Raw genomic sequence first — 72,089 nt, forward strand, 5'->3', positions numbered from 1 at the left:
AAGGTACCAAGGTGTTCTTGTTTTAGTGTTAGTGTTATGGGTTGGTTGTAATAGTAGAATATTGTAGATCTAGACTAGTTTATTGTAGTGTGTTTGTGTAGATCAAGATCTAGTGTAGTAGTTGTAGTGATTTAGTTAGATAGTTGGTTTGATCAGTTTGTGTTAGATAGTTGGTTTGGTTAGTTTGTTGGTGTTTGGTAGTGGCGTAGATTTAGAGGGTTTTAGTTAGTTGCTGGGTTCAGTTGTAGTGTTTAGTGTATATATATTATTTTATTATTGATTTATTTTTATGTAAATAAAGTTTCTTTTTGTTTTATTTATCCTAAACTAAAGTTTGTTTCTTGTTTTAGTTAGTCTAGTCTAGTATGTCTGGTTGCTTAGGCGACTCTAGCCCCTTGGTCGTAGACTGAGGTGTCACAGATGAAACCCACCCAGTAGCACTATCTTATCTTATATAATACAGACGTTACTTCAAAAAAGAAGATGATTACGTCCTACGCGTCATGCATTTATTCATGCATATTAACCAATGACTTAAATTCAGCCAAGTCACTGGTTTTCCTGGCTAGCTCAGGCAACCCATTCCATGCTCTAATAGCACTAGGGAAGAAGGAGTGTTTGTACAAATTTGTCCTAGCATATGGGACGAGGAATGTGCCTTTATCTTTATGTCTTTCAGAGTATTTTATTAAATTCTGTTTTTGTATTTGAAGATTATGGTTCAGTGTTTTATGTATGATTGCTACTTTACTTTTGAGCCTTCTGTCCTGAAGGCTTTCTAAATTTAGTGATTTTCCTAAAGGTGTTACTCTAGTCAAATGTGAATATTCGTTTGTTATGAATCTCACTGCTCTATTTTGTGTCTGTTCCAGTTTCTTAATGTTTTCTTGAGTTGAGGGGTCCCAAACGGAGGATGCATATTCTATTATTGGCCTAACCAAGGTTAAATAACATTTTAGTTTTATGTTCTTATTTGATTTATAGAAATTTCTTTTAATAAATCCTAATGCTTTGTTTGATTTTTTTGTAGTTTCATCAATATGTGGATTCCATGACAGTTTTTCATTTATTATAACACCTAGGTATTTTGCGTTTTTAGTCTGTGTTACTGGTTTGCCATGAATAAGATAAGTGGAATTAATTTGTTTTAGTTTTTTGTTACTCTTAACAACTGACATTTTTCTGGGTGGAAAGACATGCTCCAATTTGATTCCCATTTCTTTAATTCATCTAATTCTCTTTGTAAAATATCTGTGTCTTGTGTTGGTTTTATTGTTCTATATATTATGCAATCGTCTGCAAATAATCTGACTTTTGTTCCTGAACTAATGCAATTTGGTAAATCATTTATGTAAATTAAAAATAGTAGTGGACCCAAGACTGTTCCTTGAGGTACACCTGAGTTTACTAACACTAACATCTGCCTGCTGTTATAAAATTTAATGTTGAGCAGAGAATAGGTCTTCACTCAGCGCCTCCTGACCTGCTCACATATAATATAACAACAAATCGAAAGTATATAAACAGGCTTGACACTAGACACAATGCCATTAAACTAATTTAAAAATGTTTCTCAAACTTTTCCCGGTGCCCCACCACCAAATGAACAAAATTTCTTTAGCCCCCTCCTTAGCTAGCTGGGGACACTGGGAAGCGCTAATGGCCCCCAGATTAGGGAACTGTAGGGTTTTACAAATGTTATGAAAAAGATAAACATAAATATAAATAATAATAATTCAATCATGCGGTTTTATAATAAAGAAAATAAATTGTAAATGTAGTGGAGTGGATATCCTTTTAGAAAAACACCGGCCACCCCGATATCCACGTGACCCTTCACCCTAGATGGCACCTTGTGTCCGCGCATGACAAGGCAGACCAACGTGGGCACTGTCCATTCGACCGGCATCTCGTATCGCTGTAATGTCCGTATGTTACTAAACCTAAGTCGTCTCCACTCCCTTTTGTGCTTGGTTCTACACCATGTGTTCGTATGGCTGCAGGTCTTTAGTGTATAGTAAAGTTTTGAATCGTCCTACGAGTCGCCTTGTCCTTTAGTTTGTTCTGTGCCAAACCCACCACAGAAACTTGGTAGCACGAGTGGGGTCAGGAAGAGAGACTACACTGCGGGATCAGAAGACGTCTCAGAATCTGCTTCCTGACAACCGAAACTAAGAAAGTGACAACCAGACGTAGATGTCAACAAGTAACAGTTAGTTTTTTCTCGTTTCTGTACTTTCAAATATTTTCTATTTTTTGATATAATTTGCTTATATTTTCTTAATTGTGATTTCACTTCGCTTGAACATTGTTTCTGTTGAGATAGATTTCGTTATTAGGTTACTATTATTGTTAGAGTTTCTTAAGACCTGCAGCCAGATGGAGGGAAATATGGTGGAACCTAGTTCAGTGAAGGGGAGAGACGTGGGTCCCATGTGCAGTGGAGGAGAGCCGGAGGGAATGGAATGTGTCACTAAGGGGATGTTGACTCGACTACAAGCTGAACTTGAGGCATTGAAACTGGCCTGTCAGCGCCCTCATTACATCATAGAACCTGCTAGAAAAATTAGACATTTCAGTGGGGAAGGCAGAAATGATGAAGTTTCAATTGAAGATTTCGTCAGAGAAATAAGAGATCTATGGGAACTTCGACCTTACCTCTCGCCTCAAGAGAAGACAGCAACCATCATTGCGAATATAAGTGGTCCAGCTAGAGTAGAGGTAGATCTTCAGCCACCTCATATCAGAAGTGATCCAGAAGCTCTGCTCGATGCACTTACCTCTGCGTTTGAAGTAATCATACCGGTGCGAGAGGCAGAGATAACATTTCTGATGTCGCAGCAAAGAAGAAGTGAGTCACTGCTCGAATTCTCTCACCGACTATTTAAGGAGTTCACAACGGCCATAAGACAAGAAAAAAGAGAAGGAATAGATTGCTTCAAGGAGGAAAGATTGAGGGACCAATATGCCTATGGAGTCAGAGATCCAGAACTTCGCAGAGAGCTGTTTAGGTTCATAGTGCAACATCCCCAGATAAGTTTTCAAAGTCTACGAAACTATGCATTCAAGTTGGAGAACCAGAACAAAGATGCAGCTCGAGCCCAAGAGCAGTGGTCTGAGGTTCTCTTAGCAAAATTGGCCAAGTTAGAGAAGCAACTTGAAGAGATAAAGGGGTCAGGCTATAACATTCTGCTAAGTTCAACTAACGCTAACTCACTCTCTAGTCAACAACACCAGGGGTCTGGTTATAACAGTCTGCCAAGCTCAACTAACCCACTTTCTAGTCAACCACATAGTCAACGCAGACCAACACAAAGACACACGAAACATAGCAACCAAAACAGAATTCGACCAACAGCACCGCCGGGTCTTGTGTGGTTAAGGACGAAGAGAGGATTCTTCCCATACACTGATGATGGATCACCAGTCTGCACCCAGTGCTGGGAAGCTGGACATGTAAGGCGTCACTGTCAGCAATCACCACAACTCACAGCGGAGGTTCAATCTGTGAGCAACAGTGAACCCATTGTTTCACAGCCAACCCACCAAGTAGAACAACGAACCAATGAGCAACAAGCTGATGCAATGTACAATACAGATGCAAGTCACTCAATTCAAACATCGAGAAATAGAAACTTTAACTCTGGGCAGCCAAACAAGAACAAGCATAACAGAGTCCAGAGGCCAGATAGACAAAGAAGAAACTACAAGCATTTTAACCAGCCACAAAGACGATTTCGCTCACTGCTCCCTATCACACTTTCTACAGCTTCCCAGTCATTATGTTTAGAGAAAGACAGACCACTCTGTATGACCGATGGAACCAGCACGTTACAAACTGGAAAGATGTTTGTCGTCCCAGAAGACACTGACAAGAAACAGTTGTTTCGGTTTTCAGAAACCTACTAGGCTGAACGCCCCGGGACGGGTCGTTTCAAGCTAGGGGCTCTGTAGTGGAGTGGATATCCTTTTAGAAAAACACCGGCCACCCCGATATCCACGTGACCCTTCACCCTAGATGGCACCTTGTGTCCGCGCATGACAAGGCAGACCAACGTGGGCACTGTCCATTCGACCGGCATCTCGTATCGCTGTAATGTCCGTATGTTACTAAACCTAAGTCGTCTCCACTCCCTTTTGTGCTTGGTTCTACACCATGTGTTCGTATGGCTGCAGGTCTTTAGTGTATAGTAAAGTTTTGAATCGTCCTACGAGTCGCCTTGTCCTTTAGTTTGTTCTGTGCCAAACCCACCACATAAACGTTATTTTTGTACAATAGAAAAGCTTCTAACTTGCATTGAATTAAAGATACAGCAGGTTCTCCCTTCATCCAACAAGTGGGCCTGGCGGAGCTCTGTAAGCCGTGTCAAGTGTTTGCTGCGTTCTGAGCTGCAAAATTCTTTATCTTGGCGCCTACAATGTTTTTTTCTGGTAGTAGGATGTGTGCATGTCAACAAAAAAAAAGTTAAAGCAAAAAAGGTAGGAAAGTGTGTTTTTTTTTATTTCAATCAGCGCGCTTTATTCTCCTTTATTCTAATAGTGAAGAATGTGTCAAATAAACATATCCATAGTCGTAGTGGGAAGAAAAGGGATGATATTGTTATACCACAGTCGTTGGTTACGTTTTATAATTGAAACATGTTAAATGTAAGATATGTTTAATTATAATAAAGTTTTTTAAATGTGAATAAACATGATATAATCCAATCTAAAAAAAAAAACAAATACAAATACAGTGTTCTGCTCAATTCTCCGAATATGCAAAGTGTTGGAAGAAAGAAACAGTTTGGGAAACATTGCCGCAGATGGAAGTCCTAGAATTATATTAATACCCACCCACTCCAAGGTCTATCGTATATCTCCAAGACAAACGCGTGACGTAGTTAAGAAGAGTCAGAAGTTGCTGAGGGTAACCAATGCATGACTGCGTGTTATACCAGTGTAGTTATTTTAAATCCTGATGTGTCGGAGAGTGGAAGGATCTACCGTCTTTCGACTTTAAAATGCTTTAATTAAAAAATAATTATTGAATAGATCAAACAGTATGTCAGAGTTTCAAAAGACTTTTTTTCCTTCGTATTTAAAAAAAAATATGATATATGATATAATCGCAGACCTGTTAGTACTATGCATTCACTAAATTTGAATACATTTTGGCTGCTTTCTAGCTTTGTAACTTTACACAAATAAATTAATTAATTATAGCTTTTATATAGCACTACTTTCTTGTATGTTCAGAGCGCTTTGGTCAATCTCATTTGTGGACCAGTGGGGGAGGGGGTATCTAGGAGAAGGTTTTTCCGTGCTGCCTAGGGCGCTGAGTAAAGAAAACTCTGAACGAGTCGGGTGTCGAACCTCGAATTCCCTTCATATGTAGCCAAGCCAAGCCAAGTTCAAGCAAACTTAGCCTCTCGACCACGCTTCCCACAATAAAAAGAGGTAATACTATTAAATAAATATAATACAAATAAAATGCAGGAAATAAAATAAAATAAATAAAATAAAATGCAGGAAATAAAATAAAATGCAGGAAATAAAATAAAATACAGGAAATAAAATAAAATGCAGGAAATAAAATAAAATAAATAAAATAAAATGCAGGAAATAAAATAAAATGCAGGAAATAAAATAAAATACAGGAAATAAAATAAAATACAGGAAATAAAATAAAATGCAGGAAATAAAATAAAATACAGGAGATAAAATAAAATACAGGAAATAAAATAAAATAGAGAAAATAAAATAAAATAGATGAAATAAAATTAAATAAAGGAAATAAAATAAAATAGAGAAAATAAAATAAAATAGATGAAATAAAATTAAATAAAGGAAATAAAATAAAATAGAGAAAATAAAATAAAATAGAGAAAGAAAATAAAATAGAGAAAATAAAATAAAATTGAGGGCACACAGTAATAGACCTCCATAGTCCCCTGTTTTGGGCCATCCTTTTCATCTTGTCGCAGGTGTAACTAAACTTTAAAATGTCTGACTCTGTTCATCAGGTGCATATTCTGCTTGCCAGATTTCTTTCGTATCGAACCACTTTGCTACATGATGCTTTCGGTAGAAGAGCCCGGGGCATGCTACCCTGCCTCATAGTGGCGCCCTGATAGAAACAGTCGTAAGAGGAAACGATTAGGCCAAATGGGTCGCGGTACAAGTCTCCAGGGCGTGTGCCTAAGGCTCTCAAATGAGGCCGTCGTCGGGTGTTTCTATGTAGGTTTTAATTTGCTTTCGACGCAAGACGAAACGGCATCTTCACTACGTGCTTTGGCTGTGACGTATAGTTTGTTGTTTCAAGTAAATGTGTTAGAAGCAAATGATCTTCTCAAAGTTAGAAGCAATCTACAAGTAATACTAATCTGGCACGCTTTGCGGGACCAATAGAAATTGCAAAAAAAGGCAAAACATTTTCAGATAGTGAGTATGTCAAAGACTGCTTCCTACGTGCGTCTGAAGAACTGCTTCGTGATTTAAAAAAAAACAACAAAAAAAAAACCTTGAAAAAAAATCAAAGATATGCCACTATTCGCTAAAACAGTACAAGATAGAATAGCTAAAATATCTTCAAATGTAACATATTTCCAGGTGGAAGATATTCAACTTTCTTCTGCCTTATCACTTGCTAGTCTTGCGGCATAAGAGGCACGGCGCAAGTTGCTCATTTTGTCTGGTATAAGTCTTCCCAAGGTCCAAAAGAGGAATTTCCAGGATTGCTACTCTCATGACAAACTAGAGGGGAAATAATAATAATAATAATAATAATAATAATCTTTATTATCCGTCAATAAGATCGAGTTAAATAAAATCGTTTAAACAGCAACTAATGGAGCCAGAAGTATGACAGGAAAAATAAAGGAGCAACAACAATTCTTCGAGCCAAATCACCCAATTCTTACATTTCACATACACCAAGAGGAGCTTTGTGCCCAAACATTTATGGCCGAAATAGCTGAAGTCATAAATTTGATAATCAAGATTGTAAACATCATCTTATCAAAAGCACTCTACCATCTTCTGTTTAAGGAACTTTTTAACGAGATGGAGACAGTCAGTATTTCGACATCCTTCTTTATTGTATGATGTGTGCATTTATAACGTTTAGCTTTGTGCTTCAACTACGAAAGTACATTCCTAAATGAAAAAAAAGGTATTAATCACCCTGAATAAGAGAAAGACAAATGGTAGCAAAATTTTTACTTTATGGTTGATATAACAGTGAAAGGAAATGAGCTGAATCTAAAACTGCAAGGAAAGTAAAACCCATCCTGTTTTGGTAGAAGAATTAGTTTATTTTTAAGAATTTTTTTATTTTTTTTGCAGAAGATATGCACTTACGCAACAAATATGACAACTTTAAAAGAGATATCTCGAGTTGAGGCACTTAGCCTATATTCGAAGCATGGAATAATCTTCCAGAATGCTAGAGTGAGGTGAAGTTGGCATTTGAAGTACTGACTATCCTCGGATCGACATATTCGTGCGAGCAAGTGTTATATTCATTTATAAATTTAAGTAAAGTAAGAGGTCAACTAACAAATGAAAATTTAGAGTCGTGTTTGAAACCAAAAACAAGTTATGAGCCTGATGTATCCAAACTTTCTAAATCCATCCAAAGGTAACCTCCCATTGAATTTTCTCAATTGTTTGTTATTGAAGTACAAGTTAGTGTTGTAAGTAACTTCTTTAGTTTTTATCGAAAGAAAAAAAAATTATCCAATAAAAACCATATATATATATATTATATAATTTGGTGTGAAAAACACGTATATATGAATTAATATATATATTAATTAATTGTGTGAGTACTATTTATTGTTGGCAAGAAAAAAATGTGTGGCTCTTTAAAAACTTTAAAATTTGGTAAATTGTAATTTTTGGCTCTTTCGACTCGAAAGGTTGCCGACCACTGGCCTAAGGGGATGCGAGAGTATTCCTATTGCACTATGCGGTTTTGTTAAAGAGCTCCACAACCTTGTCAACATCCATGCGCCGTTCCTCAAGGAGCCGTTTCATAAATGGCATGTCCCGCACTGTTAGCCTGGTATAAAGTTGAAGGTCCCTTTTCAAACCTAGCGATCATTAGGGCAGATGATGTAAAGGTCATCTGTTTCGGTGGCCCACGGTCAATGAGGGTGTCATATGGCCAGCAAAACGACCCATAGACTTTACTTTTCCGAAACTAATGTCAGGTACCAATTAGAGGTGGGTGGACTCAGAGGCCCCCAAAAATCCCGACCTTTAAAATCCCACTCTTCATCAGGTTTCGAATATTGTACCTCAGTTTGAAAGCCAAGCGCCTTACCTCTCATCCACCGCGCCTCCTTAACCTAGGATTTCATAGAATCGTAAAATGGCGGAGTTTCCCGGTGTATGCGGCCTCTGTCCGCGTATCTAGTCCGCGAGTCCGGAGTGACCGTGGCACAGTAAATGGCAGCGTTAAAATAGACACATGTAAGACCCTCCGCCATATAGAACACACTGTTCAATCAAGCCGGTGAGTGGTAGCTCTTGTACACTTTTACTGGCTTAGAGTTTCAAGGACCAATGACTCATTTCTTTTTGACAGTTTCAAATTCAAGTTTTTTTTTTTTCTTCTTTTGTTCGTTTTCAGTAGCTGCTTAGTTTCCATGATTGGGTTGCTAGCTAACACTTCTCCCATTTTATTTGTTCTGTAACAAATCTCAAGTGCTACAATGGCAGTCCAAGTTACAAATATACTGTTGCATCTATCTGGTGGACCCCCCACCCAAAAATTTAGAATTCATAAGTATAAGAGAAACAATTGAGATAAGTTCTGTACCTAAATATCTTCTCCTAGTCACCTTTCTCAATTTTTACTCAATCGGAGATTTTTCTATTGCGACTAAAAATCACAATTTATACTTGAATCCTAAAAATAAAATAATAAAAATAATTAGAGTAAAATCTAATTGGCTTAGCCTACTTAATTTCTCCTCCCTCTTCCGAAAAACTATTTTTCAGGGCTTTGAATTTTAGTTCTGTAACTAAACAAATTTACAAACAACCGTATTGAACAAAATTAATCACTTATAAATTCTAAATCTGTGGGTATCTTATCTTTTATATGAACAAATATTTGGAATTTTGATATGGCCTATAATTTCATATTATAATTTTTTAAAGTAAAAACACTATTCAATAGGTATTTAAAAATTAGACATTTTGCGCCCGTCAAAACGGTCGAATACCGAAAGATCGTTTAACCAGAATTCTTTTGGCGTGTCATTCTGACCAAAACGGCGTACTACAAGAGGTCTTTGAAGATATATACGCATAATAATAAAGTTATACTTAAAGTTATAACCAAATATAAAAGTTTGTCCTTAATGAGATGCCCCTTACCTCTTGATGGCCCGTGCGCACCACCCGCTTCTCCTTTGATACTAATAAGAAAGAACTTAAAATCTTAATGTAACCTTCATCTTACATTTCTCAGCACTTTGTGTCAAGGGTTTATTCACTCTCCTAGAGCGGGCAATTCATTGACATAATATTTATTACTTTAAAAACTTTATAGTTAGTATTCATCAATTGACATCATATGGTAACTTGAAAAATGATTAAATATAAGACTTCATTATCTACTCAAGGAATATATTGAATTATTTTTTTAAAAAACGACGTTCATCGACAATACGAAATAATATCAAATGTGAAGTATTTTATAGGCAGGGAAGTGCTAACAACTATGACCACTTTCGGTAATAAGAATCAATATCAATCAAAGTGGAGTTACAAAACTAAATACTGAGGGGTATATCATAAAGTAACTATGTAAATACACTCTAAAACAAGAAAAGCATAAACAGGAAAAACATTGTAAGATACTTTTTACAAAATGACAATAACTCCTTTATACATCTTACAGTGCCATTCATTTTCTCTCAATAAATATTGAATGTTAAGTTCAAAAAATGTAAAACTTTTTACTCCGCCTATCCGTCTATTCAAAATAAAGATTACTTCTCTATCAAGTTAAAATCTTTTTTTAATTTGAAGAATAATAACTGTAAAAATAGAGTATTTCCAGTGTATCAAGGCAAAATTGCTAGTCATTCTTTTCCCAAAGATGTACATCAATTTTCATACTATGGAAATCGTTAAAACCATTTTCGAGGTCCATGTCCAGGTTCCACAATTTTTTTTATGTTTCTTAACATATTTTTAAAAATCTATCTTGACCCGACGGAGAGTTTGCAACCTGAAAAAAAACTGTAACATTGTAGAGATAGTTTATAATGTTATAGATTGAAGCCTTCTTCTATCACTATTTTCTTACTGTAGATTTTAACAGCTTTGTCAGTCATCTATTTCCTGTTACAAAATTTACACATAAAAAAGGAGCAATGATAAAAACTTCTCATATTTAGAAAAGAGTGCTGGATTTAAATGCAACGCACCTTCGAAAGAAGAATACATTAGAACTCGGCCATAAATGATCTTATGAGGTAAAAATATAAAAATAAATGTTTTTCCAATATTTACACTTATTAATTCAAAATTCAATACTGGAATAATGTAAAAGATAATACCCTTTCATTCATGCAAAGTGATTAGTGTTACTTTATAGGTTCAAACTACATTTGCATTTCATTAAATGACGAATAGATGACTTTTGCTTCAGTTTCAGTTTGTTGGCTCATCTCATCCTAATGGCTTGCAACTTGTTTCAGCCATGCATCAATGACTCTCATTGATCAAACAGATAGTTTACACCACTGTCATTGTTTCTATTTTTTTGACATTCACAGTCCTACTGCGATCTCTGTAAAAGAAAACAATTGCATCTATTACATTTGATTCATTTATAGCATAGAGAACATTCTTCATTCAGTGGCATAGCATGATACCGTGGGCCCGGGTTCAAGAATATATAAGATGAATACAGTGTATGACAAAACAGTTGAGTAATCTGAATGTATCGGTACATTGACCAAAAGACATTCCAAAGCAAGTAGAGTAGCTTTTTAATAATCTTATTACGTTTGACTCTGTTAGAAGTCCAACACGAATTAAAAGTCAATGTTTGTACACATTTTGAACAGAATGAAACGAGGTAACGAAGTCCAAGTTCCCATTCTACAGATTTACATTCCTAAAACACTTCTAGGTGTCACGCTTTCAAACATTGATACAAACTAGTATCTAGTTCAACGTCCATTATTTAACAGTAAATAGATCGAATATTTATTTACTGAACATTTCTCTGGCCTTCTAAGTAGCAAAGTAAGAAACAGTGCATCTGTTTTTAATGGCGAGCGGCTTCTTCTAATGAAACAATGTCCAAAAGCCGTTGTAGTATCCAATAATATTGGAAGCACCTTCATAGCTTTAGCCCAGTAGTTTATTGAAGGATAAATGTTGTTGTTTTTTTAATGACTTGGAGCATTTGTTCAGCAAATTCTGATGACGTCTGATACTCACATATATGAAATCCTAGAAATTGTCTCGTTTTGAATCTGTTGGGCTTTGATTTCCTGTCAAATTTGAATATTCATAGCAATTTTCTGATGTTTTTGTATAAATATATGGCATTACATTTCTTTAAGAGCAATGAATCAAGTTTCAACCAAATACTATTGGTCAGTGAAAGACGCTATTCCATGATACATTTAGTTACCTATCTTCTAGATCTTGTTATAAACCTGCTCCCCAAGTCGGTTTCCTCATTCATTGCAATAGCACAAACCTATTCAAATTTAAATATCCCTTTGTTAGCACTCTGATGTTTCTTTGACTTGCTAAATGTTTAATGTTATTTTTATTTTGTTTAGATTTCATCTCCTCTTTATTATGATATAATGATTACATTAACATTTTGTATACAATACAGATGACAACAAAACATTGCGATGAAGACTTTCGAGGACGCATCGTCTTGATTGAATGTCTTACACTATTTCACAATGTAAACTTCTTCGGAATCAATAGTTGTTGTTTTTTATATCAGACTGATATTTTTTTTTGGTCGGACTCCCAGATTATACTTTCACTTACAATAGCACACAAGACAAACAGGTTAACGCATCCACGTTCAGCAGTCAAGGTTATTGAGAAGTTGTATATAGTTCCTGATCATTTACACTGTTCAAACTAATATACCCGCTGCAGTTCATCAATTATAAATTCATAGTCGCAGGTATACGAGCATATAATACTATTGAGCAGTTAATGTTATTGAGAAGTTGAATATAGTTCATGATCAAATACACTGTTCATTGTAATATACCCGATGGAGTTTATCAATTATAAAGTCATAGTCGCTGATATAGGAGCATTAGCGAGTGGTCAAAACAACATCAGATTTTCATGTTCATTACAAAGAGCGAAGATCCAAAATTGTTCATAGTTAATGATTTTGTAGGTGCGTTTACCAGCTGACGGATCAGCCTGAACCGATGGAAAGGAACAAAGGAGAAATAATTGCTATTACATATTTTAAATGCAAAGCAAAATAAAAACATATTGAGTTTTGAGAAAATTGAATAATGTTCAGCTGTATCGAAATTTTAACTAGTGACAATCAGGACTATCCCTGTTTCTTAACCAAACTCTCCCCATCCCCCTCCATTTCCTGTAATACTATGAACAGACAAGGAAAAAAAAAAGAATACGACGATATGGAAACGATTGTCACCCTAAACGCACGGTTAGGGCTAGCCACCATTACAATTTACAAAACCTGTCCATGATGGAGCGCGAGCATCTTTGGTGGAAGCGCACAACGTTCAGGAAATTTTGAAGAAGCTTTTTAAATTCTCTTTTGTGTCGTTTTTTACAAAAGTTGAATTTAGTTTTTCACTTTGGTGTCAACCCTAAGTTCTTAACAAGTCAGAGGGCCAAGCGCAGTGGGCGCCTAATGGTCGTGGGCCCAGGTTCATTGAGCCCCTTCGCGCCATGGATGCTACGCCACTGTGTTCACCTAACAGTGCATAAATATATAAAGCTATTTATTCTACATTTATTTTAATTTCCATTAAACATTTCACCAGCAGGATCTTTTCTTTTATTTTTTTTTTTCAAATAACTTAACACAGTTACAAAATTTTAAATATAAATAAGGTTACAAATTAAAAAAAAAAAGAGTATGGGTACTGAAGTGACATACAAAGTCTCAAAGTAGTCAAATGAAATTCTATCAAAGACAAAGAACAGAGAAGAATGGAGAAAAAAGGTTAACAGATCCTGCGTGGTGCCCCAGCGGTCCAGCAGACCAAAGGTTAGGTGAATGTGAACCTGGCCTAACTGATGTCCTATAATGAATATCTAATTGTTTTGCAAAGGGTCAATCTCTTACTCATCAAGAATAAAATTAATTCCGTATAAAAAAAATAAATCCATTTTTTTTCCTTTGGTTAAGTGTTATGCTGCAGCTCTGGTGCATTGCAGTTCACGAGATAATATGAAAAACTACTTATTAATTGTTGTTTTAAATTATTTCAACCTATATGCATACTAAATAGATTTTTTCTCTTTAAAAAAATTATAAACAATTTTTTAATAAACATACCACTTAGTACATCAGAACTTACATAACTTAACAATACAAATGTAAAAATACATTTTTTGACAAAAAAATCTACAAACCGTTTCCATAAATGTTCTAAAAATTTTGTATATAGCAACCTCCCCTACTAAAAAGACCCCCGTTTTTTGTTACTATTAAGACTGAATAGTTGTAAAGTTGGTGTATTTATATGAATAAACTGCTGGCATAAGTCGTTTAAAAAATTAGATTTTTCGCTTTCAGGAAAGAAACAAGTAGCCGTTGCATCAGAACTTAGAATGGTCTAAAATATTGTGATGTCGGAGTTGCACTACCTTTTATAGTTTACGAGATCAAAACGGGACAGATGGACAGACGGTCACACATTCCACACAAAACTAATAGCGTCTTTTCCCCTTTCGGAGGCCTCTAAAAATAATTAGGGCTTCAGCGACCATACATTGATATTAAGAAGTTAATAATGTTTAGAAATGCTTAGAAATCTTAATGGACAATTATCCGTGACAAGAATAAATGATTAGGCAAAACGTTCTTGGTAAAAGAGTTAAAGACCAAACTTTGGCTAAAAAATCTCTTTCAATTGTAGAAAGTCTGGTTCATGACAGTTTTCTACTTTTATATTACACTGGATGTAATTACCATTGTGATCTTTCATCAGGCAGGCTCCAAACGTCTGTTGCTAGATGGAATGCCCTAATGTTGTCTGGCAACCTGAGGATATACTCCTGTGAGAAAGTGTCTTTAATTCTTTATATAGTCTCTTTGTTTGTTCGATTTTTATATGTTGTCAATATTGCTTTAATCGCAGTGTAGTTGGGTAAGAAACATCAGTAAAAAATACATAATCCTAAAATGTCTCTGACTTGTTTCTTTGTCTTAAGCATTTGAATGTCCAATATTCCTTTATGATGTCAAGTTGTAGCTGACTTGATAGCCTAAAATGTCCCTTCTTGCACAGCTAATTGAAGTTCGCTACGTTTGCAAGTGATGCCATATTTTCTCAGTGTCCTTCCCAAGATTTGTGGAAGATGCAAATAACTTTTCGTTACCTAAATAGTCGATGAATTGCTCTGTTCAAGGGACTCCTTGCATTGACTAATCCAAATGGCACGTAATTTAATTTGAGAAGCCCCAATGCATTAGCCAAAGCTGTATATTGTTTGCATCAGGTGTGAGCATATTTCAAACCGTGGGACAAATGAGTCCTGCCGAAGTGGTCTGCGGACAGCTACAAATATTAGATGTGCCCACAGATTGTGTGTATATATATATATATTATTAAGAACCTTTTGAATAATGTTTTAGTTGGTCTAACAGACTAAGAGATAGGTAGAAATAAACGAGAAATTGACAGGCTCTCATCCAGAATCACAAGAAAGACGACGCCTATTATGAATTATTCCGACATTATCAATGTCTAATCTTTCGCTTCAGAACCGGACACAACAGAATGAGACAACATATGTTCCAGAATCTAAAATATTGAACTAGCGAAATCTTCCCTTGTGGAATGTCACTAGATACTGCTGACCATGTCCTTTCAAAATTGCATTTTTTAACGAGACCCGAACAAGACATTGGACCCAAAACACCTCTATAGAAAAGAAAACTCTATGGAGAGCTCCATGATTTGGAAACCACTGCACATTCATCTCATATATTGGTCTTGTCATCTAAACATTCCACCATAATAATGAGAATGAGGAAGATGAGAAATAACGTGTAACTGACAGACAGAAGGAGTTTGTAATTTTACTGAAGTCGTATTTACAAACTCTGTGTTTGTGATAAATAATAATGTAACATACCGTGGTGAGTATACAATACAGTGTACGTTCAATAATATTTGAAAAGCGTAAGAATAAAATCATTTTTCATTCAGTTCCTGTTATATGCTTACACTTACTTCATTGATTTTGGAAAAATTGGTAGGGTCGAATGCTAGTCATTTGCGAATTTGGCAGCAAAGACGATAGATAATCGCGTTAATAAAATGAATAACAAAACTCATTTTGTAACGATCTTATTCAATTAGATCAGCTTCGATCAGATGGTTATAAGATCAAAATAGTATCCAATCCGATCCAATTCGGATTCGATCGATTCGATTAGATAAAAACCGAGGAGATCTACATTCGATTCGATACGATATGTTCTAGTTATACACTCATCAGATCCCATTTCATTTGAACATAATGTAGGAATCAAATTTCTAAAATTGAATTTTTATTTGTTATTGCTTTTTAAAAAGTTTATTTTATATACACATGGTACTACCATAGTAGAGATATTGTGAACACATGTACATTAAAATAATAAACTTACACAGTAATATTAAATATAGAACTTGTAAATGATCCACTGCGTTTACTCCATCTGCAATGATATGACAAGGAAATTTTAATTTTAAATAAGGTTCAATTATTTAAATCTAAAACATTAAAGGAAATCTTAAGCTTTGTATTAATGTAAGAAATTAGTTGAAATGTTAATATTTCGTGTGAAATTTTTAAGGTTCGATAATGATCACATGTATAACTTGATGATCGTATTACTAGTAAATGTAGTAGACAGCCGGGCTACTGCTTTTTTAAAGTCATCATGGTCACTTACACCAGTAAAGATAGGCTACTAACGGTTACTTTCATTTTGTATGTCGTCGAGTTATTAGCAGACAATATTAATTACATTTTTGATTGAGAAAAAGTTATTTTTTTTTCTTAATATAAGTTAGTATGTTCGTCCTGAAGTTAGTCACCTGGCAGAGGTATAAGAAGTTAGTCACCTGGTAGATGTATAAGAAGTTAGTCACCTGGTAGATGTATAAGAAGTTAGTCACCTGGCAGAAATATAAGAAGTTAGTCACCTGGCAGATGTATAAGAAGTTAGTCACCTGGCAGAGGTATAAGAAGTTAGTCACCTGGCAGAGGTATAAGAAGTTAGTCACCTGGCAGAAATATAAGAAGTTAGTCACCTGGCAGAGGTATAAGAAGTTAGTCACCTGGCAGAGGTATAAGAAGTTAGTCACCTGGCAGAAATATAAGAAGCTAGTCACCTGGCAGAAATATAAGAAGTAAGTCACCTGGCAGAGGTATAAAAAGTTAGTCTCCTGGTAGAAATATAAAAAGTTAGTCACCTGGCAGAGGTATAAGAAGTTAGTCACCTGGCAGAGGTATAAGAAGTTAGTCACCTTGCAGAAATATAAGAAGTTAGTCACCTGGCAGAAATATAAGAAGTTAGTCACCTGGTAGAAATATAAGAAGTTAATCACCTGGCAGAAATATAAGAAGTTAGTCACCTGGCAGAAATATAAGAAGTTAGTCACCTGGCAGAAATATAAGAAGTTAGTCACCTGGCAGAAATATAAGAAGTTAGTCACCTGGCAGAGATATAAGAAGTTAGTCACCTGGCAGAGGTATAAGAAGTTAGTCACCTGGCAGAGGTATAAGAAGTTAGTCACCTGGCAGAGGTATAATAAACAAATCTGTTGCCCGGGAAAGGGTACTTTATTGGCGTCCCCCATGGACTCGAAGAAGACTGTTAAGTCCAATCCTCGCTTTAAAAAGCCGGCAGAATGGGTGGGCTCGGTCAGTTGCAGACAGGCCTGCTCCACACCTGCCACATCGCCACTTGCTTATCGCCGCAGGGCTTTTTGATTGATGAACATGGGAGATGAGAATGTGGCTTGCACGATGAAACTGTATTAAAGTGAGGGAGATTTGCGCTGCATCAGCCTCACTCCCTCGCCCCTTGCCAGCTGAATCCAGTGGCAGAACAGAGTCCAGACAACTGGAGTTATAAATACATTGCATTTAAACAGCGACCTTAATTTTGAAGATTATTACATTATATTGTCTACGTGTAATTTATCCTTAGGCAATGGGCTTTAGGTGACGTTGTATTATATATTTTGTACCTTTATGCCCAAACGTAAGCGTTATTACTCCATAGTTGACATTAGCATGGGGGAGCGCTTAGTATAAGAAGGTATCTCCTCCTCCCCCCCCCCCACTATATATATATATATATATATATATATATATATATATGTATTTATGTATATATGTATGTATATTATATATATATATATATATATATATATATATGTATTGTTATAAACCTGGTGGTGGCACAGATGGAAGTGGTGTGTGTGTGTGTGTGTGTGTGTAGTCAGCCAACGCCAATCGCCCCAGGCCAGCGCCAGACGAGCGGTCGAGCGTGACGAGTTACGACGGTCAGCCGAGACGAGTTTCAACATGACGGTTCGGGAAGGATCGGCGTCGTGAACAGAGCTCAGGAGCGTCACGAGAGTTGTAGTCATCTGACCACCCAGAAACGTCGAGCGGCGTTCTGTCCGGTTCGAGAAGGCCAGCAGGGACCCTATATAAAGAGCGAAGGTATCAGAGACAGTGAGACACAACTTCTCGATCTACGGTTCGTTACGACTGCTCAGTACAAGTCCGAGAAGAGACAGAGAGTCCAGTGCAAGAGTTGATACGACGGTACGGCTATTAACGGAGAGATATTTGTACAGTCTTGTGTTACGTGCTGCCAATTGTACAGTGTTGGCTGTTATTTATTGACATTAAACTATTACGTTATTTTTGAGCCCTGAGTTGTCAAGTTCTTTCAGTTGGTGGTGTATGGTGCAGTTTGCAGAGAGCCTGGATAGTGAGATTCGTAACAATATATATATATATATATATATATATATATATATATATATATATATATATATATATATATATATATATATATATATATATGTGTGTGTGTGTGTGCGTGTGTGTGTATTTAATCGTTATTATATTCCAACCCTTCATTCTTTTGGAAGACGTTTATTGTACCCTAGAATACGTTATTGCTGCAGTTAGTGAAAAGATAGCAGACACCCTGCCCTTGACAGCTAGGAGGTTTGTGGGGAGCGCCCCAAGTATTACTTCTGGTATTCAAAACTAAAAAATGCATATTCTGAGGTATGTACAGTGCATTATCCTGCTATTAAAAGTGTAGTTCAAAAACAAAATCTACTATTCACTGCACCTTTTTAATGGAATCCAGCGACTGGTAGAAATGTGTAACGTCTCTTGGCTACGCCAAAGGAATTTTGTGACTAGTTTGCTTTAGATTTTACAATCTATAGAAGGTGGGGGGGGTGTCACAACGTGTGTTGTGGTGCCGGGAATTTTACTTGAATTAAAATAGTTGAATAAACGACGATCTAGGATTCACAATAAAAGATTCTTTGTTTAAACACAACTCTGGAACTTTATTTAAATATAAAACGTAAGTACAGCTTATGTACAAGTTACAGATCAACAAGCACAAATAATATTACAAAGGCTTTAAATCAGAGCTCTTAGAAAACGCGACTGTATACTAGGAAATTCTTTCATCGACTCCCGTTCTTTCTACTCTCGTCAATTCTCTGGCGCTAACTCTTTTAAAAAATGTCTTTATTTATTTTCAAATCAACAAATAGATTTGCAACATCGTAATTACGTCTCGGGTAAAACCTGAGGCGCTGTCAAGGATCTAGATTTGTGGGGTAATTCCTGAGGCTCAGTCAAGGGTTTATATTTCTATTTACACACAAGCTTTTAAATGTGAAATATACAAATAAATCTATAATGGCATCTGTGACAGGGGGTAAACTCAAAACCATCTGGATGTTTTTTTTTAACTTAGAGCCCTGTGGGGGGGTTAAAGTGAACCCCCCCCCCCCCCCCTTTGGCTACACTCATATAATTTTGTGTGTATAGTTTGCTTTAATTTTAAAGAGGTGGTATTTAGCTTCAAACTAAGCTGGAGGGGGTTTTACACTCAAAACCATTTGGAGGTTGTTTAAAGTCCTCTGGAGTGGGCTTTTAAACACAAAACCCCTCTTGGCTACGCTCATAAAATATGGTGACTGTTGTATGCTTTAGTCTTATATTAAATAGGGAGATTTGTCGTAAAAAATGTGGGAGGGGTTTAAGCACCAAAACCTCGTCGTTTTTTGGCTCATGGAATTCGGTGACTTTCGTTTGCATTATTTTTGTGTTATAGAATAGGGAGGGTAACCTCAAAACCACCTTGCTGGGGCAAGTGATGGTTTAACATAAAATCTAATCTAAACTAAACAAAATCAAAGCAAAAAATCAGTCTTACGACGCATTTGCTAAATTCCTCCTACGTCACTATTTAGAAAATGTTTTTTTTTTTTTTTTTGTATTGCTTATACCCGAAATATTAGGATTCACCTCTGATTTGTATGAAACAAAAACTCTCTTTTAATTATCTCTTTTTCTCTTTTTGGTGATATATACTCACGTGCTTTTAATGTCTTGAAAATCGGACATGGAGCTTGTCATTGACAAAATACTATTAACTCTATTCATTCTCTCTTTTTTAGATGTAAACGTGTCAGAGTATCTTTTATTTGTATTCTCGTCGCCATAGGTCTCGATCTTTTGAATCGTTTGATAAATTTCATCATGTTCATATTTTAAAGCAATCTGAGCAGCTGTCTTTCCAGTTAAAGTTTTAATTTCTGTATTAGCATTACTTTTGAGAAGACTTCTCACAATATCCAAGTGTCCATATTTACAGGCTATCATGAGTGGTGACCAGCAGTCATTGTTCAAGTAATTAACATTGCCGTCAAAGCTTAACAAAATGTCGACAACATCTTTATTACCATTTTTACAAGCTTTCATTAAAGGTGTCCAGCCTTTCTGATTACATTGATTAACTTGACATCCATTACTACAGAGTAACTGAATGATATCTTTGTGATTCGCTTTAGTGGCAAACATTAGAGCTGTATTTCCTTTTTGATCTTTTTCATTTAAATTTACACCTCGCTGTATCAATTTTTGAACTATTTTGAAAAGTCCATTTTTTGAGCTAGACCTAAGAAGTGTCCTGCCATCATCTGTCTTTTCGTTAACATCACATCTGTAGTTTAGCAATAATTCCGCTTCGTCATTTTGTTTACTTTCTAAAGCTAAAAATATCAGATTTAAAATAGCATCGTTTTTGGGGAGACGAAGTATGTCTGAAACATCAAGCAAAGATTTTAATACCGTAGTGTGTCCATACATCGCGGCTATCTTTAAAGCTGATAAGTCGTCTTTTCCTTTACATTTGACACTTGCACCAGATTCCAGTAACAGTCTCACGATTGATACTCTGTTATATCGAGCAGCAAACATTAATGCTGTGTATCCATGGTGATCTTTGTCATTTATTAGAGTTGGGTCACGCTTCAATGATTCTTTCACAATTTCTATATGATCATTAATAGAAGCAATCATTAGTGCGTTTTGTCCGGCTTTATTTCCTAAGGTCATGTCGATACTTTTGTTACTTATAAGTAATTGAGCCACTTTGTTGTGTCCATACTGTGACGCGAATATCAGTGCTGTCCAGCCAAATCGATCTTGTCTATTGAGCTTAGCGTTGTTATTAATGAGACATTTGACTGTTTTCAAATGTCCATGGCGTGAAGCGATCATCAACGATGTCAATCCTTCTCTGTCTTTCCAGTTAACATTAGCCCCGTCTTTTAAGAGAAATTTAACTATTTTCTTTTGACCACTTTCACTAGCTAGCATCAAAGCAGTCTGACCATTATTGTTCGTTAAGTCTACATTGGCTTTAAACATAATTAAAGTCTGCACAGCAGTCGTGTGTCCATAAAACGCTGCAAGCATCAGTGCATTCAGCCCTTGGCTGTTCTGTTCATTGATGTCTACACCAAATTCAATCAATTCCATCATTTTAGATGTGTTTCCTTCTCGAGCAGCAACCATGAGACTTGTTGGTTTTTCAACTCCAAATACATCTGGTTGACTTTGTAATGTGCTACGGTTATTTCCCATTTCTGTCTCTAAATGATGAAAAGAAAAGATTAATTAAAAATCAACAGCATGAAAATTAATGTCTTTCTATGTTTGTGTAAACATGGCTATTGTCCCGACTGTGACGACACGTTTTAGCTCACTCAAGGTATCACTCAGGTCCAAGCATTTATTCACATGTTAATTATCAATTTTCTTAAACTTAGCCCATCGAGCGCTAAAACTCACTACCACCACCCCTCCAAATCAACCCCCCGGGCACTGATGTCACATTTTACATTTCCCTATTTTGACACATGCCCATTAGACTCTTGACAAGAGTATACTCCCTTCGACCTATTTGGGTTGCCCCTCCTCCTATTCACTGGACCGACTGGACCTCCCCGCCCCACGCCAGGTAACGCTTTCCCCTACTGACCCCCCACCTCGGGAGCGGCTGGTCACTTCAAATGGCCTACTCAACTCAACCCCTCGGGCAACAGATTTCCTGATTGACTAGCGCTGACCAGGGTCAAGATGTTATCTCCCTTGCTCTGGCCAAGCCCTGATCATCTCCCCTTCACCTTCTCTGACCAACTGGACAGGGAGACGAAGGGACCAATTTTCTGGGCTCCCATTTAACGCATTTACGCAATGTCTAACACCGGGAAACTTTCGTCTCGATCAAACGGGGACTTGTTTCTCGATGACGCCAGATTGTCTACATCACATTTGCGGATCATCGCCCCCCACCATTGCCCATCCCCTCGCCATCTTTATCTGGACTAACCTTTCGCGGTTCTAGTCATTCTCGTTCGAGACCTGATTGGGAGCAAATAGTTCTCTTGTTTGAGCTCTACACATTTTCATTCCTTTCTTTCATTTGGATTGGTGGTATGTAACTTATAAAAGTGCTTGAGAACCATTTTACTTAGTTGTTTGTATATATCTGTGAATGTAATTACTACATTATTTGTGTACATATATTTGTGTATTCCTTATGGATAATGTAAGTAGATTACTTTTAAGCTTATATTTTTTATCATGGCTTTTTGTGGCTAAATATTCAAGCCATACTCTGTATCTGGACTAGAATTTATTAATAATTCTTACCACATGTATTTAGCTCCTTAGCCATTATTATCTTATCCCTGATGTATTATCGCTCACCATGAGCCCTTAGCGTATTATTATTGATTGATTAACAGTTCCGCCGGGCTCAGTATCTGAACCACACGTGAATGCCAGGTGTTGGACTGGTTGTCAGAGGCTGTTTGAGACGCGTGCCATTGGAAGCATTTTATAGGTAATGGTGTGCTTAAAACTATTACCACTTACGCCGTTAACAACCTTCCGGAACCTTCTTATCACCAACAGAGAAGGGGCAAAGGCAAGAAACTGGTGCCTAAACCAGTAAGCTTCGGGCAGGAGGGACTAGTTAGCCTTGGTTGGATACCCATCTAGGAGAAGGAAAACTCTGAATCCAAACCTCCGCTACTTTGCGGCTATACTCAAACATATGAAAGGCTTTGGGAGACAACCCTGAGGAAAAATCAGGAGCTTAGGCAGACTGCTGCGCACTCTGCTGCAGAATGGCAGAGCCTGTGGAGCTACTTGTTCCAAACTGTATCGGATATTCCGTTCCTTTGATTTCATCAGCTGCGCAGAGAGGGGTAACTGCTGTGTGGGAGACATCGTTCAGACCATAAACAATGCCCATGCTTTCATCTCGCTTACTCAAAGTCCAAATTCAAAAACTGAAGATGACATTCCAGCTTCGCCTTTGGCGTCAGCCAAACACGGGAAGTGACAGCAACCGGTTATAAGCTCAAATGGTCAATTGACGTAGAGCATAGCGCCAGGGGCCATTTTCGTCGGTGAGAGGGATCCTAGAATCCCAATGGACAGCTACCACCCACCTTAAGCTGGACAACCCCCAGTCACTAAAGTGCTGTCCCGTCTTGCCTGTCTTCGTCTTTTGGGTACACGAGGATAAGACAAAATCTGAAAAGCAGGCACAAAGGAATGTGCGTACTTTACAAATTTGACTTAATGTTAACTTACCAGACATAGAAGATGCCAGAAATTCCGCAATAATGAATGATGAACTGTCCAGGCTCAAAGTTGACATTGCTGCACTCCAGGAAACTCGTTTAGCTGGTTAAATCAAAGAAAAAGGCCACACCTTCTTCTGGAAGGCAAAGCCGAAAGTGAAGTAAGGGAACATGGCGTTGGTTTCGTAGTTAAGAACACACTACTGAACACATTAGAGCTGAAGTGCAACGGTTCAGAAAGACTCCTATAACTACGCCTAAACACATCTATTGAACAGGTGACTTTGATAAGTGTCTACGCTCCTACATTGTGTTCACAACGGAGGCCAAAGACATGTTCTATGACTGAAGGAGGCCAAAGACATGTTCTATGACTGAAGGAGGCCAAAGACATGTTCTATGACTGAAGGAGGCCAAAGACATGTTCTATGATAACCTTTCGTCTGCTCTCAATGAGATCCCAAATATGGAACAGGTTATCATCCTAGACGACCTCAATGCACGCGTTGGATCTGACACATCTGCATGGGAAAGCTGTATTGGGCGTTTTTGTGTCGGAAAAGTGAATGAAAATAGACAAAGGCTCCTCGAAGTTTGGTCTCTACACTCCTTCTGTGTCACTAATACCTACTTCAAGACTAAACCATAACACAGAGTATCGTGGCGGCACCCTCGTTCCAAACATTGGCATTAACTAGATCTAATCATGGTAAGACAAAAGTGCTTAAAATCTGTAAAGCTTACCAGGTCTTATCACAGTGCAGCCTTTGACACAGATCACTCCTTGGTATGTTGTAAGATCAGCCTTCTCCCTAAAAAAATCCACCATACCAAGCAGATTAGAAGACCCCAATCGGATGTAAGCAAGATGTGCCACCCTGATCTCCAGATACAGTTTGCGGAATATTTTGAACGCGACTACAAAAGTGCTTCTGGAAATACAGCAACAGAAAAATGGGAACACCTCAAGTCCACCATACGAAAGACTTCTATGGACATCTTTTGAAGAAAACTTACAAAGCCGAACGATTGGTTCGACTCTAATCAACCTGACATAAGAGCAAAGAGAGATGCACTCGCTATACACAAGGCGAAACCTACCCAAGGCAATCTGTTAACTCCGAAAGATGATAGAGCCACAGTGCAGAGGACAGCACGGATCTGTGCCAATGAATACTGGATAGAGCTCAGTGAGAATATTCAGCTCGCTGCTCAAGGAGGCAACATAAGAAGAATGTATTAAGCAATCGAAAAGGCTCTCGGACATGCCCAAAACAAGTCAGCACCTCTCAAATCAACCACTGAAGAAGCTATCACAGACAAGAGAGAACAAATGCACAGATGGGTCGAACATTACTCCGAACTATACGCCACAATAAGCTCAGTCTCTGCCTCAGCTCTTAATGCTAACAACCAATTACCCAAAATGAATGAACTAGACGAAGTACCCCAAACCCCTTACTAGAACTCAGCAAAGCCATAGAAAACATGACTGAAACAATACATAACTACACTAAGCCAACCTCTACATGAACTGCTCTGAAAATGTTGGCAAGAAGGTGCTGTGCCACAGGATCTGCGGGATGCAAAGATCATCACCGTGTACAAGAACAAAGGTGACAGAAGCGACTTCAACAACTACAGGGAAATTTCTCTCTTAAGCATTGTAGGCAAAGTCTTTGCTAGAATTATACTTCCCAGGCTACAAAAACTTGATGATCGAGTCTATCCAGAATCACAGTGCGGCTTTCGCTCAGGGAGATCCACAATTGACACAATTTTCTCCATCCGTCAACTTCCGGAAAATGCAAATAATGCTTTTGTACATTGCATTCATCGACCTGACAAAGACCTTTGATCAAGTCATCAGAGAAGGTCTCTTTAAAATCTTATAGATAATAGGCTGTCCACCCAAGCTGCTAAATATTATTGCCAAAATATGATGGGTACAATGCGCCTGCTCCGAAAGTTTCAGTATAAACAGCGGAGTCAAACAAGGATATCCTGGCCCCAACCCTCTTTGGAATACTCTTTTCAATGCTAATCCACCATGCGTTTGACAAATCCACCGAAGGCATATATCTTCATTCCAGATTTGATGGCAAACTTCTAAATATTGCTAGAATGAGGACCATAACTTAAATCAGAACCACCCTCAAAAGAACTACGTGGACGACTCAGCGGTAGTGGCACACACGCAAGAGGAACTTCAGTCACAAATGTCCTGCTTCTCTAAGGCTTGCAAAGAGTATGGTCTAACCATAAGCACAAAGAAAACTAATGACATGGGACCACCTGCTACAGCACCACCATCCATCCTCATTGACGATAACAAGCTAGATGCCGTAAACGAATTCTGCTACCTAGGGTCTACAATTCAAGGCGACCTGTCGTAGGAAATAGGAAAAGCCACATCAACCTTCGCTAGACTTCGACCAAGAGTTTTGTAAAACCAGAAGCTCACCACAGCGACCAAAATGGAGGTCTACAAGGCATGCGTTCTTAGCACGCTACTGTACGGCAGGACAACCTACACAAAACAAGTGAGGAAACTAAAGTCATTCCACTTGCACTGCCTTCGAAGGATCTTAAAAATAACATGGAAAGAAAAAGTGTGTAATAAAGAGATCCTCGCGAGAACGAGCCTTCCCAGCATCTTTACGGTCCTCAAGCTAAGCCGCCTGCGCTGGCTCGGACATGTTCGCCGGATTGAGGATAATCGCATCCCAAAAAAATCATTCTGTACGGCAACTTGCGTCTGGCTTAGGAAAATTGTTCACCTCCACCTCAATTACGTTGATATGATAAAAAGGGATTTAAAATCAGTGAACCATTGGATAGCCTTGGACCGCACTGGTTGGACAGAGGCGGTGACCAAGAAAGCTATAGAAAGTGAGAAAACATGGGCCTCGATCCTTGAATAAAAGCGTGCCACACTGAAAATGGCCAGCTCCTCTACCACCAATACGAAAGCCACCTTGACATGCAATATATGTGGACGGGAGTGTCTCTCCAAAATAGGGCTCCACTCCACGATATTATTTGTTATCTCCCTTTGCTATCTATGGAACTCGAAGCAGGACGTTTTGGCCCCGCCGTTTTTGGCGCGAAGGTCGTTTTGGCGCGAGCCGTTTTGGCGACGGGACGTTTTGGCGCGAAATACATTATTTTACGTTTATTGTATTATTTCTTTTAAAAGAATTATGCATATCTATGTTTTGCATGAGTGTTTGTGTTAAGACATATTTTTCACGTACTAAATGTAAATGTGTGTTTGTTTTTCACATCATTTTCTTTAATAAACATTTTGGCTTGTGTATGTGTGTTTATTAAGAGGCACACTTTTATTTTCAAAAAAGTTTTTTAAGATATTACTTTAAAATTAAAAACAAACTGAAACGATGATAGACTAAATATTGATGCAATTATTTGTTTACATTAACATTGGTTTGTTTAATGACTGTATGGTATCTCCAACTATACATACCAAACACTTGCTAATAATAAGTAAAAATATAATACATGTACCATGTTTCTCAAAATAGTTTAAGTTAAGTATACATAGACACCATGGTTATTTGCCTAAGTCGCTGGAATTCAAGGGCTCACTAAAAAAAAAGCTACGTGCTTTTGAAATTATCGTCAAATGATATCTCGCGCCAAAACATCCCGTCGCCAAAACGGCTCGCGCCAAAACGGCGGGGCCAAAACGGCGTCGCCAAAACGTCACGTACCGTATGGAACTAGCTTATAGTTTGTTTCTGTATTATGCTATCATTCTGAAGGTGTCCTTCTCAAAAAGGCATCTATTCCACAGCGATCTGTGTATTTTTTTAGAACTAGCTTACTTCCAGTACCCGGGTTTTTCCGATAAACAATTTCACACACAAATATGATTGTAGAAATAAATATTGTGATTTTAAAACTTTTAATAATTTTTAAAATGTTTTTAAAAATGTGTTACTGTAATCGATAGTGAATATTCGTTTCTTATGAATCTCACTGTCTATGTTGTGTCTGATTTAATTTCTTGATGTTTTCTTGAGTTAATGGGTCGTGTTTAGTCCTGATGTTTATACCTGATTTCTCTTATCAGCTGTTGTGAAACATTGGTCCAAAATAATGCCAAGCTTATAAATATAACAAAATTCGCATGTGAATATGTGAAGCAACTTGTTTTAGATGAAGTCCATCAATTATAGTTGCTTTGAAAAATTGATCTCACACGTCTTATAGGTCTTGACTCATAATAGTGATAGATCTATAAAATCTAGTTATAATCTGTAATCTATTTGATCATAAATATTCACTTTGAATTTGAATTTAAATCAGTATAGATCTACTTCAAGAATATATATCTAGGTAATAAATATAGAAGAAACAGAATCTCTGATAATCGGAATTTACTGTAACTCTAGGTAGTCTAGTGCTAGAGTCTTAGACTTAGTCTTGATTTTAGACTAGATTTAAGTCTAGTATACTATATAAACCTATAGACCTCACCAAGGCATTCGACACGGTCAATGGTTAATGGAGGATTCTGGCCAGGCTTGATTGCCCACCTACGTTCCTATCCATTCTCAAGCAGTTTCATGTGGGACAAAACGGCCAGATTAGACGCAATGGTGACATGTCTTATCACTTCACAATAGAAAATGGCGTGAAGCAGGGCTGTGTACTTGCTCCTACTCTATTCGCTATCTTCTTTGGCGTAATGTTGGGTCAAATGAGGCATTGATTGCACGAAGGCATCGACATCACGTTTCGTTCGGACGGCAATCTTCGACGTCTACTATGCAATACAAAAAAACAAATGAAATGGTCATAGCAGAGCTTCTCTATGCCGATGATATCAGCCTGCTACGCTGCCGCCGTTTTCTGTTTATCTATAAACCTTGGGAAAACAGAATTCATGTTTTGTAATGTCCAGAAGTGACCAATAAAACCTATTTAGGCCCAAAGAACACCGTAAATGGACGTCCCCTTAAGGTGGTAGACCACTTCACATATCTAGGAAGCATAGTATCGAATGACACCTCGCTTTCAAGGAAGTTGATAACCGTCTGGCCAGGGCCAGTAGTGCTTTTGGACGCCTCCAGGAGTGAGTTGGTGGAAAAGATCACTCCGCCTGCCTACAAAAAAAAGTGTCTACCAAGCAGTGGTTCTCTCAACCCTTCTATATGGATCTGAAACATGGGTATTATACAGAAAGCAACTAAGACTACTTGAGCGCTTTCACCAAAGATGCTTGCGCTCCATCATGGACATACGGTAGCAAGACCGCAAGACTTCTTATGGTCCGACAGTTACTCAGGGCAGGGCACGTACCCCGCATGGGGGACGAACGTATGCCAAAAGCAGTCTTTTTTTTTGGTGAGCTAAAAGGTGGTTAACGTAACAGAGGTGCCCCACGGAAACGCTTTAAATACCACATTAGGCGCTTTCTTGCCATAGTAGACATAGAAGAGAGTACCTGGTTGCATGCGGCCTCAGAACGAGACAGACAGCTGGAGGTCACTCACAAAGGAACGGGGAATGCACATTTGAGACCAAAAGGAAATCCGCTGCCAGGGACAGACGCAGACAGCAAAAAGAAAATCTTAATCGACAATGGTTATGCTTGCCCTGGTTGTGGGAAAATACGTAGGTCTCAGCTGCGGCTGCGTATCGACATAAAATATTGCATTCCTCATGAATCTTAGGACTCGATTACAAGCCTTAATTATATTGGTATATTAGGTCTTAGCGTTGAAAAGTAGATCTATAAGTAGAAGTATAATCAGTATTGTATAGATAGTAGATCTACTGAGTCTGATCTAGACTAGCTATAGAATTTCTCTATAGACTCTGTATAGAATAATCTAGATAGTAGATGTAGGCCTATCCTAATTAATAAGCTTTAGTCAGGTAGAGCTAGATCTAGACTAGTGAATAATAAGTGACACTAGTCTCAAGATAGAATCTAGATTTCTAAACTACATTCGATCTGAAATCTAGATATAGATATTACTTAATGACAATGTCAGTGATTCCGAAGATTAATGATGAGTGCAGTGTTTACTATTTATTTGAATGTTTCACGAATCACATGTGCCCGTGTGGTGATAGGACTACGCCTACGGTATACGCAGAACAGTCAATGGCGTGAACTGTATACGCAGTAGGGGCCTACCTATTGCGACTTGATGGCTTTTGTAAGTTCTCTGCTGTGCTGCACGAGATGCCAAAAAAAATGTAGATTCTAAATTTCTAGAACAATAGATCTATTCCACTTAATTTATCAACATAAATCTACTAATCTCATTTATACTATGTAGCTCTAGATCTACTATTTTACCAACGCATTCATACAGATTTTAATTTATATATTTAATTATACTAATAAAGAGATGTAATTTAGATCTATATGGCGTTAGCGATAGCGTTAAACAAAAAAAAAAAAACCTGTTTTTTTTTCTAAAATCGGATACTTTGTGTGTAATAGTAAAACAGCACCTACCTAAATAAATCGTAAATAGAGAGCAAATGCCTATTTTTATTGTAGTATATATAGGTTTGTGGTTTTATATTATATAACTTTCGTAACTTCTTCTATAGAGAAATGACTTTTGTAATTTGTTTTACTGAAACTTTGGGATATTCGCATCTGACACATACATAATTTTTATGTTCAGCAACAAAGCCCATTGAAACCGCTAAATTTCACGTGAAAGGGAACCATTTTTTAAATTACCTATGAAAATATTTTTATACAAAAGCATCTGATGATTAATTCTGAAAAGGTGAACTAAGAGATACTATTAGAAAGACTGAAGCTTGGAGGAGAGAAATATTAGTTCCATATTTTGTGAAGCATTTATTCCTTTTTTTTTTCTTTTTATAAACCTGTTAGGTTTATATATTTTTCTTTTGGTGCATTTCATACAAAAGGTTATCCCGAGTTAGCCGAAAACTTCATCTCCAGGTTAGTAAATCAAATGAATTCGTCAAGTCTTTAACTTTTCCGAGACAGATCAACCCTCTTGCTATATTCAAAACCTGAAGCTCCTTTCTGTATGCACCAATCCGAAAAGTTTTTTTTTTCCTTTTATTTCGCTACCAAAACATTTTGACTTCTTTCCATCCAACCCCGAGTAATTAGGTTGATTTGTTTTCTGCTCTCATTCACCAAACTCGCCCTACAATGTTATCCTTAGTTGCCAGACCACATCACCCCAATTTTACTTTTAGAATCTCTCTCAATCTTTCTCTATTTTGTCACCTATCTTCCTTTTATAATCTGTCCATATTTTCTGGCTACTCTATCACTGTAGTGTAAGTGTGAGTTGTTTAATTCCTGCAGTGTCCAGTGTGTAAGAAGGTCATGTCGATAGAATGTGTGTGTGTGTGTGTGTTCATAGTACTTAATGTCAAGTGAGAGGTGTTTGTGCTCATTCACTGCCTACTGTAGTCTTGTTGAATAAAGCCATGATATTGGTATTTTAGTAGAGCTGTTTCATTACAATCACTCAACTATCTTGAATGCCTTCGTTAGCGTGAAGGGTATTTCCTTCATATTCATCCTTTATTTATCGTTCTGCCTTATATTAGGATCTCTATTGCCCACACTTACTTCCCTTTCAATTTCCCGTTCAAACTTCTTGGTGCAAGAGAAATATATTGAAATAAAAGAAATTGTTTTTTTTTTACTTTGGTACTCATTATTTTGTCTTTGGAAAACGTTCACAAACCCAATTTAAAAAGGCCGCCTTGATATAGAAATCTAAGAGTATTATTAGAATAAAGTTATTGGCTTATTGGGAAAATTGAGAATATTGTTATTTTCCTAAAATATATGTTTGTGTGAAATTTCGATAATGAAAAACGAACACAATTTTCAAATATTTTAAAAAATAAATTCCAAATGTTGGGTTTCTTTTTTATAGTGTCAACAAGAAATGAATTCATCACTACCTTTTTGACAATCAAGTGGATCATTTAATTAAATTAGTTGTGAGAGGTCACGAGTCCTCGGGCCTCACCAAAATGTTCCTGCTGTGGAGACGCCAAAGGCCGTGTCCCACGGAGGAGTCCCACGAATTACATGCTGTCATCTAACCGTAAGAGGTCGGCCACCACAGCGTTAACCACCGTGTGGAACTGATCGATGGATGGGATAAGGCTAGCAAGCATTTTGTTGTTTCCTCGACACGTGCAATGTACTAAGTACATGTGCAGAGGTAGCTAACAGAAGGGGGTGGTTCCTTTCACTGTGCTTCTATTTTCTATTACAGATGTTTCCAAAAGAGTGACACTACAAAGTCAAGAAACATCACAATTTATAGGTATTTTAAATGCTCGTCCAGCTCAGGAACAAATTAGCTATGTTTGTAATTTTTGTTGTTTTCGTACATTGGAACTATTCCGACCAATTTATTTTTTTCTAAATTATTGGTAAACTTCTGGTTACTTTACATTTTACAAAGTTATTTCATTTCCCAACATATATTTTGTTTAAGCTCAGATGCATCCAAAGATCTTGTCCATTCTTAAGAAGCCTTGTGCTGGTAAATAAAACAAAACAAATTAAACACAATAGTTTTCTGTCTGATCACTTACCCAAAGAGAATGGCGTAAAGCAGGGCCGTATTCTTGCTCCTACTTCGTTCGCTATCTTCTTATCTTATCTTATATAATACTTCTATGGCATTCTGTTGGGTCAAATGAAGCAGAAACTGCACGAAAGCATTTATTTCAGGTTCCACTCAGACGTCAATGTGTTTAACGTTCGGCGTCTACTGCCCCATTCTAAAATAAAAGAGATGGTCGTCACAGAGCTTCTTAATGCTCATGATTGTGGCCTACTTGCTCACAAAGAACATGAGCTCAAGCTAGCAGATAGATAGATAGATAGATAAATAGATAGATAGATAGATAGATAGATAGATAGACAGACAGACAGACAGACAGACAGACAGACAGACAGACAGACAGACAGATAGACAGATAGATAGATAGATAGATAGATAGATAGATAGATAGATAGATAGATAGATAGATAGATAGATAGATTATATTTTTATGTTTATGTTTGACATTTTATGAATGTAGAAATTGTATGCTCTTGTACTTTTATTTTCAAAAGTAGTCTTTCATTTAGTATAAATCATTTCAAATAAATATACGAAATATTGTCTAAGATCCACTATTTCTTAAATTACCTACCTGATTTCGAATTTAAACATGAATTTAAACAAAATAATGCGTTAAAAAAGTTAGCAAAATAATGATCAAAATAGAAGGTAACAGGACGATCGGATATTCCCAAATTTCAGTTTGGCTGTAAAATAGACATTCTCAGCTTAATAACGACACATTTATGAATAGGGTTATTTACACACGTCGTTAACACACTTCACCTACAACATGACAACATCCACTCCCTTTTCAAGGGGAATCATTCCAGATACTTATATAGATATGTCAACATGGGTTTGAAATTGAGTTTTAGAATTAAATGAAATGGCTGAAATGTAAAGATTCCTTCTGAAAAATATTATTATACATTTTGACCTTAAAATACAGTTTACATACATTTGTCCATAAGAATGTTATAGAAATAATTTTACTTCAATACAAAAAAAATATAATTATAGTTTCCTTAAATTATTTTATAAAATATTTCAGCATCTATGTGTATAATTGTAATTCATAAGCAGCATGGTACTCCATCTTTTTATATGACCATAAAGTTTGTACAAGCTAGCCACATATTGGCGTGTCTGTACGTTATACTATGAGAACTTACTATAACATTTGTATCATGATGGGTTTCTCAACCTTTTGTATAATATTAACAAACTGTGCAGGAAACTACTGCAATAAAAAATAAACGTGTAAAAATATCAGGTTTTTAATTCCCGATTCTGAGCGGATGAATAAGGTAATCGTTTCCTTTAGGTCTGTGATCCGGCAACCTTTATTATGTATTTTATGAACTATTGGAATTTCGAATTAGATTGAATTCCTAAGTAAATGCTAAGTAGAAAATGAGTTTTAATTTTTTTCGAAAACGGAAAAAATTTATAACATCACAATAAACTTTGAGCTGATGTAGAATGCATTCAAATTTAAGGAAAACATTGCTTACGCATGGATTCACACAAAATAATGAAACTAAATTGTAATGGTAGTAGTACTGTGTAATTTAACCTATGTGATATAATTTATGAGTATGCTTTACAAGATTGATCTGAGTTATAAGACTATTCCGATTCCCCTGCTGCTATGTGTTTTATAGTTTTATAAACCGTACTTGCAAACAGTTATTTTGGCTAATGAAAACCTATGCAGGCACCTCAAAACAAAACGCACTAATCATAAAGGAAAAGGCATTTAATTTTTGAAAACACAAAGAAATACAATAGAATTTCAAACTGCAGATGATTACGACGGCGAATCTACGGGTATCGTAAAACTAGCTGTAATGCTGGTATGCTGATATTTGTTTATTGCACGTATGATAAAAGTATTGAAGAAAATTTATTGAACTAAGAGGCTCACGTAACAAATTTAAAAATATGCCGTGAAAATCAAACCTACTTTCATCCAGGTTGTTCAAAATTGTGTGTGATGAATTGAGTAGTGATCCCAAAGCCATTTTATTACTTACTAAAGCGAGATGACTTATAACAAGAGTTTTTCAAGACTTTATGGGCATTGGTTTTCTTTTTGAAAAATAAACGATTCAGGACAAAATTGTGTTGAAATTTTTAACAAATCCGACATGTTAAAGTACATGTCTGACATAGATTTTCACCAAGTGCAAGAAATTTAACTTATCATTACAAGAAAATGTATTGCAATTCTAATGCAAGAGACGAAATAGCATTTTTTAAATTAGAAAAAAAAATAGATTTCATCAATTACATCTAATTATTTTGATTATTTTCCAACAGTGCATGGATGTTTCAATGAATTATATTTTACAATATATGAACACGTTTCTAAAGAAATGTATAACACTTACAGAACTTGGAATTAACTCTTTAGCAATAGATCCAGAAAACTAGCAACGATGATTTCTGGGTTTGATTTCGTTGTCCGTGACCAGTAAACTAGTAAAAAATAAGTGCCAGTGACTGGGAAAATTGAATTGATTTAACCCGTCACTGTAATTTGAAACAAAATACAAATATCAATCTTGAAAGGATTTCTAGACTAGTTTGTTTGAAGAGTACCACAGTATTTGAAAACAAACACGCTATAGTTATCTTTTTTATTTTCTTATAACTTGTTGTGCTAAGCAATAGTTTTTAAAATTATATTTCAACAAAATCAAAGTATATATACAGGCTTAACGTCATACAAGACCATCAAAGTCTTTGAAACTTATTTTTATAAAGTTTTAACTCACCTTGTGACAATTCAAAAGCTTGCTGTCAGAGTCACTCAAATTTATCACAGCATTAATTATATTTTATCATTATTTATTTATTTTATTTTAATTATTTCCCCGTCCTATCCCCAATTTCTTCTCCCGCCCCACCTTTTCATCTCCAGGCTAGACTGAGTCCACCACCTTGGCGGCTTTTTCACTTATCTCCCCTTGACCGGGGTAAAGATAAACACACAGTCTCTTTGGTCTTACCCGCCGGATGTCTGACGGTCGCAGTTGACACCACCTTGGGTGGAATGCAAGTCAATCTTTCTTTCCTCCCCCCTCTCCCACGTCTCTCTTTGATCAAAGAGATTACTCGGGTCAATACGCCTCGTGACACTCCACGGTGCGACTCCCATCTCGAATCAAATTCACCCACGTGAGAGATAATCTTTGGTCAATCCCATTTCCTGTTTCCGCCCACCTTTTTCCAGGCATATATAAGGTAGGATAAGGCGGAACAGAAACTCTCTCATTTTTCATTCTAGCTGAGCAATCGAGTCTGAACTATTTCATACCTTCTTACTCTTAGAGAAATACCTGGTGGTAAGACAAACTTAATCACAAGTTCCAACTTAATTACTTTGTGCATATTTCTCACTGAATACTATCATGTGTATTTCGCTTATTTCATTTATATTTAATTAGTGCATTGTGTATTTCTCACTGTCGTAAGTAGAAAACATAAACATGGCATATGTGTATATTTATGTATTGCATTAATCTATTAATGCTACGTTGCTCAATTGATCGTTGATGCTACCATGTATATATTTGTACATCTTATTTTATTTCCTTTATCTCGACTGACAGCCTTGATAATCTTACTAGCGCACTAATACTGCGCTTAGAGATATGAATTATCTCCCCTGTACTCATTCTACTTTGACGAGAGTTGCGCCCATTGAACGGACACAATCCATTGTTCTCGGCCGACGGTCGTATGTAAACAAACCGTCATGGTCGCTGACCATCGCTAATTTCTCCCCCCCCCCCTTTTTTTTTTCTCTTCCACCTTGTGTTGTTTATTTGAGATTATTATTTCTCCCTTTTATGTACATTTTCATGTTGCTACTATCAGCCATCTATTTTAACCTATCCCATTTGTCATCATCTCCCCATTGTGATCTAAAGCAATTTTACCAATCTGACGAATGCACCTCCGTCGAGGGCATCGATAAGATGCATGAGAGACATGTCCTAATTTGTCTTTACTTATCCGCAGTCTCCCTCAGGTGTCTGCCTATTTGCTGCTCAGTGTCTACTCGACACTACTCAACTATTTATCGGATCACTCACCTGCCTATTTATTTGGCATTATCTGCCTAGTCAACTGCTTTTTGCCTATTTATCGGATCACTTGCCTGCCTATTTGTTTGGCATTGTCTGCCTATTTAGGGATCAATTGCCTATTTATTCGGCACTGCACTATTGTCTACTTGTTTGGATAACTTACTCTATTGCCTTTGTACTTAGTGCTTTTCAGCACTGCACTACTGCCTACTTGTTATTGAGTGTCATCTACCGCCTACGTGGATCCACTTAACTCTACTAGTTGGCGCTATCGGCTCTACTTGCCTGCCTATTCGACTGCCCATCTGTCAACTGATTAGGTAAGACGTCCCTAGAGACCCAGAGTCTGTGCGAGACGTCATAGCTACGCCAAACCCTCCGCAACTCACTGGACGTATTCTGTTAACGACGCTGCCCACGGCAGATCAGCTCTGCTTGCAGTACCCTTGTGCCCACGGTAGCCGGCCACCCGCCCTACTGGCCCACTACAGATATCAGAACTTTGGATTGAGACTCCACAAGAACTGTATCACCGGCATCACTCTACTCGCTAGAGGAGCGCCACCTCCAGCTGCAGAACCTCAAGCTAGGACACTGCTGCAACTTAAGCAGGACAACCAGCTAAGTTCAGAAGACAGTGACATACTCTCTTATTAAGTGCAAGAGTGATGATCAAATATAGTATAGCTTAGAGATAGATGCAAACCCTCCCCCTTTTTATTCTTCTATGTAAATATTTATGTAAATAAATATTCTTTATTTTTAACTTTGTATCTTTCTTTCATTGCTTTTCTCGTTGTGTGCCTGCTCCCGATTTATATGCTGATAGGTTGGTGTGTGATAGCTTTAAAAATAATCATCCCCTAGACATTAAACCCGCCAAACAAACGTCACTTTCGCCAACCTGTCACACACCTCACTCTGTCTATCTGATGCAATGGTTATACACATTATTTCTCCAACACTCAATCTAGCTGAAATTTTGCACAATTATTTGTTTATTTGCGAAACAATTATCAATAAGAAAAAAGTAATCAATTAGTTAAGTAAATATTGGTAACTAATAGTTTGATTTCTTTGGCATCTCGAAAAAGGGAAGGAGATTGTACTTGACAGATGTGGTGGCATAAGTTAAATTGGTCCTCTTTATACTTTGTACATAGAAAAGTTTGAAACTAACAACACATAACTATAAAACGTTCTTTTTTCATAAGCACTTCTCTGGCGCAGTGGTATTTATATTGGCTTGAAGAGGCTTCAGGAGGCTTTAGCCCACGAGTTCGAATTTAGGTCGTTCCTCTTTTTTTTTTAATGCATTTAAAAAGCGATCATGGTAACATTAAGGTAAAGATCCCCTTCTTTCTCTTCACCCCCACCCCTTCAATTCCAATTGGTCCAGCAAGTGGTAAACATATTTTTAACCAAAAGGATTTATTATAGATTTAATTATATGACAGTTCCAAACTAATGGATACAACTACGCTGAATATAAGCTGTGTATTTTTTTAAAGTATTTTTATCTTTTTAAAATTTTTTATGTTTACGCATGTATTTTATTCGTTTTATAACTGAATCTAAAAATTTGACATTTAAAAAATAGGATTTAATTATTTTTTGTTATGTTGTTTTAAATTTAAACTAATTAAGCAGTGTTTCGATCAGATTTCCATATGTGCGAAGTGCGAAGTGTTACATTAAAGAAACAGTTTGGGAAACACTGCTGTAGAATGTTGCTTGAGGGGTTTTAAGAGTGCTTTCACCGAAGTAACTTACAGAGATTTTTACCCGACCCCAACCCAGGTTAAACGTATATCTTAAAAACAAAATTCGTGACCTAAAGAAAAGACAGTAGTTTCTAACTAGTGCATTACTGCGTGTTATGCCAAGCAATCCAATGTGTTGTTTTTTTAAGTTACGAAGAAGGTCGGATGTTTGAGGAGAGGATTTTGGAAGGATTCAACCTGTTTTGAATGCTTTAATAAATAAAAATTTTATCGAACAGCATGTTATAGTTTTGAAGAAAGAAATGCAATATTTCTAAATTTAATAAAATTCTCCTCTTTGTATTAATCATAATTTATATTTTTCTTTCACTTTATTCAATCCCTCACTGGGCGACCAGTCTGCACAGCCTTATAGTGAGACCTTTTATAATAGTGGATATATTAGAACTTGTAACAATAAATGTATATCATAAATTAGCTTTACATAATACAATAGAGGAAACACAAATTTTAAAAGATACCTGTGGATGTAAGCCACTGGCGGATCAAGGAGTGGACGGTAGGGGCGATCACCCATAAACACTCGGCCGAATTTTAGTTTAGAAATCACACAATTTATATACAAATGTATATATATACTAATTATTTATATTTCAACCTATTTTTAGATTATTTCGCCCCCCCCCCTCTCTAGTGTGTTGGTCAATTTGGTGGTGTAGGGAGGGGGTGATGGAATCAATCCCGCCCCCAATCAATTTTCTAGTGGTAGGTGCGGTCCACTTTATTTGCAGAAACCACAGCTTGTTATCAGAATCAATTAAATATCTCTTGGATTAAAACTTGTTATTGATACGCAAACAAAATTTTATATTGTCATTTGTTAGCCTATTGGGTGGGTGGCTGGGGGGGGGGGGCGAATACATCTACTGCGCTTCCAACCTAAACTCTTTGAGTAGGGGGGGCAGTCCTACTTTTATGGAGAAATCCTAGTTTTTAAACAAATTTAGTTGAATTAGTATATAATCTTTATATTATGTCGCTCCCCTACTGGAAACTTGTTCGATTCGGTGGGGTATAGGGGGACGATCGCATCTACTGCCCTCCCCACTCTATCCCTCTGAGAAATCATAGTTTGTGAACAAAATTAGTTGAATATCTATATAATATAAGCTACTTATTGATATGTGAACCCATTTTATATTATGTTGCACCACACTCTAATCTCAAATTGTATTATTAGTTACTTCTAATAAAGACGATGATTACGTCATACACGTCATGCATCTAGTTATGCATATTAACCAATAGGGGTCGTTTAAAAAGGCATTGGGTCTGTCTCACGAGCCTCGGCTTCCCTCGAGAAAGAGTTCTCGCTCTTATGTGGTCTTTCCACTCGGCAACAGTTCCCGAGCTGCCGGAGGTAAGGAAAACCTCAAACCTACTAAATAGCACGTGAGAGAAACCATAGCCCAGTTCTCAAAAGATATCTTATCTTTTATGATGCAATTAGTCATTCATATTAACCAATGACCTAAATTCTGCCACTTGTTTTCCTGGCTAGCTCAGGCAACCCATTCCATGCTCTAATAGCACTAGGGAAGAACAAGCATTTGTACACGTTTGATTTGGAATAGGAAACGAGGAATGTGCATTTATCTTTGTGGTTTAAGATTATGGTTCAGTGTTTTATGTATAATTTCTACCTTACTTTTGAGTCTTCTCTCCTGAAGGCTTTCTAATTTAGTGATTTACTAAAGGTGTTACTCTAATCAAATGTGAATATTCGTTACTTATTAATCTCACTGCTCTATTTTGAATGAATAATGAGCTTTAGATGTCAGGAGAATGCATTTCTGCAATAAAGAATGTAAGAAAACGCTTTCGGCATCAAACATGATTGTTTTTTTAGCTGCCCCCGAAAGAGGAAAAGCCGCTATTAGTTTTGTGCGGCCTGTCTGTCCGTCCCGTTTAGATCTCAGAAATAAGAAGAGAAAATGAAAATCGGACATCATGATATTTTAGATCATTGAAAGTTCTGATGCAACAGCTACTTTTTTCTTTTACGAAAGTGAACCATCTAATTTTAGAATTATATATGCAAGCAGATTTTTCAAAAAAAAAATACTACTTTTCAATGAAAAACTTCAAAAGGGGGGGGGGGTAACTTTTTTAAAAAGGTCATGGACTTATTCTTTAATAACTAAAACTTCATTGATAGATTCGCGCAGAGGTGTAAAAGTAAATTGCATCTAAGGTCACAATGGTAAAAGTGTCAATGGATCATTATAAAATACTAGACAGATATTACCTGCTGCCGCGGGTCTTAACTTGCTTATTGCTGATATAGTCAGTGAAACATTAACATTAAAATAAGAAACAGTTTAAGAAAATAATAATGTTATACGTAAAGCGAATGCATGAATTCATGAATAAAAAAATATTATGAATGGAGCCTAAAAATAGCTAATTGACCTGAATTCAATTTTTATGAAAACATTAGTGAACGAATGTAGACCTATCTAAAAATGCTTTAGAAAAACAAATTTGAATGTTAATTTGATTACAATATGAAATGAATGGACTATAATTAATATGTTCATGTGTTTAATTATAAAACTATTTTTGCGAAGAGAAGTTCTGTCATCTTAGAGTTGAAATAGAGTTTTAGACATAGGAATAAAGAGATGTGTAACATTTCGCGTAATGTCTAATGAAAGAATGTTCGTCAGGTATTCTAAATTCGCAGATATAAGGAACGAATTTATGTAAAAATGCATTTGAAACACAAATATTAAGGTTTATTTTATTAAATAATGAAAGCAATAGACTATATTTTGTATTTTCATGTGTCAAAGTAAAAACGTATCTGCACAAAGTGTAGTTTCTAAACTTAGATCTAGATCTACATCCTTTCGATCTTTTCATGTAAATATGTTAAACATGGCCTAGATCGATGTAGTTATAATGCTTTCATAGAGTTGGAAAACTTCTTTTTTTTTTGAGGGTCTTAAGTTTGTTTTAGGACTATAATACATACACTACGGTCTAAGCTAGTAACCAAGGAACATTTACGCCAAGTTTTATCAAGATTGGTCAAATGGTTTTGATTTCTGTTCGTAACCTACATACATACATACATACATACATACATACGCCTTACTTTCTACTTTATAATATAAATATTTTCCATTCATTAACTAACTCATAGAATAGAATACTGCTTCAAATGTTGTTTTTTAAAAAGAATTTTGATACGAACTTCATTTTAGTTATAGGTTTCAAAAAATAACGAGCTACTTTTATAGCAGGCAGTTTTGACATATCCCCATTATAGGGGCACACACTTGACAGTCTAAATAAGACTAACTAGAACCCAGATCTAGATATATTTATTATAAATAAATAAATAAATAAATATATATATATATATATATATATATATATATATATATATATATATATTATTATTATTATAGCTTTTATATAGCGCCACTTTCATGCTTATAGCATGCTCAGAGCGCTTTTGGTCCAATCTCATTTGTGGACCGGTGGGGGGGAGGGGGTATCTAGGAGTTGGTTTTCCGTGCTGCCTTTAGGCGCTCAGTAAACACAACTCTGCCCGAGTCGGGTGTCGAACCTCGAGCCCCCTTCTAGGTAGTCAAGCCAAGCCAAGTTCAAGCGCACTTAGCCTCTCGACCACGCTTCCCTATATATTATAAATGTATTGATAATTCGAACCAAATTTTAATTATTAAGGCAATAACTTATCTTCTGACAGCTTAGGGGTGCAGATTTATTTATAATATAAACAATAGTATCACATTAACTTTCATTAAGAAATGAATCGGATACGGTTGTGTGGTGTCGTGGTGTTAGAGTTCACCCTTAAGTTATACCATTACGTACATGTGCACTGGCTTAATAGGTCAGTTTGTGTATGTGTGTGTCTGTGAGACGGAGATATCAGAGGAAAGTTACCTGAGATAAACTCCGATCGAGAACAGGACTTATCCTCCCACAGTGATCTGACAAGAAACTGGACCGCTAGGCGTGTCGCAGTTAGTTTTGTTATGGAGAATATTTATACAAATGTACACCATCAAATAACGCCGCTTTCTTCTATAGGCGATGACGTCATTTGTGGCTTTTATTTTTTTTTGAGGTATTATTTTTTTCCTTGTAGCGTTCTCATGGTTTAGAGTGACGTAATTTATTAATAGGAGGCGCGGTGGCTGAGTGGTAAAGCGCTTGCTACCGAACCGGGGTCCGGGGTTCGAGTCCTGGTGAAGACTGGGATTTTTCATTTCGTGATCTTCGGGCACCTCTGAGTTTACCCAGCTCTAATGGGTACCTGACGTTAGTTGGGGAAAAGTAAAGACGGCTGGTCGTTGTGCTGGCCACATGACACCCTCGTTAACCGTAGCCACAGAATCAGATGACCTTTACATCATCTGCCCTTTAGACCACAAGGTCTGAAAGGGGAACTTTACTTTTCTAATTTATTAATCCTTACTTTAGGTTGATAGACAGGCTGTACTTTTTTGTGGTCGTGAATAATCTTTGGTCTTTAGCTACTGGACAGCCTTAGCCATATTGCCTTGGATTTATTCTTGTTAGGACTATTTTGTCCCTTTTTTACCGTGAGATTAATTTAATATTGTAATGTTATTCTTTATCATTTTTATCTATTTACATAATGCAGCTAGGGGAACTGAGGATTCAATTATATTGCTTTTGGACCAGCTTTATAAGCATATTGATACACTCAAAACATATGCGCGAGTCCTCTTTGTAGACCTCTCCTCGGCTTTCAATACCATACAGCCACATCTACTGATAAACAAACTGAGTAACTTAAATGTCAGCCCTTACATACAAGCATGGGTTCTAAACATTTTAACCCAACGTCCCCAGTATGTTAAAGTCAACAACACCAAATCGTCAACTCGAGTACTATGTACGGGTGCTCCACAAAGTTGTGTACATTCTCCTGTACTGTACACTCTTTATACTAATGACATAAGAAGCATCTATGACATAGTTAAACTCATTAAATTCGCTGATGATACTGCCATAGTCGGTCTTATTTCAGGAGACGAAACTCAGTATCGAAGCTCGATAGAAGAGTTTACAAACTGGTGCACCGACAACTTTCAAGAACTGAATGTCACAAAAACTAAAGAACTTATAATAGATTTCAGAAAGAAAAAACAAACTATACGTGAACTGCAAATAAACACTACATCTGTGGAACAAGTAAAGGCATATAAATATCTAGGCGTTATCATTAATAACAAACTTTCATGGGAAGACCACCTTGGAACTCTGACAAAGAAAACAGCCCAGCGACTTTTTTCTATACAAGCTCAATAGCTTTAAACTAAACAAGAAGATCTAAGATAATTTTTACGGCGCGACTATACAAAATCTGCTAACATACGGAATAACTTGTTGGCAAGGCAACGCTTCATCTAAACTGTTGCGACGTCTAGAAAATATCATAAAAAGGGCATCACAAATCACACGCACAACATTACCACTTTTAAAGGAACTTCTTGAACAGAAGTGTTTAAGGGAAATCGAAAAAGAACTTGGAAGACAACGGCCACCCGCTCCATCAGAACTACTTCAGGTCGTCGCGAAGTGGGCGACTGCTGTCAATCAAAACAAGAACGGAGCGGTACAAAAACTCGTCCGTTCCTCACTCGATCAGACTATATCACCGCCACTCGTTTATCAGGAAAGATGAAAAGCACCAAGTTGCCTGTGTGTAGTCGCTGAATGAACTCTTTATGTTGTCTGTTGTATTTATGTGTATTTTTTTTGTTGTGTTGTCTTATATGAGAAAAGAGTCCTGGTAATCACAACAAATTTCCGTAAGGATCAATAAAGCAGTCTTAAACTTAGTCTTATACGGATTCGTTCGTATTTATAGCTATGATCAGACGGGTCTTGTTTTTTTTTTTTTATAGGAATCCAGTCTTGGCGTTCCATATTTCATCGTTGAGTCGATACTTTTGGTTCTACTCTGTCATCGTTGTCATCGTCTTTGTCAGTCTTGTTGGTCAGAAGTTCATGACAGTCCTTGTATGCTATTATCAAGATTGATGTTTGTTTACACAGTACTTGTTACAGACACAAATCTGTGATGTTGTTGAAGTCATTATTAATGTTCGTGTATGTTGTCAAGCGACATAATATAAGGTGCTTACTTTATTAATATAATTTAAGTAATTATTTAGAATAACTTTATGACTTATTATCTTCATATTTATCTCTGATTACTTATCATTTACATTATTCATTTTCATATCATTGTTTAAATACCATTGTATTAAAATTCATATTTTATTTAAATCCTCTTACACACTGTTTATTAATTTATGAACATTTGAGTGTGTATGGTGAGTCTGTTAGGCTCAAATTCGAAAATTGTATTATTATCAATCAAAAAGAAAACAGAATTATTCTTTAATACACACACACATATTGTATTTAAAAGGATACTTTACTACCTGGACATTTAAATATCTAATAATACACAATAAAAATCATTGACAGTGACTTACACGCGTTGCACATAATCTCAGTGTTTTTTTTAGTTTAAACATTTTGCAAGAGAGAATTAAGTAATTCCAGCTCTCACTGACATGGAGTTTAATGATGATAATGAGATTGTAACTCAACTTTTTCATCTAGAGAGAAGGTAAATCCGCTACCTACGTTGGCAATCAAAATTTGAAATACACGTTGTTTTTTTTAAGACAATTATAATAAAATAACCATAATAAAACCTCACAGCTAGTAACCATGGGCGTAGCCGGGAGGGAGGGGTTTGGGTTCAAACCCCCCCCCCCCAGAAATTTAGTGGCTGATTTTTTGCTTTGATTTTGTTTATTTTAAGTGAGATTTTAATACTAAACCATCACTTAACCCAGTACAACCAAGGGGTATTTGAGTTTAAACCCCCTCTTCTATAAAACAAAACAAAAAAAATCCCCAAATTCCAAGAGCACAGCTAAGGAAGATTTTCATTTTAAAACCCCCTCCAAAATTTACGATTAACCCCCTCTTCAATATAAACAAGATTACAAAGAGAGTCGAAGTCGGATCCCTGTCGGATCTGCATATTCGCAAATAATATTCAAGAGGTGATTTAATTTTGATGTAAAATGTTTTACACGTTTCGGATGTTCCTTCAGAGTTGAAGATAATTACTTCCTAGTCCAAACCTCCCGCAGGACGACGGGGGATGGGAGCGGGCAGGGTTTGAACCCTGGGCCATCCATAAATCTGAACGACAGTCCAGCGCGCAAACCGCACGACCAGGCAGCCATCCGATGGTCAAAAGTAATAATGTTTCAAAGATTCATTTGCCGTAAATTTAAATTTAAATTTAATAAAAAAATAGTAGATTAGTTTTAGTATATTAAAACATTACAATATTGATCAAAACGTTTGGAAATGAAAATCTACACTTTTTTTTTACACTTTAAGTTTAGAAATTGAAATTCTACATCTTAATCTAGTCTATTTTAGTCTAAACTAGATCTAGAAATTCTAGATCTAGACTCTAAAATAATTTTAATTAGAATATAAATCCAGATCTAGATATACTGTAATAAAAATCTAGATCTAGTTTTAAAAATCTAGATTAGATCTAAATCAAGATATCATTCCTTTTTTAAACGCGAGTCACATAACGAGGCTTAATAAACATTACTATACCGAGTTCTTTTTTCATTTCATTTGAAGAATTAATTCCATATAACGTCAGAGAGAAAAAAAAACACTACGTCACACGGCCTAGCTAGACTAAAAATCGCCTTCATCTATAAGAGCCATTTATCGAGTGTTCATAGACATTGGTGCATCGAGTGCGTTCTTTAAGCATTTCATTTAAAGAATTCATTCCATATGACGTCAAAGGAAAAAAAACACTACGTCACACGGCCTAGCTAGAATAAAAATCGCCTTCATCATTACGAGCCTTTTATCGAGTGTTCATAGACATTGGTGCACCGAGTGCGTTCTTTTAGCATTTCATTTAAAGAATTCATTCCATATGACGTCAAAGGAAAAAAAAAACACTACGTCACAAGGCCTAGCTAGACTAAAAATCACCTTTATCAACACGAGCCATTTCTCGAGTGTTCATAGACATTGGTGCACCGAGTGCGTTCTTTTAGCATTTCATTTAAAGAATTCATTCCATGTGACGTCAAAGGAAAAAAAAACACTACGTCACACGGCTTAGTTAGACTAAAATATGTTTTCATTAATACAAGCAATTTTTTTCGAGGGTTAATAGACATTGGTGCACCGAGTGCGTTCTTTTAACATTACATTTAAAGAGTCCATTCATATGATGTCAAAGAAAAAAAATTCCATTACCTCACAATAGGCTAGTACCGGTACCATAAAAAAAAATGTCTTTATTTACACGAGATATTTAACGAGGGTTCATAGACATTGGTGCACTGAGTTCTAATAGATATTATTTAAAAAGGATCAAAGCCACATTGTTTTTGCGTTTTGTCTGTCAGTCGGTCTGTCCGTTATCTTGATATAAAAAAAACAACTAAAAGTTATTAAAAATTGATTAACCTTTATTTTACGTTTCAAAACATCGCAATAATTTTTAGGTATGAACACAATTGAAAAGTTTATATAATAGATTGTTCCGGATGTTTGTATAAATAGTAAAAGAAAAAGAGAATTTCAGATAAATGTAATACCGTTAATTAAATTTTTTGGATGGTCTCGTATAAAAATTAGATGTACTACAGCCACGTGGAGAGATTTTCATACCTTACTTTGGTGTTTGGATTCTGTTTTCCTTAAAAATCGGAACATAATATTAACGATAATTAGATTTTTTAATGTTTTAGGTAGAAAGTTAAATGTACTGTAAGAGAGTAGTGAGTTAAAATATTTTTCATAAAAATCCGTAAAAACATTATTTCGTAAATGAGAAGATTATTTGTTTATTAATTAGAAGAGGGAGTTCAAACAATTATTTGGCGTTAGTAGATTTTTAAATAAATTCGGAAATTTCTGGCGACGATTTGTAAGAAACAAAATCCGGAACTTTCTTTATCAATTACAAAACTTCTATGTTATGTTTTACAAGAAAATTAAATGTCTAAAAAGTAATTTTTAGTAATCAATTCTAGTAAATTACTTTTTTTTAAAAGCCTTATGCGATTTTAAACAATCATTAGGCATAATTCATGTTTTATAAAACAATATCCGGAACATTTTTACAATTAATGAAATATAAGTCAGTATAGAGATTATGATTTAGCATTAATATGCTATTTACATAAAAAACGGAACAACATATTATTGATAATGTGTTTTTGCAACGTTTAAGCATGGAAATTGAATGTAATATAAGTTAAAAGAGCAAACAAACATTTGTTGGCGTTGATTAGTTTTGCACAAAAAAATCCGGAACAATCAATTTTAGATACTTAAAACTATTGAGATGTTATGGGAGGAACATTAAAGGGTAAATCAGATTTTCAATAGCTTTTAGAGTTCTAGTTTTTTAAATCTAATCGTGACGGACAGACCGACCAACAGACAAAAACGCACAAAAAATAAGCTTCTTTTATTCGGATGGGGGCACTAAACAAAAAATAAATACAATCTGATTTTTAAAAAAAGTTTAAGGAATTGGTTTAGTACCTGATCGATGCATAAAAAGTCCATTTTAAAAAATGTGCGTGATATTTACATACAAAGTGCATTATTAGCCTTTATAAACAAACAGAAATGTTTTCTTTTAATTTTAGCAGCTAGTTGACCAGAAAAAACGTCTTTAACTATTATTTGTATTTGTTGTAAACATTTCCTGTACATTTTAAAAATATATTTGACTTAGTGATACTGAAAATACACGAAAATCGTCCATCTTTGTTAGCATATTGTAACATTGCCTCCCTTACATTTACGTAATTGTTTTAGAATTGGTGTATTTTTATGAAAAAATCGCTTGCATAATTAATTTTATAAATTAAACGGTTTGCTTTTAGAAAACCAAAAGTAGCCGTTGCACCTAAACTTTTCAAGCCGGATTTAATGATGAAATAATATTTTTCATATCTCTTCTAGTTTTCGAGATCTGAGTGTGACAGACGGACAGACGGACAGACGGACATTTTGCACAAACCTAATAGCGGCTTTTTCCCCTTACGGGGGCCGCTAAAAAAGCAAATTACACACTCAAAATTCTATGAGCGTAGCCAAGCGGGTTTGGGGCTTAAACCCCCCATCAGCGGGTTTTGAATCTAAAAAATACCTCTTTAATATTAAAAAAAGCAAATTATACATTCAAATTTCAATGAGTGTAGCCAAAGGGGGTTTTGAGTTTAAACCCCCACTCCCTACAGTGGGGTTTGAAGCTAAAAAATACCTCTTTAATAAAAAAAAAAAGCAAATTACACACTCAAAATTCTATGAGCGTAGCCAAATGGGGTTTTAGTTTAACCCCCACCCCTTCAGCGGAGTTTGAAGCTAAAAAACTCAATACAAAAAAAGCAAATTATACACTAAAAGTCTTTGAGCGTAGCCAAGCCAATGGGGTATTTAGAGTTTAACTTTAAACCCCCCTCCTAAAGATGGCTTTTTTTTTAGTTTAAAACCCCTACAGATGGTTTTGAGTTTAAAATCCCTCTACAGAGAATTTTGAGGTTAAAACCTCACTCTTCATTATTATCCTAAAGCAAATTACAGTAACCAAATTCTATTACCATTGCTAAATTGTGTTTTGAATTTAAAAAAACAACAAAGCATTATAGATATTTTGGTTTAAAACCCCAAAAATGATTTTGACGATAAACTTCCCTTTTCAACATAAAATCTAAAGCAAACTACAGTCACCTAATTTCAAGAGCGTAGTCAAGAGAGGTTACACATTTCTACCAGTGGCGGGGCTCCGTTAATAAAGTGCAGTGAACAGTCATCTGCCGAAATTAAAAAAGACTAAATGTGGCTCAACAAAGATGACTAAGACAGATTTTAGGAGTTAGTTATAGAGATCGGGTCTCAATCAAGGAAATCCTATGCCGAAATGGGAAGTCGACACGATAGTAAGGCGTCACATGAGGTTTGCGGGACATGTTCTTCGACAAAATGAATTACGCATAATACGAGTTACGATGACATCCTATTAAGTACAACTTGGCCCCACACATTCATGGAGGTCCTCATAGCAGGTGGGAAGATTCTTCAGACATTACCAGTGACAGATTTTTGTGGAAACAGCTTGCCGCCAAATGCGCCGAACGGCGCGGGAGGGTCTAAGTCAGTAAAAATAGCACATTAGATTTTGTAAATAAAACTTTTTAATAACAGGATAATGCAATGTGGATACCTCAGAATATGCATTTTGTTGGCTTTCAATAACGGATATAGTGCTTGTCGGCGGGGCTCCGCCTCGCGCTGGGGGAGTTCACAGCGCTCACCCAGACCCCCTTGCTGGCAAGGGCGCGAAGTCTACAATTTTCCCACTAACTCCAGGAAGAACATATTCTAGGGCATAATAAACGTTTTCCAAAAGAATGAAGGGTTAGAATGTAATAAAGACTAAAGACACACACACATACATACATACATACATACATACATACATACATACATACATACATACATACATACATACATATATATTTTTACATTTTTTTTCGCGGAAGGAGGGAGGGAGAAAAATCCCCCCACCCGAAAAAAAATCCTGGCTACGCCCATGGTAGGAACTATCTTTACATTTCAAAAATGTATTTAAAATTTCGTATATATTAATTAAAAGTGCTACTTTTGTAGTTCAATTAAAATAAGTTTGCGCTCTGCTTCAGTGCCAAGTTTATAACAAATGTTTCTTTACTCATCATGACTTCTAACTTGAATCAGTCATGCTCGAGTGACAATCCGTGGATCAATTGTCTATCTCAGTTTAGGCCATTGAGTTTACTTGTCTGACATCGACTGTGCTACTTGGATTTCTGGAAAGAAAAGTTATATTATTTTGTATAAAAATACGTGAGAGGTTTAATATAAAGTGTAAGGTGGGTAATATTTTTAATTGCACAGATTTATTGTTGTTGATTTAGAGCAGTGGTTGTCAAACTCGTTATCCAAAAGAGCCTTTTTTTTTTACAAATACAACATTTAACTCGATTCAAAAAGCCAATTTTGAAAACAAATATTAAAACTTTAAGTTGTGATATTCTAACGGAATTAATTAGAATTAAATGTAGATTATTGTGACAAGTCAAAAACTCGCTGTCAGAGTCACTCAAATTTATCACAGCATTAATTATTATTTTTCATTATTTATTTAGTTTATTTTAATTATTTCCCCATCCTACCCCTAAATTATTCACCCGCCACACCTTTTCCGCTCCAGGCTAGACTTAGTTGACCACATTGGAGATGGCTAGGCCACGTCTTTCGATTTATCTTCCCTTGACCGGGGCAAAGATACGCCCAGACTCTTTGATCTTATCGGCAGGATGTCTGACAGCCGCAGTGGACACCACCTTGTGTGGAATGCTAGTCACTAACCCCCCCCCCCTTTTTTCCTATGTCTCTCTTTGATCTAGGAGTCCACGAGGACGAACACGCCCATTGACCTCCCAATGTGCGAATCCCATCTCAAGTCTAATTCACCCACGTGTAAGATAATTCTAAGCCTAGGACATTTCCTGGTTCCGCCCTTACTTTCCAGGCCTGTATATAAAGTAGATCCAAATCAAATCAGACCCTCTTATTTCTCATTGCCGTTGAGCTATCGAGTCTGGACTACTTCATACATTCTTACTCCTAGAGGGATACCTGGTGGTAAGCCGAACTTAATCACAAGTTCCATCTTAATTACTCTGTGTATATTTCCATTGGATTTTATCATGTGTATTTTGCCTAGTTCATTTATATTTAATTAGTGCATTGTGTACTTCTCACTGGCGTAAGTAGAAAACATGAACATGTCCTATGTATTTATTTATGTATTGCATTAATCTATTAATGCTACGTTGCTCAATTGATCGTTGATGCAACCATGTATATATTTGTACATCTTATTCTATTTCCTTTATCTCGGTTGACCGCCTTGATAATTTTACTAGCGCACTAACACTGCGTCTAGAAAAGAGTTATGAGTTATCTCCCCTGTATTGAATTATCTCCCCTGTAGTCATTTCAATCTAACGAGAGTTGCGCCGCTTGAACGGACACCCTCTCCATTCAAGCGCGCTCCATTGTTCTCGACCTACGGTCATATGTAAACAAACCGTTTGGTCGCCGACCACCGCCCAATTCATCCCCCCCCCCCCTTTTTCTTTCTCTATCCACCTGTGTTGTTTATTTGAGATTATTATTTCCCCTTATATGTACATTTTATATTATTATTTTCCATTTTATGTACATTTTTATATTGCTACTATCATCCATCTATTTTCCATATCCCATTTGGCATCATCTCTCCATTGTGCTCTAAAGCAATTTTACCAATCTGACGAATGCACCTCAGTCGAGGGCATCGATAAGATGCATTAGAGACATGTCCTAACTTGTCTTTATTTATCCGCAGCCTCCCTCAGGTGTCTGCCTATTTACCTGCCTATTTATTTATTGGATCAACGATCTATTTATCGGATTATTTACCTGCCTATTTGTGTGCTTAGTGCTATTCAGCACTGCACTTGCCTACTGAGATCTACTCAACTCTACCACTTGGCGCTATCGGCATTGCCCGTCTATTCGACAGCCCACCTGTCAAGCTATTAGGTGCGACGTCCCTATAGATTCAGATCTGTGTGAGACGTCATAGCTACGCCAACCCTCTGCAACTCACTGGACATATCCTGTCAACTACGCTGCCCACGGCAGATCCGCTCTGCCCGCAGTAATCTTGTGCCCACGGTAGCCGGCCACCCGCCCTACTGTGCCCACTACAGATATTAGATTTTGGGGATTGAGACTCCACAAGAACTATATCACCGGCGTCCCTCTATCCGCTAGAGCGCCACCTCCAGCTGCAGAACCTCAAGCCAGGACACAGCCAGCTGCGACATCAACAGGAATACCAGCTAAGTCAGAGGACAAAGTGACATACTCTCTTATTAAATGCACAAGTGATGATTAAATCTAGTATTCACTAGAAATAGATGCAAACCCCCCCCCCTTTTTTTTCATTCTTATATGTATATTTATGTAAATAAATATTCTTTTATTTTAACTTTTGTATCTATCTTTCATTGCTTGTCTCGTTGCGTGTCTGCTCCCGATTCATATGCTGATAGGTTGGTGTGTGATAGCTTTAAAAATAATCCTCCCCTAGACATACAACGCGCCGAACACACATCACATTTCCCCACCTGTCACAATTATGGCTTGAGCTTACTTTTGCTAACATATTGTTATAAACCTGGTGGTGGCACATATGTGGGTAGTGGTGTGTGTATAGTCAGCCGACGCAAATCGCCCCAGGCCAGCGCTAGACGAGCGGTCAACCGTGACGAGTTACGACTGTCAGCCGAGACGAGTGTCAACACGGCGGTTCGGGAAGGATCGCAGCGTCACGAGAGTTGTAGTCATCTGACCACCTAGAAACGTCGAGCGGCGTTCTGTCCGGTTCGAGAAGGCCAGTAGGGACCCTATATAAAGAGCGGAGGTGTCGTAGTCAGGTCGGTCGAGAAAAGGGGCTCAATACAGCACGGTTCACGGCAGGGGTTCAGAGCCCGGTTCACTACAGTCCGGTCGACTACAGCACAGTTCAGCGGTGTGGTTCTGTACGGAGCATTACGACGGTTCAGTGCGGAGTACTATCAAGTACAGTTGAGACGAACGGCGTCTTGATCTTGGTCTGCGATCGAGTCCGACACAACGAGCCTAGTGTGTGAAGTCAGTCCTGAACTGTTGAACCCAGTGCAAGACCGGAACGAGACGGAGAAGCTAGAGCAAGAGTTGATACGGCGGAACGGTGTTATCGGAGAGATATTTGTACAGTGTACGTGTTGCCAATTGTACAGTATTGGCTGTTATTTTTTCAACTATTAAAGTGTTACGTTACTTTGGAGCCCTGAGTTGTCAAGTTTTTTAAGTTGGTGGTGTAAGGTGCAGTTTGCAGAGAGCCTGGATAGTGAGATTCGTAACAATATCATAGTTTAATTAACAAAAGGTGCGTTTAATACAACTTGGTATCAAAGTTTAATAAATATAATATTTATTTTTAAAATATAACAAGTTAAATAATATACAAATTATTCTTAGTAAAACAATTACTACAAAACTCAACAAATGTAAGTCAGATATGTTTGTTATTATTTTATTCTTTAGAGTATAATTTCAATTTCTCATTGTAACGACACCTCTTAAGCCCACTTATGATATTACTTAGGTCCAAGCATATAATTATTTTATTAAACCTAATCATCATTTTTTTCCTTTTCCTTTCAGGCACTAAAATACCACCGCCAACCCTCTCCGATCCCATCCCTTACATGTTAATCTCTAGTTTCTCTTGTTGGCGACCCACTGTCTGCTAATCGCCCAACCATTCTTCCTCCATCCTCTCTCCGCCCTTTTCTGTTGACTTTCTTCAACGTGATCATCCTAATTCTCTGCCAAGACTTGCCACAGAGCGGACTATTTACCTGTCTCTGATTTCTAGACTATTTCCCTTACTCTCGGATGTAGCTTAGTAGAGTGCCTGAGAACCACTTTACTTAGTTATTATTAATTTTATGCATTTTAATTACTTGTGCATTTTGTATAGTACTAATTCATTCGGACTAATGTAGGTAGGTTTTATTTACGCCATTGTATGATCATTATTGATCAATTTTACCTAGCCACATAGTTATGAGCAGGTAACGTCTTATCATCTTTCTCAACACATTGACTTGAAACTTTTATTTAATGACTTGATACTTGCGAAATATCCTAAGTCATCATTTTATCTAGATCTTATCTTACAAGGCTAAGTTAAGCATGAAATTTAAATGTAATATAAGTTGGAAGAGAAAACAAACATTCGTTGGCATTGATTTGTTTTTCACAAAAGCTTTTGGAATAATCTATTATAGATACTTAAAACTATTGCGATATTTCGGAAGGAACACTAAATACTTTAGTGTTGTTGTTTTTTTTAATCTAAACGTGACGGACAGACAGACCAACAGACACAAAGCACAAAAATAAGTGTCTTTTATTCTGATGGGAGCACTAAACAAGAAATCAAATAAAATCTGATTATTTTTAAAAAATTGTGGGAACTGATTAGTACCACATCTAGCCGCTGCTTGTCACGCTACTGCATGAAAGGCGCTGCATAAAAAGTCCATTTTAAAATAAGTAAGTGATATTTACATACAAAGTGCATTCTTAGCCTTTATAAACAAAAATAAATGGTTTCTTTTAATTTTATTAGCTAGTTGACCAGAAAAAAAACACCTTTAACTAATATTTATATTTGTTATGAACATTTCTTGTACATTTTATAAATATATTTGACTTCGTGATACCGAAAATGCACAGAAAATTAGCTTTCTTATGTAATTGTTTTAGAATTGGTGCATTTTTATAAAAAAAAAAATCGCTTGCATAATTAATTTTATAAACTAAACGGTTTGTTTTTAGAAAACGAAAAGTAGCCGTTGAAACTCAACTTTTCATTTTTCTTCTAGTTTTCGAGATCTGAGTGTGACAGACGGACATTTCGCACAAACCTAATAGCGGATTTTCCCCTTACGGGGGCCGCTAAAAACATAAATCCACACCCTTCTCTACCCAAAAAGTATATAGACTGTGTGACCGACTGATTTTAACAACCTGATTTAGCACAGAGCGGACTATTCTCCTGTCAGATAGAATTACACATATATGTCTAGTCTACTGTACTGTGTTGTCGATGATGACACGACCAGCCCGCGTTTTTGTTTCCTTGCGCGTTGTGCATGGTTAATGAAGCATGTAAATAGCTCTACCTTTACACTTAGATAGTTACACAGATCAAAGGTTTCTCAAAACTAGAGCTATTTCGTTTTATTGTATTTCTTTGGTTACTAGATCTAGTCTTGCTTACCGGGATCTATCCTATGCTCTTAAGCGAGCAATTCTTGTATATATATTTAATATTAGGTGACCGAGCCTCGCTCGGATGAATAATTTGTGAAGGAAGGATATATACCCGAAGTCATTTTGGGAATATTGTTGTAATTACAAAATGAACGATGGGGTAAAGACTCAATCCGAAGAGTAGCTTTTTTGTTCTGTCAGTTCTCAATGTAATAGTACATGGCGATTTGAATAGAAAGTCCCCCCAACAGTAGGCCTATAGAAAACCACAGCTCACGTCTTAACGTTTTACATTGCTTCTTTCGCGTAAAACTATTGGGCTATTGTTGTAATTACGAAAATGAACGATCAGATAAAGACTACTAATCTGAAGAGTTGCTTTAGTGTTCTGTTAGTTCTAAATGTAATTGCACGTGGCGATTAAATATAAAGTCTCTTAAGTCTTCCTATAGTCTAGACCAACCACATCTCACATCCGTCTTATAGTTTTACAATCCATCTTTTGCGTAAAACTATTGTAGGCCTACTATTATTGGCTTGGAAGAAAGTCTTTGCAGTGTTACTTCTCAGATGGTTACGTTCAGACATTTAATTATGGAATTAGTATATTCATTATGGCCTTAGTACGAAACATCAAGTGATGCAAATCTCTACGTTATAGGGTAAAACAGGCACTTTGTGACAAAGTAAAATGGCAAATTTTTTCTTAATAGACTTAAATCATTGCATTAGTTTTCTAAAGAAACGTTTCCGTGGGGCACCTCTGTTACGCCGAAAAATATGTTCGTCCTCCATACGGGATACGTGCCCTGCCCAGCCTGACTGTGGGACTATAAGAAGTTCGCAAGTAAGGCGCAGAGAAGCTGTGTTATGACCATTTCCTTTGTTTTGGTACAGGACAGTAGACACCGAAGCATGAACACATGGTAATAATTCACCAGCAAAATAATAATAATAATAAGGCTTGTCTTCGAGTCCGAAAATTAATGAGGATTGCAGCTGTGACCTACTTATTTTGCCACATACAGGGCAAGCATTGTCCGCGGTGATCGATTAAGATTTTCTTTTAGCGTCTGTGTCTGTCCTCGGCAGCAGATTTTATTTTGGTCTCAAATGTGTATCCGCGTCATTTGTATAGATGGAATTCTTTAAGTCCGACAGTTACGCTGGACAGAGCAGTATCCTGTATGGGAGACGAATCTCAGACGAACGTATGCCAAAGGCAGTCTTTTTTGGTGAGCTAAAAAGTGGTCGATGTAACACCGTAACGCTTAAAAGACCAGTTTAGGCGCCAACTTGCCTTAGCTGACATAGAAGATAGCACAGAACGAGACAGCTGGAGGTCACCAGCAAAATAAACAACAATGTAAAAGGTATCTACACCACTCTACGCAATTAAAGAGTAAACAATTTATTAAGCACTTAAAACACAATAACTAATCATAAATCGGCACATTTAATTTCATTACTTTTCTTTCATAGTTCTATAATAAATTAATCTACAGTAAGATGGTGTGCAAATGTTTAATTAGGTCTAATGGTTCTTTAAAACTCGTTATTGTTTGCAAAGAAATATTTTAGTGTACTGCGATAAGCCTAGTGACGTAAGCAGCGTTTTTCCCGTTTACGTCATGGAAAATTTTCATTCATAAAACATTCTAGCCAAAATTAATTTTTCGATAATGAGGCATTTTCAAACCGATATAACGGTCGACCTCGAGTTTTCCCGATGTGGCCAATGAGTTGAGAATTTTTTTCTCACTATTATGCACATACCGTGAACTTTTAAAGAAAATCGTTAGAGCCGTTTTCAAAATAAAATTTATATATAGCAAGCATAACCATTGTCTGCAGGTGGTCGATTTAGATTTAGATTTTCTTTTCGCCGTCTGCGTTTGTCCTCAGCAGCAGATTTTCTTTTGGTCTCAAATGTGTATCCCGCGGCCTTCGTGAGTGACCTCCAGCTGTCTCGTTCGGAGGCGGCATACAACCAGGTGCTCTCTTCTATGTCAGCCAAGGAAAGTCTTAGAAGCGTTTCCGTGGGGCGCCTGCTACGTCGACCTTTTAGCTCACCAAAAAAAAAAAAAGACTGCCTTTGGCATACGTTCGTCTCCTATACGGGATACGTGCCCTACCCAGTGCAACTGTCGGACCATAAGAAGTCCCTCTATACTGTCGATACCGGCGTTGGCAAGGACCTCGCTGTTTGAAGTGCGGTCCTGCCACCGTATGTCCATGATGGCGCGCAAGCATCTTTGGTGAAAGCACTCAAGAAGTCTTAGTTGTTTTCTGTAAAGTGTCCATGTCTCAGAGCCATAATGAATATATTAATTACAATATTAAATGTCAAAAAGTAACCATTTTAGAAGTTACACAGCAAAGACTTTCTTCCAAGCCTATAATAGCCTAATAGTTTCACACGAAAGAAGCAATGTAAAACGTTAAGACGTGAGCTGTGGTTTTCTATAGGCCTACTGTTGGGGAGACTTTCTATTCTAATCGCCATGCACAATTACATTGAGAACTGACAGAACGAAAAAGCAATTGTTCGGATTGATAAACTTTACCCGATCATTCATTTTTGTAATTACAACAATATTCCCAAAATGACTTCGGGTATATATCCTTCATTAACAAATTATTCATCCGAGCGATGCTCGGTCACCTGATATTTTCTTTTATGAGAATTAAACTTTACTGTAAGATTTTCTGTTGTATAATAATAAGTCAATATATTTTTTCTTTTTAAATAAAATACCCTTCTTTTCTAAAGATTTTAAAACAAGTCAAAAACACAAACTGTCATGTGTTTCTGTAACCTACGGTCTGAAAGAAAAACTTTATTTTTACTTTAAAAAAATACAAACGCATATTTTTTAAGATATCTTTTTTTTTAATTTTATTGAGCAATAACGTTTATGTAAAAAAACATCTTCCTTATTACTGATTTTATTACGAAAAATTATGAAAATTTATTTAATTTTAATTAATTATTTTTTTATTTAAATTTAACGATCATTTAAAATTGGTAAAAAAATTATAGTTCAACTACTTTATTTTAGTTGAAACTTAGTTTTTATATTAACTTTTTAAATTTAATTTAGTTCCCACCACTATATTTAAGTAAACAGTGAAACGAAATCTTTTAAAACCTTTCCTCTCTATGGCAAACGAGACTTTTAATGCAACAGAAAATTAGCCTAATCCCTGTGTACGTCATTCAGAAATTCTTTAAATTGGCGATGGCCAAGAGCTTTAGCTGCTATAGAATTGATCCCCGTTAATCACCACATCTGATACTTTTCAAAGCTCTTCAGGAAATATCATCCTGGTGAACTGAATGGTCGGAATAATCTCATGATTCATTTTATCTTTCAAAGTAACGACATGCCCATTTCTCGCTTTTGTGTGACTTTTCAATTTATCTGTAAAAATCAATGTTAAATTGTTTGAAAAGTATTTCGGCGCGTAGGTATGTAGAAGAAATAAGGTTACACATGTTTGCGAGCGACTATCCGTGCTTTTGAGCTGTTTCTTTTCTGTAGTTTTGCATTTCAAACAAGTTGACTCATGCCTTACAAAGCCTACACTAAACGTTTTTGTGGAAGAGCTGCAGCCAAGGAGTCAAAAGAGCCGCATACTTTCACTTTTCTATAGCTTTTACAAATTTCACTAGTTGACTGATCCAAACTATGTTATGTTATAGAATGATAATACAAATTTCAATTTTTTTGAACAAACGCTATTGCTAAGGTAAAACTAATGCAATGCACCATTTTTTTTATTGTAAATGATTAGGATTTTTATTAGAATATTCTCTCCCATGAATTATAAAATGTATTTTTCTCTTAGTCAGTCTTTTCTCCCCGCCAGCGGGGTTTAAAGCTAAAAGATAAATCTTCAAAATGAAAAAAAAACAAATTTCGCAATCAAAATGCTATGAGCGTAGCCTAGCCTTTTGGGTAATTTGAGTTTAAATTTCCCTTCAGAGGGGTTTGATGTGAAAATAAATACCTCTTCAATATAAAAAAAGCAAATTACACACTAAAATTTATTGAGCGTAGCCAAGCCAAAGTGGTTTTGAGTTTCAACCCCTCTCCTCCATAAGGCTTTTTTAAAAGTTTAAAACCCCTCAAGATAGTTTTGAGTTTAAAATCCCCCTACAGAGCGTTTTAAGGTTGACAGCCTCTCTCTTGAATATTATTTCTAAAGCAAATTATAGTCACCAAATTCTATGACCGTAGCTAAATGTGGTTTTGAATAAAAAAAAAAAACTCCTGATATATTTTAGTTTAAAACCCCCCAACAGATGATTTTGACGATAAAACTTCCCTTTTCGATATAACATCTAAAGCAAAATAGTTACCTAATTCCAAGATCGTAGTCAAGAGAAGTTACATATGTCTACCAGTGGCTGGGCTCCATTAATAAAGTGCAATGAATAGTCATCTGCCGAAATTGAAAAGCACTAAATAGGGCTCTACAAAGATGGCTAAGACGGATTTTAGGAGTCAGTTATAGAGATCGGGTCTAAATCAAGGAAATCCTATGCCGAAGTGGGAGTCGATCCCTTAGTAAGGTTGTGACAGAGCGTCGCATGAGGTTTGCGGGACATGTTCACCGACAAAATGAATTACACATAATAAGAGTTGCGATGACATCCTAGTACAACTTGGCGCCACACTTTCATAGAGGTCCTCAGAGCAGGTGGGAAGAGGCTTCAGACATTGATAGTGACGGATTTTTGTGGAAACAGTTTGCCAGCCAATGCGCCGAATGGCGCGGGAGGGTCTAAGTCAGTAGGAATAGCACATTAGGTTTTTGAAATAAAAAATTTTAATAGCAAAAAAATGCACTGTAGGTACCTCAGAATATGCATTTAGTTGGCTTTCAATACCAGAAATAGTGCTTAGCGGCGGGGCTCCGCCAGCGCTGGGGGAGCTCTCAGCGCTTCCCCAGGCCCCTTGCTAGAAAGGGCCACGAGTCTACAATTTTTCCACAAACTCCAGGAGAACCTATTCAAGGGCACAATAAATAATGAAGGGTCAGAATGTAATAGAGATTAATTATGTACACACACACAGACATCCATCCATACAAATATATATATATATATATATATATATATATATATATATTGTTATAAACCTGGTAGTTGCACAGATGGGGGTAGTGGTGTGAGTGTAGCCAGCCGACGCAAATCGCCCCAGGCCAGCGCTAGACGAGCGGTCAACCGTGACGAGCTACGACGGTCGGCCGAGACAAGTGTCAACATGATGGTTTGGTAAGGATCGACTTCGTGAACAGAGCTCAGGAGCGTCACGAGGGTTGTAGTCATCTGACCACCCAGAATGGTCCAGCGACGTTATGCCCAGTTCTAGAAGGCCAGCAGGGACCCTATTTAAAGAGTGGAGGTGACACAGTCAAAAGGGCTTCACGACAGGTTCACGACAGGGGTTCAGAACACGGTCGACTACAGCACAGTTCAACGGTGTGGTTCTGTACGGACTATTACGACGGTTCAGTGCGGAGTACTGTCAAGTACAGTTGAGACGACTGGCGTCTTGATCTTGGTCTGCGATCAAGTTCGACACAATGAGCCTAGTGTGTGAAGTCAGTCCTGAACTGTTGAACCCAGTGCAAGCCCGGAATAAGACGGATAGGCCAGTGCAAGAGTTGATACGGCGGAACGGTGTTATCGGAGAGATATTTGTACAGTGTACGTGTTGCCAATTGTACAGTATTGGCTGTTATTTATTCAACCATTAAAGTGTTAAGTTTTTTTGGAGCCCTGAGTTGTCAAGTTCTTTAAGTTGGTGGTGTAAGGTGCAGTTTGCAGAGAGCCTGGATAGTGAGATTCGTAACAACTGGTGTCAGAAGTGGGATAGGATCGGAATCGGATTGGATCGGATCTACTATGGCTCTTCTGAAGCTGCTGTGCGAACTGGAATTTATAGAACTGAGGCGAGAACTGCGTGAACGAGGGCTGAAGAATGGCGGAAAGAAGGAAACCTTACAAGCACGCCTCCGAGGAGACATTGTGGAAGAAGGTGAAGATCCGGACACATATCTGTTTGAAATTAAACCAACTTTAGAAGAGCTCTTGCACCAACAGCTATATGACTGGAAGGAAGAGTTGCGGGCTATCAATACGACATGAAAGAAGTTTAACGAAGAGACCTGTACCAAGCTTGAAAAGGTGTATATCTCGGTGAAGGAAATCACGAGCCCCATGGAGAGAACGATGGATGTGGTGGAAGAAATCCCGTACGACCAAGGAGACTTGAAAAATAAAGGAGCTGCGCCATCGCTAAACAATGATCTACTACCCACCCACCCTGAGTTGTCAAGTTCTTTAAGTTGGTGGTGTAAGGTGCAGTTTGCAGAGAGCCTGGATAGTGAGATTCGTAACAATATATATATATATATATATATATATATAAATTTTCGGGGGAAGGCGGGGGGGGGGGGAGAAAAAAATCCAACCAAACCCCCCCCCCCGCCCATGATATATATATAGTTATATATAGTTACACACACACACACACACAAATATATATATATATATATATATATATATATATATATATATATATATATATATATATATATATATATATATATATATATATTTGTGTGTGTGTGTGTGTGTAACTTGTTTAGTATATATGGCCTATTTACTCCGAAGATCACCTCTTTATTCTACCTTCTACTCTCAGCTCAACATTGTGATGCTTCCATGGCAGCTTCAGACTTTACTTTTTGAGTTAACATTTACATGTAAATAATATGTAAATAAAATGTAAATAATATTTGCCTCATTAGGTACATCAAAATTTAACTAATACACTTATTACAGCACAGTAAAATATAGTAAATTTTTGTATACATCAACATTCAAATAATAAACTTACACAATATTATTTAAACTATCTGTCGAAGATCCACTGTGATTAATCCTGCTGCAATATGAAAAGCGTATGTTTAATCTTTAATTATGTTAATAAATTGGATATTCCTATTTGTATTCAAATCTCCATATGAATTAAAAAATGCTTAGTGGCTAGTAGACATTAAAAAAGACTTTGTCATTGATAAGAGAAGAGAAGAGAACTGTATAGGTCCAAACAAATTAAAATTTAGTTTGGCTACAATTGTCAATCTCAGCATAACTACTATATAGTTGCAAAGAAGAACATTCAAGTAACATACGTAACATACGCACACGCATACGCATGTGACCAGCTATTTCAGAATTAGGCTTCTTTGTACTTCTCGGTGACAACAAGTTAGATTGAAACACCCAGACTAAAAGTGGGATAAAGGAGTTAATAAATCTTTGTGATCTAGCCTTCATGGGGAGGAGAGAACCACGTTGTCCAGCTCTTATGTAATTGGTGCAGATTGCTTTTAAGAATCTTGTGTGTTTTGGACGTGGGCGTAGCTTTGGATTTATTTTCGGGGGGGGGGGAAGAAGATGTTCTTCCCCCTCTCATATGTATGTGTGCGTGCGCACGTGTATGTAATTTATCTTCTATACATTTATCTTTATCTTTATTCATTCGGACGTTGTTTGTACAATAGAATAGGTTCTTCTTAATGTTAAAGAGAAATAACTATGCACATGGGCGTAGCGGGTACCCAACCCCCCCCCTCGAAATGAAATCCCCCGGAAAGGCGGGGAGGGGGGGATCGGAATTTAGGGACTGATTTTTTGCTTTGATTCTATTTATTTTAGGTGAGATTTTAATTCTAAACCATCACTTAGCCCATCGTACCCAAGGGGGTTTTGAGTTTAAAACCTCTACCAGGGGTTTTGCAGTCCCATCCCCCTCTTCTATAAAACAAAATTCCCCAAAAATGTAAGAATGCAAACGACAATCCCCAAATTCTAAGAGCATAGCTATGGAAGATTTTTATTTTACAAAATTTTTTTACAATATTTTACAAAATGTACGACAAAACCCCCTCTTCAATATAAGACTATCCATACATCAGTCACTAGATTCTATGAGCGTAGCCAAGAAGGGATTTGTATTTAAAACCCCCCTCCAGCGAGGTTTATAGCTAAAGAAACACAACTTCAATATAAAGAAAACCAATTACACACTCAAAATTCTATGAGCGTGGCCAAAGGGTTTTTGTGTTTAAACACCACTTCAGCGGGGTTCGAAGCTAAAAAATAACTCTTCAATATAAATAAAATAGCAATTACACGCTTAAAATGCTATGATCGTAGCCAAAGGGGTTTTAAGTTTCAACCCCCCTTCAGCGGGATTTGAATCTAAAAAATACCTCTTCAATATAAAAAAAAAAACAAATTACACACTCAAAATGCTATGATCGTAGCCATAGGGGGTTTTGAGCTTTAACCCTCCACCAGCGGGGTTTGAAGCTAAAAAAAAAAATACCTATTGAATATAAAAAAAAAAAGAAAATTTCACACTAAAATTCTATGATCCTAAGCCAAGGGGGGTTTAGAGTTTAAACCCCCTCCTCCAGAGGGCTTTTTTTTAATTTGAAACCCTCCTGATAGTTTTGAGTTTAAATACCCCCATACAGAGAATTTTGAGGTTGAAAACCTCTCTCTTCAATTGTATTCTAAAGCAAACTAATCACTAAATTCTAATATTCTATGACTGTAGCTAATGGGGTTTTGAATTTTAAAAAAAAGTCCTCAGATTTTTTATTTTACTTCCCCCCCCCCACACCCCAAATGATTTTGACGATAAATCTTCCCTTTTTGATATAAAATCTAAAGCAAACTACAGTCATCTAATTCCTAGAGCGTAGCCAAGAGAGGTTGCAAATTTTTACCAGTGGCTGTGCTCAATTTGTAAAATGCCGAAATTGAAAAGTCTAAATGTGGCTCAACAAAGATGGCTAAGACGGATGTTAGGAGTCCGTTATGTAGATATGGCATCAGTCAAGGAAATCCTATGCCAAACTAGGAGTCGATCTTTTAGTAAGATTGTGACAGAGCGTCGTATGACATGTTCTCTGACCAAATAAATTACACATAATAAGAGTTTCGATGACATGCAGGCAATATATGTCATTAAGAATAGTACATAAGGTTTCTAAAATAAAACTTTTAATAGCAGGATAATGCACTGCAGATATCTCAGAATATTTATTTTGTTGGCTTTTTATACCGGAAATATTGGTTGGCGGCGGGGATCCGCGCTGCGAGCTCCCCCAGACCCCCTTACTGGCAATGGCAGGGAGTCTACAATTTTTGCACTAACTTCAGGAAGAATCTATTCTAGGGTACAATGAACTTCTTCTGAAAGAACGAAGGTATTAATTATGTCGCACCTATTGAATTGGTTGCTTAGCGCAGCGTTTATCACTAGGCGATGACGTCATATGTGCTATTTTCTATTTTCATGTGTAGGCTAAGGGAATGATCTCCCCTTGTTTCTTATCATTTTTTCTTGTGACGTAGAGTGAGTGCGCGTATGACTTTCATCATTAATCGTCTGTTTCATTCTCTCTATCTTGTACTGTAGAGACAAGTTGTGTTTTGGGGAGCACTTGAATTTCTCCTAGTGCCTTAGCATTTGCTTGGATATATTCTAAAAGGATAATCTTGACCCCTATTTAGGTGAGTTTTATTTTCACATTATATAGTTGTTTGTAATTGGTATCGATCGTATTTGTATTTTTTATAATTAGACTGGAAGATTAGAAGAATTTGTTCTTTATTTTTCTATAGGGTCTCAGTGTCAAGTCTCAGTGTCAGTCTCAGTGTCAGTCTCAGTGTCAAGTCTCAGTGTCAGTCTCAGTGTCAGTCTCAGTGTCCAGTCTCAGTGTCCAGTCTCTGTTTCCTGTCTCAGTTTTCAGTCTCAGTTTTCAATATTAAGATTTCAGCTTTAGTCTACAGGACTGATGTCTTCATCTCAGTTAGTCTGTCTGACGTTCAAATTTGTTTTCACGAGTCTGAGGTTCCAGATTCCAGACTGCGGGTTGCTGTGTCCAGACCTGGTGTTACAATGTGAACTATGAACTTTTGACTAATAGTCGTCGGTGAACAGTATCTAAGCTAGAGTCTAGATCTACGTATATTACCAGTTTTGGCGGTCAAAATAGGCCAATCCCAGTACAGTAGATGATCAGTAGACTCGAGAACCTCTTGTGGTGAGTATTTGTAATAACTGATCAAATTGTGTGTCAAAGCCAAGTGCTGGTGTATTAACTTTGCTACTTGATTATTGCGACCTAAGTAGGCAGGGCTGAACATCCTTCCATTATGTGTTTAATTGATTCACACACGGAGGCACGGTGGCTGAGCGGTAAAGCACTTAGCTTCCAAACCGGGGGTTAAATTCCCGAGGACTGGGATTTTTAATTTTAGGCACCTCTTAGTCCACCCAGCTCTAATGGGTACCTGACATTAATTTCGGAAAAGTAAAGGCGGTTGGTCGTTGTGCTGGCCACATGACACCCTCGTTAACCGTAGGTCACAGAAGCAGATGATACTTACATCATCCGCTTTATAGGCCACAATGTCTGAAAGGGGAACTTTAGTTTTTTTTACTTGCTCACCCAGATTTCCACATTTTCGGCATTTGTCAACAATATTGAGTTTTAGGATATGTTTCTCGTAATTTTTTTGTACTAATTACTCTGTTCTTTTGTTCTTTTGTGTTTCAGGGTAGAGATGATCTGCGGGAAGATTTGCGAGAATTTCCATAGTTTTTTTTTCTTCCCATTGGCGAATCTCATGTGTATGTTCCACTGGCGGATCCTTGGGGGGGGGGGGGCGGTAGGGGCGATCGTAGAATCTAATTGGTCCACTTAATTTCTCCTCCCACTTTCAAAATTTTTTGCTTAGAGCTTTGAATTATAGTTCTGTAACAAAACAAAGTTACAAACATGCCTATTTAACAAAATGTATCACTTACAAATGAGCCTTTTTTAAATATTATTTTTCCAAAAAAAAATTTCGGCGGCGATCCTCAATGCTTTAATCTAAATATTTGGGGTATCTTATCTTTTCAACGAACCAATCGATTGTATTTGCAATGTACTAAGGCCTGTAAATTCATATTGGAATATTTTTAAGTTAACATTATTCAAAAGGTTCTTTTTTAATTGGATAAATAATGAGCTGTAGATGTCAGGAGAATGCGTTTTTGCAGTGAAGAATGTATATATATATATGTATATATGTTAAATATACAATACTGTACTCGCGTTTATACATAGAGTTAGGGTTTACTAGGTGTTAGGGATTAGGGTTAGGGTTTGGAAAAAAATCCCCCCCCCCTCACTCCAAAGCTCTTGATCCGCTAGTGGTATGTTCAAAAGTCATTGTAGTCCCTTCAACTTCAATTTTGTCCATTAATAATGGAGACCAGTGACTAGTAGAAATTGGTAAATATAGTTATACTTTAGCTTTTTATTGGAGGTATTAGTAACCACAAGACCCCTCTTTGCTACTTTCATACGTTTTGGTGACTGTTGTTAATTGCTTTAATTTAATATTGAAGAAGATGTTTTCTTACATTGAAAAAATCTGTAAGTGTGGTGGGGGGGGGGGGGTAAACGCTTAGGAGGGGGTTTTAGGTTTAACGCCTCACCCCCCCCCCTTTGTTCCACACATAGAATTTGGTGACTCTTGTTTGATTTAGTTTTATATTGAAGTTGAATTTTTTTAACGTCAACAAACTATGCAGGGGGTTTTAATATCAAAAGCCCCTCTTGGCTACGCTCATGGAATTTGGTAACTTTCGTTTGCTTTATTTTTTTTTGTATTATAGGAAAGGGGATTTTAAACTCAAAACCTCTTTTGACTGAGCTGGGGGAATCGGTGGTTTAACATTAAAATCTCGCCTACAATAAACAAATTAAAGCCAAAAAACAGTCACAAAGCTACACCCAAATTCTGCTTGGGGGATTTCATTGGGGCGGGGGTTAAACCCCGACCCCCCTTTTTTGGGCTTTATACATGGTTTTGGAAAAGTATCTTTTATGAAAAGTTTATTTAAGAGATGGTAGCCATATTCGAGTGACATAGGGCTTGTACTAAATACTAAAGAACTAATTACTTTACAGCACCACTTTTATACAGAAAGAAAAGTTTGGATTTTTAAATATATTGTATAATGTACATTATGAATGGAAATGCATGAATTTTTTTCCCTTGGTGGTTATTGCTAAATAGCTATCTTTCCATCTGATTTATTAGTTTAGCGTTTGCTAAACGTCAAATAATCCTGTGAATACATTAATAGGTATAAATTGGAATAAAAATAAAAATATTTGTGTTACATTCACTCACGTGTTATTGATGTCTTCAGAATCTGATTCGAAGATTGTCATTGACGAAGTATTGTTAGATCGTGTCAGGATCTCATCTAGATTTTCAGCTTCGTTGGCAAATTTCTCTTGAATTATTTGATAAATTTCATTGTGCCTGTTTTCTAAAGCAATTTCAGCAGCTGTCCTTCCTTTAGAGTTTTTAATTGTTGTATTGGCATCATGTTCGAGAAGCTTTAAAGCAATATACATGTGTCCATTTTTACAGACTATCATTAGTGGTGACCAGCAGTCCTTGTTAACGTAATTAACATTATTGTCATAACTTAACAATATGTCAACAACAGCTTTATTACCATTCTCGCAAGCTTTCATTAAAGCTGTCCAGCCCTTTTGGTTACATTGGTTTACGTTGCATCCTTTTTTACATAGCACATGTATAATTTCTTTTTGATTTTCATTAGTGGCAAACATGAGAGCTGTATTTCCTTGTATATCTCTTTCATTTAAATTTGCTCCACGTTCAACCAATATATGAACTATTTCTAAAAGTCCGTTTTTTGAGCTAGACATAAGAAGTGTTCGGCCATCTTTAGTTTTTTCGTTAACATCACATCTGTAGTTTAACAGTAAGTCTGCTACACCAGTTCTTTTATTTTCTAAAGCTAAATATGTTAGATTGAAAATAGAATCCTTTCCATGAAAGCGAACAATGCAGGCAAAACGCAACAAAGTTTTTAATACAGTGCTGTTTCCTTTCTCAGTGGCTATCTTTAAAGCTGATGAGTCATTTTTTCCTCTACAGTTCAAACTTGCACCAGATTCCAGTAACAATTTTACAATTGATGCACTGTTATACTGAGCAGCAAACATTAATGCTGTATAGCCTTGGTGATCTTTCTCATTTATCAAAGTTACGTCGCGATGTAATATTAGCGTCACAATATCAAAATGTCCTTCAAAAGAAGCAATCATGAGTGCATTGTGTCCGGCATTATTTGTTAGTCTAATATCAATATTTTGGTTACACACAAGGAATTGAGCCACTTGCTTGCGTCCAAACTTTAAAGCCATCATCAGTGCTGTCCAGCCAAAGCGATCCTGTTCATTTAACTCAGCATGTTTATCAATGAGACATTTGACTGTTTTTAAATGTCCAAATTGTGAAGCGATAATCAACGATGTCAATCCTTCTCTATCTTTCCAGTTAACATTAGCTCCATTTTTTAAAAGTACTTGAACTGTTTTCTTTTGACCACTCTTACCAGCTAGCATTAAAGCTGTCTGACCATTATTGTTTATTTTGTCTACATTGGCCTTAAAATGTATTAAAGTTTTCACAACAGACGTGTGTCCGTAAAACGCTGCTAGCATCAGTGCTGTCATTCCTTGTTTGTTTGGTTCATTAATGTCTTTACCATCTATAATCGATTTGATTACTTGAGATGTGTTACCATTTTGAGCAGCAATCATTAAGTAAGTTGGGTCATTAACATCTAGTGCATCTGGATTTTGTATTGATATAATGTTATTTCCCATTTCTATCTCTATGTGATACTGCAAAACAAAATAATTAAAATAAAAGCAAAACAATTTGACGACATTGTTGTTTTTTTTAATTTAAATAAATGGATAATGAAACTTATTCTTTTTAATCTTAACTAAATAATTGGTGTAAATTGTACAAATAACACAAAAACTAAAAATATTGTCTTCAATAAAAAAGAATAAATTATTATTTCATGCCGTCAGTGGTGTCAATAGGAGCCGCACCAGGTGTACCTATCAGGGGGTAACACATAAGTGGAAAATAAATGAACTGTTGAAATACTAGACAATGTGGCCGTACCATCAAACATCTTTACGCTCATTTAATATATATATATATATTCCCATTTTGTTCTGCTACAAATAAGAATGGTCAATAACGCTATATACTTTATATCATCAGCAAAACGTTAAATCGTACTTTGAGTTACCAGCAGCTTTGATATGATCACTGCGTTGGTTAAAAGAACAACCTTCGTCGACGCTATTGAAATGGTGGCTAGCATCGATTTTAGTAGTCCAAACCGTTAATCTATATTTTCAAATGACAACAATTTTCAGACATTGAGTATTCCCAAAATATCACATGTTATTTATTTAAATTACAGAGAATCGGAAAGTACTATTAAAGAAGATACTGAGATTTTTTTTAAGAAAATGATTTAATAGAAAAAAAAATATTTTCAGACGTTGACTTAAAAAGTAAATTTAGCCAAGATGAAAGAAATGTTACGATGAGTCAGTCCATTTTAAGTGATTCTACATCGTTGCACAGGATTTACTAATTGAAATCGCCAACAGCAAGTTGTCCAATTAATCGTTCTATAAAATGTTTCCTAATGAGTAATGTAATAACTGAAGGGAGGCAACTCAACGAGACACAGATGTTTATTTTCAAGACATCACAAATACACGTAGAACAACATGTCTTGAGCACAGCATCTTTTCATCAGCTCTCACTTGGGCGGAAATTGTTCTCTCTCTCTTAATGTCAACATCCGACTTAGTCTTGTCACTGATAGTGCGCACCTTCTTTCTGCACTATCTTGGATGGCGGTGTGCAATGGCAAGGTTATAACATTGCCCCCTTCTTAGCATTTTTCGTCCCGAAAAGAAACAATGTAGTTGAGGTTTGACAGTTCAGTTGGAGGTCGATCCATGGGAGTCACCGGCAGCAGTAAGCGTGTTACCCACGAAGGCATCCGCACTGTTTTCCTCCGGCGCCGCTTTCTCTTTCTCCAGTTGATCAGGCTGTTGTTGAGACGATGACGTTGCCTTTTGACACACAAAGAGATAGTGTCAAGGACTGTTTTCCTGAACATAGCCGTTGCTCGGGCACGATGTTTCAGCAGACCCTTCTGACAGACGCCTTTGAAGGAGACTGCAGGTTCACATGCAGCCACGCTGCAAATGAAGTCCAATGCGCCGCGGTCATCCTCAGATAACAGTCTCACGTCCAGGAGATAAGTCTCACGTCCAGGAGATAAGTCTCACGTCCAGGAGATAAGTCTCACGTCCAGGAGATAAGTCTCACGTCCAGGAGATAAGTCTCTTCGAGTTCACGTTGAAGATGTCTTCCTCTTGACAGCTCAGATTTAAAGTGGGCTGACTGACATTCAACTATGCCAATGTCAATGATGAGGGCAGAAGTACACATGACTTGTTTGTAGTTTTCTTGGCATCCATATTCCCTGTGTAATGCGTCGCACGTACAGCTCATGCTAAACTTCTGGATGCAGTTGTCGAGCTTCAAATTTCCCTTATGGGCACCGGCTCATTGAGATACTGGTAACAGGTCCAACAGGAACAAACGCTTCAGGCACGTAACAGAATTCAGTTTCTTCATTAGTCTCTTTCCGTTCGATTTGGTACATCCCGTTGAGATCATCACAGCAATCGTTGTCACGTTTCTCGTCTTGAAAGTCACAACCACAAGACTTGCCCACAACACAGACACAAACAGCGCTCCAATCCCCGGCGTCTCCGTAACCACTGTTTGTGCGGCCACAGTCTTGACCACTCAACTTCTTTACCAACGAGTCTACAGGCAACTGCTCCTTTACCAACGAGTCTACTCCTTCTTTCATTCGAGACACCATTCTATCTACCTTGTTCCCCATACTGTTAATTTGTTCACACATTGCATCAATACCTCCATGTATTTTGCCAATGAGATCATAAATCTCCGGTTCAATTTCAAATAGGTAGGTCTCCGGATCTTCGTCTTCATCAATCAGGGCTTGCCGGAGACGAGCTGCAAGCACCTCCTTGCTACCCCCAAGCTTCAGGCGTCTGTATCTGTATTCCTGCCTTAGCTCTGTAACGAAGAGTTGGTCTAGTTGTTTCAAAGATGCCATTGTGATTTAATCCTACATCTTCTCGTTGAGTCGCCTATGATCCCACTTCTGACACCAATGTAATAACTGAAGTGAGGCAACTCAACTAGACATAGACGTTTATTTACAAGACATCACAAATACATGTAGAACAATATGTCTTGAGCACAGCATCTTTACATCAGCTCTCCCTTGGGCGGAAATCGTTCTCTCTCTCTAATGTCAACATCCATCCTGTCTAGTCACTGATAGTGCGCACCTTCTTTCTGCACTATCTTGGATGGCGGTGTGCATGGCAAGGTTATAACAGTATGATAAAATCACTTAATTGCAATAAATTGTATTATTTTTGTTTTCAACTATTTTCAACCCATGCTAAGGAAGTGAAATCTGAATTTGTGAATGAATTTGATAAGTGGTTGGAAATAATGATGTGTCTTTATTAAATAAAGATAAATTCCTAAAGATGGTACAGATCATGTTATCTAAAAATGACCAAGTACTGAAATCACAATTTGTTTAACAACTCACAAGACATAACACACACCAATCAGATGACAGTAGTCATAAGAAGGATTTTTAGGGGAGAAAAAGTTTACGAAATCAATTCTGATATCATAAATGTATATAAAAGGATGAGCTTGAAATTATTGAGTTTTGAGATATGACAATGTAGTTACAATGTCTACAACCCCTGGAGGAGTAAAGGCAATTTTGAAAAACCACCAGAATAACATTTTGTTAAGGATTTATAGAAAGAACATTCACATAATATATGGATCAACAATACATTATATGTCTGAAATTGCTCTGAGTAACATTTTGTTTTTAAATTGAAAGAAATTGTTGCCGTTAAGAAAATATAGTTAGTAGAGACGCAGTTCAAGACAATCGTTAGATGCCTGAGATGTTAACTATTTTTGCTTTCCTTTCTTTTGAACTGATGTGTTGGAAAGACATCCATATACAAAATTAAAAGATATGCGACTTGTCATCGAGACGGTAATATGTGCAT

General features: G+C 36.8%; 2 protein-coding genes across 2 annotated transcripts; both read right to left on the minus strand.

Moving 5' to 3' along the window:
* Positions 1-9,619: 9,619 nt before the first annotated feature.
* LOC106063455 (ankyrin-3-like) lies at positions 9,620-32,733 on the minus strand. Its single transcript, XM_056045236.1, has 5 exons — positions 32,616-32,733; positions 32,010-32,198; positions 19,847-21,407; positions 15,860-15,910; positions 9,620-10,792 (listed from the first exon to the last, which is right to left on the minus strand). Exons 3-5 carry the CDS (start codon positions 21,397-21,399, stop codon positions 10,738-10,740), a joined length of 1,659 nt encoding a protein of 552 aa, XP_055901211.1. The 5' UTR covers positions 21,400-21,407; positions 32,010-32,198; positions 32,616-32,733; the 3' UTR covers positions 9,620-10,737.
* Positions 32,734-67,208: 34,475 nt separating this feature from the next.
* Positions 67,209-68,729, minus strand: LOC129928526 (ankyrin repeat domain-containing protein 29-like). The gene has a single exon (XM_056043152.1). It carries the CDS (start codon positions 68,727-68,729, stop codon positions 67,209-67,211), a length of 1,521 nt encoding a protein of 506 aa, XP_055899127.1.
* Between the last annotated feature and the right edge of the window lie 3,360 nt (positions 68,730-72,089).

This window comes from Biomphalaria glabrata, chromosome 10 (assembly GCF_947242115.1).
Source record: "Biomphalaria glabrata chromosome 10, xgBioGlab47.1, whole genome shotgun sequence".
NCBI lineage: Eukaryota > Metazoa > Mollusca > Gastropoda > Planorbidae > Biomphalaria > Biomphalaria glabrata.

Coding starts and splice junctions, on each gene's coding strand:
- LOC106063455 (XM_056045236.1), bottom strand. CDS start 21,399: ATGGGAAATAACCGTAGCACATTACAAAGTCAACCAGATGTATTTGGA. Junction 15,911..19,846: donor TTTCAAGACATTAAAAGCAC/GTGAGTATATAT, acceptor ATATCATTGCAG/ATGGAGTAAACGCAGTGGAT. Junction 10,793..15,859: donor TCTATATTTAATATTACTGT/GTAAGTTTATTA, acceptor TTTCTTTTACAG/AGATCGCAGTAGGACTGTGA.
- LOC129928526 (XM_056043152.1), bottom strand. CDS start 68,729: ATGGGAAATAACATTATATCAATACAAAATCCAGATGCACTAGATGTT.